This window comes from Triplophysa dalaica, chromosome 10, assembly GCF_015846415.1.
Source record: "Triplophysa dalaica isolate WHDGS20190420 chromosome 10, ASM1584641v1, whole genome shotgun sequence".
Lineage (NCBI taxonomy): Eukaryota > Metazoa > Chordata > Actinopteri > Cypriniformes > Nemacheilidae > Triplophysa > Triplophysa dalaica.
Window position 1 is genome coordinate 19,262,247 of NC_079551.1, and position 72,089 is coordinate 19,334,335.

Below are 72,089 nucleotides of genomic sequence, written 5' to 3' on the forward strand. Positions count from 1 at the left end.
AGTCCCTACTTTTATGAGTAAAGTGTCACCGAAAATGTCTATGAGTAATCACATAAGTGTACTTGGAGTTTTTTAATAAAACTCTCTCTCTCTCTAAAAATTTCTCGCTGAAACTGTCACAAAAACATGAAGAAACGTGTGATTCTTTCCATTGTGCTTTCATTGATAGTAATTGATAAAACACATCACCATTAAAGGATCTTGATCCTGAAGGGGGAGTTGTGGTTTTCTGTTAATTAAGTTGACACATGGCACGTGGATGACATCTGCTGGCTAACCAGTGTAATTGCAAATACTGGAGTCCTTATGACATAATCCTGTTATACACATTTAATCTAGATTCTTCTCATTTGTATATTACAGTGTACATGGACAAAAACGGATTTTTTTTATAGATTATATAAACCCACAGCAGTGGACCAAATCCAGAAGATTCATATTCAGTAAAGTATGAAAAGTAGATACACAACTCATAGTATCATCATTGATTATTTCCAACTGGTCCATAAGATAAAGCAAATAACTAGAGGTAACAACATTTACATAGCTAAACCCTGTTGATCTGTCCCTTTAGAAATCATAAATAATTTAAAGATATTTATAAGTTAGAATGTGTTGTGTAACAGGGCTTTGTTTGATAACAGAAGTTCTTGACATTTCTGTCTGTTATGAATTCGGGTAATCTGGGACATTTTTTGAAATTTTGATTTCTGTGATTTATTTTGATATCTAGACATTAGATCAATACATTACACTTTTCTGAAATCCCTAAGATGTTTTCTAACCGCACAAGAAGAAAGAATGTAGATATTATATCCAGTGGAGACAAGCCACACCTATGTGTGTTTTGTGCCAAAACAATTCTGCCTATATTTGATAATCTGGGACTGGTAATTTTGTAATCTGGGACATATGTATTACAGGCCTAAAAAAGCCTATTAATGCATGGCAATCACAATGTCAACAGTTTTTTAATAGCATGTACAAAAGCAAAAAATTACAAGTAGAGAAATATCAAAAAGAAAACACATATTCCAATATTTCTATTTTTACACATGCAGGATTAACGGAGGATTAACAATCTATTGTGTTAATTCATTTAAAACTCTATTCAAATTGTTTAACATTCGTTAAACATTGTATTAACAATAAAACAAATCTACTAATATTTAAGCAACACTAAGCAACAATTTCATAAACAGAGAATCCATTTGTTTATTCAAATTCTCCATTAAGGGTCAACTCAGGGAACAAACACTCATTGCAGGTGAGAGAGACCCATCATCATCTATCTGATGTTATATCCTCCAGTAGTCCACATTAAAAGCAATTTCTCATTATGGCAAATATAAACCCTCGTCATTGGATTTATAAAGTCCCTAAATGCACATTTCCCCATTTGAAGACTGTCCCAGATTACCCAAAGGATGCTGTCCCACATTCTCAATCACATTTAACAATGTGAGACAACACAAAATGTTTGAAATAAATAAACTCTAAAACACATTCTCAACACTTTGATAGTACATATTCTGTTGCTAGAATAGACCACAGACATAATTTGACAGCAATTAGGAACATTGTCTTATTTTTGACAGATTTATGTCCTTAATTCGGTCAGAATATGTCACTGACTTTTGTCATGCAATTCAAAGGGGAGCTTCTTGATTGACAAGTGCCCTGCCCCTTTCTGTGCAATCACCACATAAAGTCATGTGATTTCACTTACATGACATCCATGCTAAAATAACAGTAAAAGTCCTGTTAACTAAAATGTGATAGATCAGGAAAAAAGCACTAGAGCTAAAGTGTCCCAGATTACCCTAATTCACCCTACCAATGTTTATCTGTTTTACCCTCACACTGAAACCTTTTGTTAAATGATGTGTTATCAGTCCCAGAACAAGAAATAAAACTCTAAATTCATAATAATTTTCTTAATGAAACAGGACCAGTGTTTTTGTTTTTTAAATGTATGATGTAATGCACATAGTCAAATAGTGGTGGTACTGTATGAAAAATAACTAATTCGATCACTGTATTATGGCTCACTGAACTGAAGTTTGACCCTTTATTGCTATCATCTAGTTGTTTCAAGAGTAATTTGGCCCCAATTGTGAATCAGTTAATCATTTGTGCCCTTTATGACAGTGGTGTTTAGTGACTGTTCTCTATCAAATGCTTCTGAAGTCTATTTTCAGAATGACCAGTTTGTCTGCTTTAGAAGCATCTACAAAATCTCTTCAGTGTACAAAACAGTATCGGTTCAGTGAGTTATCATTGTTATGTGAACAGATGAGGTTCAATCTCTGCTCAATTGGGAAATGATGATGACTCTGTTTCTGTTTGTCTGGTGACAAATGTAAATACTTTGCGTGGTACATGAACACACTGACCACATGAAGTAACCAAATAATGGCAACTATTCACCTTCATTGAAACCTAGCATTGCTTACAGAGAAATGTGCAGCTGTTTTGTTCAACAACCAGTTAAACTAAAACTGCCTTCTGCTTGAATTGAAAATTGCTTTGTTATTTTCATCTATAGGTCTATTGCTTCATGAATACTTATTGAGATCAAAACTGAACAGTATATAAGCCACAAAATATTTGTTTAATATCATGTTCAAAGCTACACTAGTTAATAAAACACTGCGACCACTTCTTTAGCCTTCTTAACTAATCTTGTTTGTTCAACATACATCAAAATACTAAACCTTAATTCAGTTTCCTGTCTGATTTTAGTTTTCTTATGGCGATTTCTTCATACATCATGCTTCAACAAAAGATTAGAGTAATTTTGTATCACGACAAATAAGTTTTGCTGATCTCAATTAAATTATTGCAACCTTGAATGATACAGACCATAAGAATGCAGTACATCCAGTAGGAAAACTGAAAGAGGAAACAAAATGAAGGTATTTTTTAATTTGCATCGCGACTTTGCTTTGCAAATTCTGCTTCACGAGTCACCTTTCTCTGGCTTTCAGAGCGTCTTTAACATATTTTTTTTACCCACTACATGGGTACAGGCCTTATACAAAGACAGGGGCCCTAAATATACTTAAAGCATGCCGAATTTACTTTGCCACAATTGTCAGATGACCTGATTGACCACTTTCTCAAAAGAAAAGACAGAGTCTTGGTTACCTTACAATAGTGGTACATTTGAGAAACCATGTGAACAAATGCAAAAACAAATAATATGGTCTCTATGGACACCAGCTAACATGTCAGCTGTTGTCATTAACATGTTCCTGGTTCAAACAAGTCTGTCTGGAGGGTAAGCATTAACATTTTTTGGCATATTATACAAAAATATACAAGGTATAATGAAATAAAATGATATATTAGTGCATAACAGCAACCAATAGTTTAGCTGTTATATAGTATAACCTTTAACCAGTTTAATATTCACAGTCGTTATTTTTACAGTTATATGTTGTTATTTATTTTTGATATTACCTTTTTTCAAATGAGCTACGAAAGAAAATTTGACTTACATTTGACTTTGACAGTACATTTTGGGCTAAAAGGTTGCTTTAAACTATGCATTGTTAAATTTGACAGTGAGATTATCGCGAAGCCACTGTGTTTGAAATGCTTTTACACATGAAAAAGAAGAGAAAAACAATTTCAGATCCATGTGTCACAAGACAAACATTGAATAGCCATTCACCAAAGTCATTGACATCAGCGAACAAGTTCTAAAGTCCAGGATTATATAAAGGCATAATAATAATAAAAACAAATAAATAAAAAGGAATCTACAAAATACTCGGTTGATATGCTGTGCAATTTTCAATATGCATTCTTACTGGAGATTCTGTATATTTCAGCTCTATGAGTTGAAAGACAGTAGGCTATTGGAATTATTCAGGATATCTACCTTCCACAGTATTTTGCATAAAGCCAAATTAGTTTACCTTTGCAAATAAACAGACTGAATTCAGGTTGATGTCTGTTGTCGTCCCAACTCAAAGAAGCGCAGAGAGACATAAATATGACGAGAATATAATGACAAATGATTCAAATGGCATCCTGTAAGAACTGCAATAACATTAAACGTGTATGAATTAGTAAATGATTGAAACTTTTCGCTTGACCGATTCCCTGACAGGTGAATATGACACGAAGCTGATGCGGTGGTGATATTCTCAGCCATGATGTAAGATATAATGATTGACTGTAAAAAGCTCCTCCCTGATGCTTTAACTTTCGTTTGTTATTTCAGCTGTTTAGTTCCTGTCCTTGCCATTTATAACGACCATGTATGAAGAAAATATGGAATATCTTCTGCGAAGCCGTTTAAAGCCCCCGCAAATGCAGATCGCAGGTGCGTAACACGACTAAACTATTAATATTAATACTCTTGGGATCACAACAGGTACCGAAACCTGTAGTAATAATTAACTTGTATAGCTTTTGTATGCCTTAGAAACCATTTAGACTTATTTACCGTTGTCACAGAATGGTTCAGTATTCGAATTGGGGAATTTATTGGTTATGAAAAATGGTTTTCAGATAACAATACGTGCATTCTCTCTACAGAGAATAAGGGTGATAACCAAAAAAGCAATGTAAAATAAAAAATATGGTAGAAGAAACATACTGGAAATATTTTGGAAATATGGAATATGTATGCTGGAAAAGTAATAGTCAACTAAATTATTTTTTGAAATATTTATAAAATATAAAATTGATTTATATTTAATCGTCTCGACTATCCCTCACATAACATACATACAGTGTATATTTAGACTGTCTTAATGGAGCTTGCTTGGGTGGTACAAATGCGTTATACAAAATTGTTAAAACAGGGATTTTTATATTTGACAGATTTCTCAATTTGTTTCTTAGTTCCTGGATCAAGTGTTCTCCTGAACCTATTTACTAATGTGTAAACATCACTGGTCATTGGCCGTGACATTTCTGGAAGTGACATGAGGTAGGTCACTTACTAAATCCTTCTAGAGACAGAACAGAAGTGACATAAAATAAGCTGTCGGTATAAACATAAGGAATGTTATTTTTGGGTTAAGGTGGTAATTATGGTGTTGTTAATATGTTTAGTGAAGGGTTTAGCCTTGCCTAGTATTTAAACAGGTTAGTTTAGATGTTTGACGTGATTGTTGAATTCTAAAATGACGTACAATGATGAGAAACTAATCACACTCCACTCCTTAAAAACAAGCTTTACATGTTTCATGCATCAATCACATTTGTTTCATAGGCGGTCCTACTCTGATGTCTGTATTAGGAATGACATAAAATAATTAACAATAACCATAATATTAAAAAAGACTATGATCAATATTGTGTGCATTTGTAATAAACTATTTAATAGCCATTAAAAGATTTGCCTTGAGAGTCACAATGGTTACCAAATCGCTCTCTAACTCTGTTCTTGTGATTTTGTAGGCCACAACAACATTGTACTGACAATCTGACAGACCTGATCTGTTTATTTATGCACATATACTTTGGAATGAGCAAAGTTCAGATGAAAGAACCTTACAAATGTAATGTAAACCTACTTCTGTAACAATTGGGCAGAGTAACCAGGTAGAGAAGCGGACCCACATGATTTAATAAGATAAAACAAAACAAAACAAAAAAAGGTCATCCAAAATTTGAAAATAGAGACAAGAGGAAACAAGCAAAATGAATGACAACCAACAAATGAAACATAAGGGCTTAATACACTGGGAAAACAAGATATCAAGAAACACCAGGGGAAACGATTAACACAGAACTACAAAGGACTACAAAATCAACTCAACTCAACTATATTTATATAGCGCTTTTTACAATTTTCATTGTTACAAAGCAGCTGTACATGAGACACATTGAATACAAGTATGAATTCTAAAGCAGCCCCCCCGGCCAGGCAGATAGTGCAAAACAATATGCAAACGGTGGTGAGGAACCCAAAACTCCCATCGAGAAAAAAAACCTCAGGGAAACCCAGGCCCAACCAGGGGATTCCAGTTCCCCTCTGGCAAAAGCTGCTGCCTCTGCACAAGCTCAACAGTGCTTGCACAACAAGGCTTAGTAAAAATATAAAAATTAAGGATTAAAGATTATCATTAACAATCTAATAGCATTTGAAATGTTGTAGGAAAAACAAAGTTGTCGCGTCCTTTATCCAGCTCTATCCTCTTAGCACTTGTCAGGTCACCGCTTCCCATTCTCAGCTCTGCCATCAGGTCTGGGCATGAACTGCATCCTGCGGTAACCTTGGAACAAAGAGACAAGACTGGCTGAGAGTAGAGTACTGTTCTGCACTCTTTGATGCAACAAGTACATCATTTGTTGTTGGATGTGTTCCTGGTTCCGGTTGATCTAAATAATGCAGCCTAAATCCTCTGAGGATTAATATTATGGAGGTGTAGTGTATGCAAGATTAAAAAGATGAGTCTTTAGTCTAGATTTAAACTGACAGAGTGTGTCTGCCTCCCGGACCGTGCAGGGAAGAATATTCCAAAGTTTAGGCGCTAGATAAGAAAAGGATCTACCACCTGCACTTGATTTTGAAATTCTAGCTATTACCAACTGACAGGACCCCTTAGAGCGTAATGTACGTGGAGGTCTGTAATACAATAGAAGTTCATTCAAATACTGCGGCGCTAGACCATGTAGGGCTTTATAGGTAATAAGCAAGATCTTAAAGTTAATGCGATGCTTTATAGGTAACCAGTACAAGGTTGACAGAACCGGGGTTATATGCTCATACTTTTTTGTACGTGTAAGAACTCGAGCTGCCGCGTTTTGAACCAGTTGCAGTTTTTGTAATAGGCCCGCAGGGCAACCACCTAGAAGTGCATTACAGTAATCTAGTCTTGATGTCATGAATGCATGAATTAAAATCAAACAGGAAACGAAATAAAAGTCCACAACAAACTGGGGAAACGCAGAACAGATCATGACATCTGTTCTGTTAATAAAACAATGTTACACAGGTTACATAGATAAATACAGTATACACTAAATATACTGCAGATTAGGCCTATACATATATTGACCGATATTAAATAAACAAAGTATGTATAAATTCAGCAGAATAAATAAATGCTTAAAATATAGGCTCACAGTCTTACAGTTTAATTTAAGGTAAGTCTATAAACTATGGGGAAAGTTGAATTATTGCAGATTTACATTAAGTTCACTGTTTGCATCTTCTGTGTACTCAAATTTCTCAAATTCTTCTTGTTTGACAAAAATCTTTTTGGAGACTGTTGCAGGAATACCTGTATGTCTTTCTGTTGTGATATTTGCACATACATACACTCACCAGCCACTTTACTAGCAACACCATTCTAGAACCTGGATGGACCCCTTTTGCTTTCAGAACTGCCTTCAAGAAGGTTCTGTTCACTTTCCTCTGAGTTTTTCATCATATTGCCATGAAATATGCAAATGTGTCCGCTGCACATGCATGATGCAAATCTCTTGGTCCACCACATCCCAAAAGTGCGCTGTTAGATTGAGATCTGTTCACTGTGGGGACCATCTGAGAATGTTGAAGCTCATGCTGAAGAAACCATGCTCGAGAGATGATCTGAGCTTTGTGTCATGACACATTATTCTGCTGGATATGCCATTAGAAGACATAGACACTGTGCTTTGGTCTACTGCTGTTAGAACATCTGCTTCAAAGTTGATGTGTTGTGTTTTCATGTATGGTCATCTGAATACTTCAATCATTTAGTATTCATTTACTCTTGCCTTTTTTCAGATTGAGCTTCCTTTGACGTCAACAAGGCATTTTCACTCCGATAACAGTTTCTTATTGGATATTCCATTTTCTTTTTTCCAATTCTCTGTGAACCAAAAAGAGGATTCTGTATGAAAGATCTAAGATCAATGTTTCCTAAATACTCTGGCACCACTCACCCAGCTAGCACATGTACGTCAGTAAGACGTCTGCTATCTAGAAAACGTCTCCTGTTTAATAAAATCTGCTAAACATCTTAGAAAGAGCAGTTTTATATACATAATCTATATAAAGATCCCACAGACATCTGGATGACAGAGAAGATTGCAGATGAGCAAGCTATGTCTTTCAGATGTAAATGCGGGCATCAAGTAGACGTCTGCAGGATGTATGTGTGCTATCGGAGAACTGTCTTGTTCAAGTCACCTTTCAAACCCATTTTGAACTTGAGCAGATCCTCTTGACCATGTCTGCATGCCTAAAAGTATTGAATTGCAGATCTTTGATTGACTAATTAGATATATGAACATGTACCTAATAAAGTGGCCATCAGTCGTATATATTAAAAGAAAACAAGAGTTATGTGTGCCAAAGGAACAGCAGCTCCACGTCAAATATTTTTGTTAATAAATATTTGTGAAGTCCAGGAGGGAGTTTCCTCAGATTCCCATTGAAAACAATAGAATATTAATAGGCCTAATAGACAAGGCACAGATATTTTCCAAAAGATGAGCATGCTTCATGAAAAACTTATAACAATGATAATAGTAGGTGAATAGTAAATCCCACCATTTACATAATAAAATCAGGACATCTGTCAGGATTGGTAGGACACCAGATAAGTAATGTTGGCGTTTAGAACCCAGTGTATAGAGACCAATTAAATTGTTCAGCTTTCTGTTTACGTCCTGATGAATCTCTCTAGGGTTTGATGTCATTGTTTTGCTGTACAGCTTTCATTCAAAGTATAAGTGAAATCTGCTTCAACCACTAAAACTAGTCTTAGAAACTAGAAACAGCACACACTACTGTTTCATCTTTCTGAGAAACAATTTATAGTTATTTTTTGCTTTTGTAAAATTTATATTAATAGTCCTACCTTTTTTTGTTGCTGATGTCAGTGGTGAAGTGTTTTTGTTGAAAGGGGGAGAAGAGCTCAACGTTTTGAATAAAGATTAATAAAAAATCATGGCGTGCTCGTATAAATAATTTATAATAATCACTGCAACACTGTGTAAAACACTTAGAATTTTCCTGTTGGATTGCATGGTGACTTTAAAGTCTGAGTCAATTGTAAGCATGATACTCATCAATATTATTATTCACGGACCGGTGAATGTTGGTTTGTCGATCCGAAAAAAGTAAATTCTTCCCGAACGCGAAGTCATAAAGGTCTTCTCCCAGCCTTCTTTTAAGTTCCATTTTTTATCCAACAACAGCACAGATTTTTTGTTTCTAAGACATTTTTATCGCTGGCTAGTGGCTACATCCTCTCTTGCTTAAAAATGGCTGAACGCGTGTCACTGGCGGAAGGAGGACCAAAGCGCTCATACGGCGGAATCTGTGAGCGGTCATGGGCGGGCATAAATCAATGTGACATCAGATTGTTAGGGGATCGCCAACAGCCTGTTTTGTGTCCCTGTTGTGGTTTAAAGGAGAATACAAAAAGAAGATTGGATGAATGTGTATAATTACAGGGTGTTTCTACACACAAAATGGGTATTTTTCTCCCATCATTAAGTTTTTTAAATCTCCCTCATCTAACAAATCTGATTTAATAAAAAGCAAAGCCTTTAAATAAAAAGCAAACCCTAAATTCAGTGTGTCCAATCATGTGTCCTGTCTGCCCTGTTATCAGGGCAAGTATGGCAATAAAAAGATTAAGCCAAGGGCTGCTTTAAGTAAAAACAGTACCGAAAAATCAGGACAACAGAGAATGTACATTTCTTGATAAATGGTCTGAGACAATAAGCCAAAAAAACGACAATGACACAAACATAAACTGCAAAAAAGTGGAAAGAAAACAGAGACCCCTCTCACCACAAGAGGGCGTGTGCAAAAAAGAAACTGAAACTAATAAAATGAACATAAAAGGTTGTAATAAAAACTCCACCAATGGTTTGATTTTTTGTTTTATAATTAAATCAAGAATGCGTTGGACATCATCTGTCAGGACTAATGTTCAAGAATTTATAGAGCGCACCAAATCATAAAATAAAAGGTTTGCAATTTACTAAATAGTGCAACGAATGTGTGAAGAGAAAACAAATTATTACAACTTAAGGACCTTGGGGTAAGATTAAAATTAAAAATGAATGGGCAAATAAAAAAATGTCTGTCAATCATATAAAGGTCCGGTCCTAGACTATAAACACAAAGTGGAACGAACTTTCTATCTCATATCACCTGATGTGATGTCTGCAGTGAAGCTCTTTGAGTAAGGCGTTATATAAAATGTATAAAATATAGAACATAAATGTATTATTATTATTATACTATATAAAAATAATAATAATAAATGTCTTTCATATAGCGACTGGTAAATGCTGCCCTGTGTGGCAAAACACCCATCAAAATGTTTTAGGACAATAGGAGAAACAAAGAAACCTGAAATAAAACACGCAATGTGTTCAGCCCTGACAAAACGTAGCAAAACTTTATTTAAAGAGTACGTAGCATGAGATCAGGAAAATGACATTTCATCCAGTCTGTTATGTTGCCGTGTTTGAAAGTAAGCTTTCTGCCATGTTGTAAGTCCGAAGGTGAATAAATAACAAAGTTATTTGTTTGTTAAAATGGGAGTCAACTTTGAATCACACAAACGAAGCATGGAATATTTCACCTGTGTATCTACGTCACTAGACATACTCCCCGCCTACGTTTTGCTGAGACTGCCAGGAATACGTATTTCCCCTTCTCCAAACACTCGTTCGTGATGCGTGTGTATCATGTCTAGAACCTGTGTTCTACGGTGTGAAACTATGTCGGTCTTATTTCAACTACCAAAGGAAGAACCTCTGAGGGAAAAATGGTTACAATTAATTTTTCCAACGATACCAAAGGAGTATAACCCCAGGGTTGTACTGTGCGCGCGACATTTCACCGAAGATTGGTTTAATAATCTTGGAGCATTCACTGCAGGGTATGTGAAACGACTATCCTTAAAAGAGGGGGCAATACCAACTTTATTTGGACCTGTTAGCTCCACCGAATCCCAACCTATACGTGTGACTTTTGATTTTTGAGTTAACTTCAAGAAATATTTTTGTACCTTATGTCTGTGTTTAGCTAATGCATATAACGCTAACATTAGCATGTAACGTTATTTCTGGGGTGTTACACTTTGTTTATCTTTCTATTAACTTTGCATTTTGACACCTTTGCCGCACTTGCACCTATATAGATATATATTTGGGTTTCATATATATCATTTTTCATAACGTCGACTTTCTGAAATGCTCGATGTACCATGACAACTGACAGTTGAGACGAAATAATAGTAATACTAACGTATTTAACCCCTTCACCACCGTGCCTGCCTGCATTTGGGTTCTCCCCCCTGTATTTCATGACAAACGGCTTTACTTGGACCCATTGTGCGAGCTGTCTCTTTAATACCGCGTGGGTTATATACATGTTGCTGCTCATTGGGCTGACATTCTTGACACGCCCACCAAACAAGAGAAAACTTATCTCAAACCCCGTTGCACACCGTTCAAAACCGTTTCCAGGAAGCTTGTCGTTCAACCTGAAACCGTAGCAAAACGTAGCACACCGGTTTGAGCTTGAACATGCCGCAGGTGTTCCTGAACACTGAAATGATGCACGGAAATGCCTTTCATGACATTGTAAGGCTTACAATGTAAGCAGTCAATTGAGTATTTTGGTGTTCGCGTGGTGTACCCTCTATCTCTGAGGCTCCCTTATTGTCATAGAAACCAGATAATATATTGCAAAAACCAAGAAAGTGCACAGGACACACAAATAGGATCTGAACAGTTGCTATACACAATGTGGACAATCAATCATTTAAATTAGATTCCTATCGGAAATTCACAAAAATGGGATTTTGACTAACAGTCTAAACATAGCGATGAAGAACATGGGGAAATGTAAACATTTATCTTCACACTCTGTCACAGTAGGTGGCGGTATGCACCTCTAAAGTTAGTTTGCAACCTGCCACAACGCCTAAGAAAGACGTTTGTTTAGAATGACACACTGTGGGATCATTCTACCCCCAAAAAAATTATTCAGTCAGACAGTGGCGGTTCTACATTGAATCACTCTCCGGGTCAGATCCCCTCTGGGCGCCCCCCCACCTACTCCCACCCATCCGAGAAAAAAAAAACAGCCATGTTTTACCATAACTATATAAGTGTAAGACGAACCTTATATTTCTCAATTGCACAAATCCTTCAACAGAACATTTTAAATACACAATTCTGCACAAAACAGTATAAGTAATCAGAACTTAAATATACTCTATGTACATCAATTGGCAACATATGTACAATCATGATGTGGAGACATGAGCGGAAAACAACAATAACATAAAATATTAAGAATAATATACAAATAAATATAGAATAAATATTCTAAAAATCACAAATCCTTCATCACACAAATCACACAAAAGCAAATCTAATTATTACACTATTGCACTAACAGAAAACACAAACTTAAACCTGACCTTTCTGGCCTTCCTTAATGCAAAATCGTCAATAATGTCATCATACGAAATCTGACCCTTATTGAGTGATTGATACTGCTGATAAAAGGCCAGTGAGCTGTTCCTGAGACATGGTTGACCTCAGGTACGACTTGATCAACTTTTGAAATCTTCTCTCTGCTTGAGCCACAGTGACTGGCAGAGTAAGTGCAATCCTGAGAGCAGTCCAAAAATTGGAGTAGATCTCCGATAGATCCTTATCATGCATAAAAGTGATAAGTTCAAGGAGGCTGATGGATTTTGATGGCTGACCAGTGGCAGAGGATTCTCCAAAATACTTTAGAAGTGCCCCTGAAATTGCAATTGAATTGCAATTGAAATTGACATCAAAAGACAGTAGGCTACAGTATAACTCTTATGAATTGCAAATTTAAATAAACATGCCCTTACATGCCAAATGTCTGTCATGACTCATTAGACGCTATAATAATCTAATCTAAGGGAGGAACAATTAGCTCCTTGGTTTCTGCCTCGAATTATATGCTTTGTCACAACAGAGTTACAGCAAATGTTCGTCTTTGAAATGTCCTGCACATATGTTAATTCCGTTGGCTAACTACAGGGCTCAACAATAACCCAAATGATGGAAATAAATAATAACTTTACTTGTAACAGTTTCGTTGCAAAGCACAATCTTATGGTGAAATGAGATCTCGTGTTTGTTGAGTTAAAACCGAATTATTGTTGTATTAGCCTAGCAAGCATCACAGCAAGAAGGCTAACAAACGTAAGAGTTACCGTTATACCACCAATTAACATTAGCCCTTCATTGCATTTACATTTACATTTACATTTACATTTAGGCATTTGGCAGACGCTTTTATCCAAAGCGACTTACATTACTTTATCCTATATATTGTACATAGGTATTTGCAATACCCTGGGATTGGTATTTGCAACCTTGCGTTCCCCTGGGAAGGTATTTGCAACCTTGCGTTGTTAACACAATGCTCTTACCAATGAGCTACAGGATAGCTTGGTGACATGGATAACGTTACCGTAATCATACTGAGAGAACGTAGTTGCATACCTTTATCTTTTGCTCTTTTCTCCTCCTTTATTTTTTTTCCTTTATTGGGCACCTGACGGCTTTAACCTTTTTCTCTCCATCGCTGTGTTTTTCTGGCACTCGACAATCAACAGTTTTCACATCCCCTCAACACTGTCACTCACGACCAGAAGTCAAGACTAAACCACTTCACCTCCACATAATCGTTTTGGATTACCTTTTTTAATTAGCCATTTCACACACACAATTCAGAAAAAAAATAACCATGCAATTATAGGCCTATGCTTTAATATTATGAATGAAATGTGCGTTATTTGGAAGAAAGTCAAGGTGTGACTGATTTTAGCCCACTAAGTGGATCCCCCTCCTTGTTCGCTCCATTTGGGAGAGGTGAACTGTCCATCGAGGGCGCGGCCCCTCCCCTTTCCACTTTTTACACAGCTTCTGCGCTTCTCAGCAAGCAGGGGCGGCAATTTGCCAATTCCCCACGCAGACAGTTTTATTATAGATAATAGAAACCCGTTTAGCGGCGGAGATTATTTTTCTTCTTCAAGTGCTTTAGTAGGGATGAGCGAGTACAGCATTATCTGTATCCGTATCTGTCAACCATATGAATTATCTGTATTCGTATCTGTACTCGGACTGGGCGTGGCCTAACCCAGAAATGGGCGGGATTTAACCCGGAAGTGGGTCGGGTTGTCTTGAGATGGGCGGGGCTTTAACCGGTATGTTATTTTAAGCATGCAATTGATATGGGTTGATCAGAAATTACTATATTTATTGCTGATTATAAAACTATTAACATGACAGCATCAGCATTGAGCTTCAGATCAATGGTTTTGATCACGATAACAAACGAACTATATTCAGAACAAGTTTGGCAACAATGAATACAACACATGCGGTTGCAATTATGAAGTAAAATGTAATGAACAAGAGTTTTCATCTCAACATAACATTATTTTTTTAACTTTTAATTAAAAACTGGTTAGAGCCAGCTGACGGTTTAAAAAAGAAAAACAAACTCCGACAGGCGGAGACGCAACGCGAGGCGCATTCTACCAAGCACCACGTCTGAACAAACCCCACGTTTATCAGAACTCTTCTCGTTAATAAGTAAGTACTACAAACCGAAATAAAAAACAAACCTGACGCTGAAGAAACCCTAAACGTTAACGGAAAAGACCCGTAAACCTGAGTGACTGAGGGAGAGACAGATAGACAGAGCGCTGTTCTCTTCTCAGTGTTCTGTGTGTGAGTGAGCAGAGCGGGACACAGTCAGCAACACAATGAGGATTTTTATTCAATCCGAGCACAGATATTGACTCGTATTACTCGTATGATACTCGTACTCGGCAAAAGTGCTTTATCCGTACCGGATACTCGTTTCAGCCGAGTATCCGGCTCAACTCTATGCTTTAGCCTCTCCCCACGTGTCGTGGAAATTTGCCTCCCCGGGCGGCTGCCCGGTTCGCCCGTGCCTAAAACCGCCACTGCAGTCAGATAACGTTGTTTAATGGAAATGACATCATTTCGGAATTTTTATGGAAAAAATATCAGCCCACAAGCAATGTTTTAAGTATTATTTTCAAAGTAAACTAAGCGAAGAATTTTTTTTTGACACTATGCTTTCATGTCGTGTTTGGCGTCCCTGTCTGAAGACTTTTTCTAAATCTAAATATTAACTTAATTCCTGACTAAAATGTGTGTAGTGGAGTAGGCGGGGCGAGACTGTGATTCGAGGCCGGTGAGTGAGTGTAAATGAGCGGCAGCTGTGCCGGCACCGGTCTTGTGTCACGGAGGAGACAGTCTTTCTAGTTTGTTATTATTTTGATTAAAACTTTATTTAAATGTCTGCCGGTCCCCCCCCCCCCCGCCTTCCTTTTATTGAACCTTTCTACAATGTGTATGAATATTTGTAGTATTGTTAAACCGTTTTGGGCAGGTATGTCATAACCGATTTAAGTGCTGCATGTCATTGGAGATGTGTCCGTCTTGTGAGCGTGGCGTGGCCTATTGTTAAAAATTTGCCTACTCGGGTTTATGTTGTATTTTTTCTGTCTGTGAGCAGGCCTGGCAACAACACCCTGATCAAATGATTTCATAACAATTTTTTTTTCGAGTTATGGTGCTAATAACTTAAACATTTTTTTAACACACCTTTGCGAACCAAATCAAGGACAGATTTTCTGTGCGTGTTAAAATAGATTATTTAAGAAAAGTCACAGAGTCCCATGCCCCTGAGATGAAGGGAACACTTTAAAAAAATGAAGTAATCTTTCAATGTGGTCAGCTGGACCCCAAGGACTGATTAAGGGTTAAACTAATAGCCGGTTTGCTAAAATTCTCAGCTGGTGTCATGATTCTGCCTCTCCATGTCCTGTTTTTTTAATCTTGTGGCAGATTCATGACAAAGCTTTTGGTTTTGTGTGTAGAGAAACATATTATTGTCGATCATGATGGATAGTCAAGTCAAATCAGTCTTTAGTTATAGTTTGTCGAGTATGTAGGAATGTGCCGAATGAAGCTTCTGAATAGGGGAGGCTTTTTCAACAAACTGCATCGGTGCTTCAAAGCTTTTGACACAGTGCTCTACTTCGCCATCTGGTGGTCAATACAAATTCCTACACCGACTGTGTCACTCAGATGTTTTGTTCATTGAAACGTTATTATAAGCTTTATTTATATATTTCATAATATATAGCATTAGAACTGGAAGTAACAAAGAAAAATAGCAACATCCAGTTCTTAACATAAGTAACATGAATAATAATTTAATAAATATGAAGACTTCCAAAATGAGATTTTTCTAATTTCTGTTTTTCATTTTTTTTTTATGGTGAATTACACTTAATATAAAAAATACAGCAATCTAACACAAAAAACTGATTATTATTTTTTGAACCAATCTCTTCATAAATATATATATGTGTATTTATTTATTTATATTTACTATATAATAATATAGTGTGAATGTGGACACAATTTTAAAGTGTTTGGTTGGTGTTGTCTTTAATCCAACATAGCCTGTAAAACTATGTACAATAGATTATCGCACCAAACTAATGGACACTAAAATAGTGTTCTTAAATAGTGTTTCTAGTGTGTCAAGAATGTCAAACAGTTCTTAAACTATTACAACACATAAAAATGGAATAGAATATGAAAATTGCATTTTAATTACTTTATTGCTCATGTGTTGAAGGAAATAGATAGTTTTTAGTGTCCCAAAGGAAATTTCTTTATTATTTATATGTATTTTACCCTATCCTCAGATGGTGCAGACTGGTGCTCTGTTGTTTGAGTATCGTTGCCCAAAGTGTTTAGATGTTTGGATCGTAATTGATGAAGCATTGAGGATGTATGAATAAGACCAAGTTTAATAGCATATCAGACATGACACTTTATTAGGAGTGTCGAAACTGAGGTTTTCCCACACTTGAGAACTGGATCTCTTCGTGCAATTTCCATTTAAAGATCAAACACACTTCAAACCACATGTATAAACTGCAGAGAACCGAGAACGGCGTTTACTAGCAGGAAACCAGTTGATGGTTGAAGAAACACTTTTATACTTTTTGGGAACAGTGTTAAACTTGGAATTTACTTTTTGACAACAGACATTAACATGTCATTGTTTAAAATAGTAGTACTTTCATTAGCAGGAGATTTGGTTAATCCAGCGCGTTTGTGTGTGAATTATGGAAGAATCTGATAGATCTAAGAATTATAAGGTAATGGGGAAGATGTGTGTGCTTCTATATGCCAGTGAGTTGCAAGGAAATGTCTTGATATTGTTGGTTTGCTGGTCAAGAAAAGCATTGTTGTGGTGTAAATGTATGATGGAGGATGTGTACAGGTGTTGATATTGTTCAAGTTGTGAACATAGTTTGTAACTTGGCAATGTAATTTCCTGTACACGTAGTACCCTGTAGACTATTTCAAAACTTTATTGTGCACCTGTGCGTATGAGGGGGTCTACAAGACACTGCCCGGGAGCCCCTGAATTCCTAATCCGGGCCTGTCTACACCAGACGCGACGCAACATGACAACATGCTTGTTCCTAATGGACGCATTGGGGAACGCAATATCGATTCTGTGGCTGTAGGGGGAGCTGTGCTCGTACTGTGACTTTCTGTTGGCGAATGACCGTTGATAAAGCTGACACACGGCACGTGGAGGACATCTGCTGGATAACATATGCAAATGCAAAGACTCACATTGACACAATGCTTTAAAAAGACGTACTGTTTGTGTTAAATTACATTATTTTGTAAGATCAACGTCATCAGAGATTGTGTTTATTAATATATTGAACATATGTTTAGATTTTTTTCTAAATCCCATGCTGCAGTCCACATATAAGATAAATATAAAACTATAGGCTAAACATTTCTATTTACAAAGGGAAATGTACATCTCATGTACGCATTTGCCAGCCGCTTCAATCCAAAGTGACTTAGATTGCATCATACTATACATTTATTTTCTAAGTATCCTATTTGCAAACCCTGGGATCGAACCCGTGACCTTGGCGTTCCTAACACCATGCTCTGGGCTGTGTTTCCCGATAACGTTGTCTCTTAGCGTGCTACGAAGACTCTAGGGGTATATCATAACTACATGTATACATTTTCTACGTGTGTTTCTGGAACTATACCTTAGGAGGTTACTTTCCTACATGCCACGTAAACAGGTGCTGTCCATGGCACTGAAGTTAAATGACTATCGATCGCTCGACAATTAATTATTCACTCTATATAGGGTCTGCTTTATGAGATATAGTCACGTACTTTATAAAATAAGCACTTTAGAAATAGCTGAGGTTGTATTTATTAGGACTCGTATAAAAACCAAATTACAAACTAAATTAATTTTTAAATTAAATGTTATATAATTATGAAATGAGTGTGCGAACCCGCTATCTCATTCCCAAATGTGTCAACACGCTACATTATCTGGCAGTACGGTCATTTATATCAATGGTCAAACTTTGGGTCACTCGTTGCTTGCTGTTGCGGTGCATTAAAAAAGTTTTTTCCAGCATCTTAAAATTAGAGTTGTATAGTTCACATGTTTATTGTGCTTGCACACTGGATAAGCAGGTTTACAATATCGAGACGAATAATATAATCAAGTATGCCATAATTGTGCAGCCCAGAACGCGGACCAAGATCTAAAAGGTGGTGAATTTCCTGCCGTGGCAGTTAAACTTTTATTTTCTATAATTATAACTGCAGAATAAATTGTAGCAGATTTTCACTGATTAAATGCACATACACTAAATTAATCCGCGGATGGCGCCGTCTTTGATTTAGCAAAAAATATTCGCTGTATCACAACTTCCTGACAAAATCTCTCCATTTAAGTATAGCCTACTCCAAATTCTTTGGTTTGCCATGCAGCTGATGCACCTTTAGGTAATATAATTAAAAAGCTAAACAACCCTCAGTGTGACAATTATAGACTTTCATTAAGACACATCAAAATACTGATGTATTTAACTTTAGAATGTTATTTGTTTGGACTACGATGTAAATAAGACTTTTTTTCACAGTGGCCACTAGCGGAGTGAACCGTCAACAGTGTTAAGGTATAGCGAAGAGTGCTGCACAGGGCTGTAGCAAGCTTTTCAAAAGTATGGGGGATGGATGTGTTTTGTTTGTTAACAATGAAAACGTTGAATGTAATGACAGAACTGTACAAAATGTATAACATACAAGATATAAAAAGCTTCCCATTTAAATGTGTGATACTAGTAAAGTATAAAAACACATTCGGAACACACAGAAAATAAGTCAAAAATATGTTGTGAAAATACACAACAGTAGACTTGCTAATGAATCAGAAATACTTTAATAATCCCAGGGGGGAAAGACAGTGGTAAACTTGATAGTGACATGGGTCTGACAGGACTGTGACCGCTAAAGTTTGCTTACTTGCACCTTGAAAAGGGAAGATATAAAAAAACGCCCACACAAAGCTTTTTCTCTGGTGGTATAAATAATGTAACAATTTTCTGTTTTTAAACATTAAAATAATATACACTTTTCGTTCATAGTTCTTCAACAGGTACAATCAAACATAATAGGTAAGTATCCACAAAGGTATTCAGCTAAACAAAAAAAGCAAAGCTCAAAATATCAAAATATATCACAATACACTGCTTAACAAGGACAATTTGTCCCTCCTCCTCGTCAATTCCCTGCCTTATTCATCACAGTTACTAAATAACCGAATTTAGCTATTTCTGAACAATATCCCAATTTGCAATTAGCATTAGTCTAAAAACTAAATATAATTCAGAAAACACTCGACATATCAACAAAACATAAACAGAACATCTCCCCAAACACATATCAAGGTTATTTAAAAACCTCGAAAGCATAAACACTCATTCAAAGTCGCTGGAAAAGGAAAACGTAAATAACCATTACCGTTCCGCCTCTTCAGCACGAGCTAACCGATAAATCTAACACACCAAGAGAGGCGGGACTTAAGGCAGAACAGCCAATCACCATCCGGTCACACTCAAAGCCGGTGTTCTGTTTGAGTGGGAGGGGAGAGGAAGCAGCCGCATCGAGAGCAGACACAGAGCGGCAAGAGAAACGGAGGAGCGACTGCTGTAAGGCGTTTGTACAAAACTGCGGAAAAACTGCAGAAAAAGTGCGGGTGTTTAACCCTCTCAACGGGAAAAGTGTGGGTGTTTCGGGAAACATATTAACGATAAGGTACAGCTTTAGGTATAACTTAAGAATGACATAATGATGAGAAGGTTTCGGGAAACGCAGCCCTGACCACGAGAAGGGGGAGTCTGCAGACCTGGAGCATGCAGTTTTACGTCCCAGGCAGATTTACGCCCTATGCAGTATTAGGACCCTGTTTTTCCTTATTTCTCCAGTAGGGGATCGCTGTTCATTATGAACCACCAGAACAGACCGAACAGATAACTTCGTCGTCAATCGCGAGTTAGAGGTATGGTAAATAATCGTTTTTGTTACTAAGAAATGGCCCAACATGCATCGTTTTTTAACGGTTAATTTATATTGTTATGAATTCATTTAAACATCTTAACATATACATATATTTATAATATAGATACGTGTGTGTGATATTTAAACTCAAAGAAAATACAATTAATACTTATTGGCGACCAGGTCAATGTTGTGTCTAGATCAACTTTAGCTAACCACGTGTGTGCCAACTCGATATCTCTTGATCATTTTCATATTTATTTTCATTATAATTTATTCTCATTTTGTCATTGTAGTCAATGCGAGATGGCATTTCCTGGTAAGATATTCTTCTGACCCCGTTAACTTGCATTATATATTATATATAAACCATTTCAGTTTAGCTGCACACGTACTCATGTTTTTTATAAAAAAAATCAATAATTGAGCACCAACAACCACAAACATGCTCAAACTTAAATTGAAAACATAAGTCCCATATGGATCTTGATTTAAGATGTTAAAGAGATGATCCAATTATCTATTGTACATACAATATACCTATTTGAAATTTTCCATTGAATATTTAACTTAATGATCTGGATTAAAATGTATGTGCACCTTAAGTGGGTTTTATCACGTTTGTGATTGTTAGTGCTCAATTAATCGTGTATCTTGTTTTCTCAAGAGTAGTTGTTGGCTGGCTAATTAGGCCTATTATGTTGTGATATTATTGATCTCATTTGTAATAATACTTGGAAATAATAAAAAAAAGTGCATTACGGTAAAAGCGTAAATTGGGTTTAAAAAAAAGCGGTCTATTGCGAACGCAGTTTCAGTCTGTGGATTGTTAATTAAATTAAATAAATATATTCATATATAATGTTACTCATAAAACGATATATAAATAAAATCCTTTTTTGCACTACAATTCAAGGCTTTTAACCCAAGCCTTTTAAAGTACAGGCCTTCAAAATGGCCTATATGTACTATTATTTATATAACTTCAGATAATAATTAAAAGAAAACTATGCGATTGCACAGTCTACCCTTAATTGCGCATTGTACACTAAAACCACTTGTAAAAGATGTGATCCCAGAACAAGAAACAATTCTGTCTGCAAATACAACATAATATATCATAAATATAACATGACCAGCACATAAGCATAAACTGTGCAAAAGGACAGTGCAACATGTACCCTATTATTCAAATAGTATGGGTATGAAAATAACTCTATTAAGGTTTATTTAAGTCTTTCATTGCCGTTCTTTGCTGTTAATCCAGTCATTTAACTTCTAATCCACAATGATCCAACGAATGCCAACAAATCTACTTGTTTGTTGTTTGATTGTTTATTTATCTTGTTTTAATTCTCACTTTATTTATTATATAGTCACACATTCCTGTCTTCTTGACATTTTTAGTAATATAGCTTATGAGGTTAGTGACTATAGAGGTTTGATCATTAGAAATGACACTGTTTTGAGCTTTGTGTCTCTATACAGAACTTGTTATGATCTGACAGGCCCTGCAGGAGCTGATCTCTCCTAAGGGGCTATTTTCACAAAGCGGAGTAATGTAAATAGTATCTTCCAGGAAGATTTTAATGTATTCCAGTAACTTAATTGGTAACACATGGTGCTAGAAACACAAAGGTCAAGGGTTCGATTGCATTGACAAGTTCATCAAATGTAGGGCTGCAACTAACGATTATTTTAATAATCGATTAATCTGTAAATAATTTTTTCGATTAATCGATGAATCGGATAAAAAAAAAAACACAAGAAAAGCAATAATTTCCAACCCTTTATTCAAAAACAGAACTAAAATCTTTAGAAAGTGCACAAGCATGTTGCTCCTTGAACATCCCTGAGCTGTTATAAAAATAATAAAATCAAACAAAAATGGACTAACACAAAAAACATACACATGTATGCTTTACATCTGCCAAATATATAGACTTTTTTAAAATAAAAGTGCCACCTGAGCTGCCAGAACAATAAATAATTTATAAAAACTAAAGAACAATACAAATCAGAAAACTTAACAGGATTTGTTTGAATGTAAGAACTTGTTCTCTACACTACACTGCAGACAGACACTCGCAGATGCACACACTCGCAAACGCACACACTTTTGCAGACGCACACACTGACAAACACTGACACACACACACACTCTCTCTCAAATTCACTTGAAGCTTATTCATTCAATTACTACCATCATTGTAGTAAGTGCAAGCTTCATTTATACACCACATTTTAACAAAGCTTAAGATGACCAAGAGCTATAAAAGAACTTTAAAATTAAATTAAAAAGTACAACACACACAAATATATTTGTCAATAACAACCTATATGGGAGAAAGCACAGAATAGCCTATACACTGCAAAAATTGCTTTTCTAACTTAGTAGTTTTGTCCCGTTGTCAGTCCAAATTTAAAAAAAAATCTTATATCAAGAAACATGTACTAGACACATGAAAAAGCATAAGAAATTATGTCTTGTTTTCTGAAAAAACACGTCAAATTAAGTGATTGTTTGCTTAAAGCAAGAAAAATTATCTGCCAATGGGGTACAAAAATAATCTTAATGAGATATCATTTCAAACAGAAGTTTTAAGCATCAATTAATTTTCTTGTCTAGTAATCTTGATTTAAGATTTTTTAGATATTTGGACTGGAAATTAGACAAAATTACTAAGGAAGTTTTGCAGTGTAGCTATACATGACAACATATTGATAAATGAATGGTCCAAAAAAGGCGAGTGAATAAAAACGTGTTTTTAGTCTTACAATGCAAAGCGCAAAGTAACTACACCACCCCTGATTATACTGTTATTAACGAGCTAATGCTAACTTGTGATGCTTGTCAATCTGGATAACGAGTAAACATCCGCACCAGGGACATTACGTTCTTCACTTCGAAACGGAACAAAAGTAGGATTCTGTAGTGACTTAACCTGCTGTTGAACTCCCTTCCTCCTCATCACAGACTCAAACATGTTTGAGTTTCAGGTGCTGGATCATTGCCGCGTTGCTCCCGCCATGTCGCGTTTGCATGTTTTGTAGTTAACACAGTTTTTCTGTTTATTTAGTGTGAAATGCTCCCGCACCTATGATGACTTGGGTCGCGGGGATTTCTCTGCCTCCGTCATGTATCTTTCCTCCGCTCGTTTTTTTATTTTTGCTCCGCCCTGTATATGAGGCGCCGAACTCTGCTAGCATCAGTGCGCGAGAGAGACCGAGTGTGTTTACCTCGCTCCGCGCTCAAATAAAGTTTTTTTTTAATAACCAAACGTCTCCGCGTCGCGCGACACAACGAATCGATAATGAAATTCGTTGACAACTTTTTTACTAATCGATTTTTATCGATTTTATCGATTCGTTGTTGCAGCCCTAATCAAATGTGACCCTGACAGTGCAAGTGGTTTAGGCTGTATGACCCTTTTCATTTGTTTTTACATCTGTTTGTTTCAGTATTAAAATTTGTAAGGAAACCTTGTGCAGCATGCAAAACATTATTTTTGCATTCTTTTCCTTAAAGTATATGTTTTTCTGTTTACTTTCACTCTCTTCATCTCTAGAGCCAAAGGTCTCTACACTATGTAACCAATCACTGCCAAGCACTCTGCCAACCATCCGATCACAGGTGGACAACGTTTGTATATCTGCTCTGCACTCTGCCCACAGGTGAAGTTTTGTATTTGGGATAGGAAAAGGTGAGAGGTTGGTACATGGGACACTAGAGATAAAATGACAGTGAGAATTTATAATATATTTTAGGGTAAAGAGACATTCTGGTCCTTCATCCCTGATATTTGCCACACTGCTTGCAACACTTCTGATACAGGTACACTGAAAAAAAATGTTATGTTGACTTTACTTAATTTTTTTATGTCAAGGGGTTGCACGAAATAAATTTATCTAAAACCAGATATATTTTTTATGTTGAGTGTACTTACATTTTATAAGTGGATTGTACTTATATTTTATAAAATGGTTTTACTAATCTCGTTCAGGAATTTCAGATTAATTATATTCACAATTTCAGCTAAACTATTTTGAGTACAATTTTTTTTGTTTTATGTTCCGTAATCTAAAATTGTGCAACCAGATCAATTTACATTTTTACATTTACATTTTAGGCATTTGGCAGACTTTTATCAAAAGCAATTTACAATGCTTTATCCTATACATTTTACATAGGTATTTGCAATCCCCTGGGATCGAACAAAGCGCAATGCTCTTACCACTGAGCTACACATTTAATGGTTTGATTTCTACATACTAAAATGAAATTTAATACAATAGTTTTTTAATCTCTTATTTTATCTTAACTTTCACAGGATCCAAAAATCCGCACATTCTTATTGACATGCACAAATTAAGATGAATGAATACGAGAGAGAACATCCTTATTCACAAATATATCTCTGTTTGTACAAACCCTTGCAGATTCATTTAATTACGAATTTTGCCGATACGAAACGAAAGACGTTTGTATTTGGATAATAACACATGAGAGTCGGTTTATTCATGGATAGTTGTTTGTACATGTTGGTGTAATGTCGAAAACCGCGTAAAGAAAGTCTCAAAATCCGAATGAACCGAACAGTATAAATGGACGCGCGTTGCAGGATACACAAATGCACAACTTCTCAAATATTATGCGCAAAAATAAATATACATGAACACAAAATAAAACATTGCAATCACAGATCTGCCTCTATTTGTACAAATCGCTTCGTGTTTATTCAAATCTAAATTTCACAGAATCAAATCATAAGGAATTCGTTTGTGAATCGTAAAATACAAATGTAACGTGTATCACGTTCACGGATGACTGTGCGTGCATTTGTTAATCATTTTGAGTCGGAATTCATCCCATATTAAAAAGGTTTCTGTTCCTGAGTGGGGTATTCCAAATCTATATTATGATTATTGTTTAATGATTTAATTAAGCAAAAATGATTTATACATTATGATTTAATCAATAATCATGAATTTGAGTTCAAAACTACAAATTAATGATTTAAAATTAAATGCACTGATTACTTAAACAGGTGTTTATATACATGACAAATTAATAATTAATTAATAATCATAATAACATATATTTACGGTAAGCTTTTACTTTTACATCCCAGGTAGTAATACAGTCTCAGAGAGATCACCTCATTTTGATAGCGATATTGTTCACATATTTTACGAAAATTATAATCTACTTTTTTTATTTTGTATTCGAATAGTGTTATTTAAGAACACCACTTCTCAATGACTGCCAAAATAAATGCCTTTAGGAAGATTTTAACCATATATACTATATATTATAACCACAACAGAACACATTGATTAATTTATATTTAAGTTTTTATCTGTACTTATGAACAACCAGCTGACTGACAGCTGAATGATTTAATAAATATTGTTATAATAATGTCATATACATTCATAACATATATATGTTTATATGAGCTTAGGGAGTTGGGGCAAATTCAAATAACAGATGTTTTCAACCATTTACATTAAAATGTGTCCATATTTAATGACATACGGTTCGTGTCATGTGTGCATTAAGTTCTTCTGAAGGTGATATGCAAGTTTTGTCACCTTGTTTTGAAACAATTGTGTATCACATGCACACTGTGCATTTCAGTAAATATATGAATGACAAATATTTATATTGTTTTAATACTTAATATTTTGTCCAATAAACTTCAGTCAGTCTTCAGTAATTTACTTTGCATTGAATGTTTTCACATTTGCATTTTTACCGGAATGGCTTTTTATTAGCTCCCCCTGTTGTTCGTTCATCTATCTGCAGCACGTATACTGTACATATATACCACATAACGCATGAATATGATGAATAAATATTATATATACTATTAAGTAAATATTTCTTATTACCATTGAAGACCTAAAACTGTGTAAAATTAAAACAGAATATTTTATTAAGAGATCTTAGTAGATCTTAGTGAGATATAGTTCAAACCTATAATATACCAAAAAGGTAACCATGCACTTAAGACTGTTGTAAGAATGCAAGGTAAAACTGCAAACCTTTATTCAGAAGAGCAATTGAAATAAATGACAGGTAAAATCTTACAGCATTGTGAAAAATTACATAAAAGGACTTGTCTTTAGACAACACTACATTGAAAGCAGGTAGCAACAAAACAAGAACAGTTCAAAAATAAATAAAAAATTCGGACAGTAAAGTCAAGAACAAAAACATGACAGCAACAAAGTTTTCAGCAGTGAATAATGAACATTATTTACTTCTGCTGTATTAAAGCTATTTCAAACAGCAAAGAGGCACAAGAAACCATACTTTTACATAATTTGCAATGAATCGATCAAAATGTTAATATTATTGAGCGTTTACGAATTTTTAATTCATAAAATATTACTGCATATACTATTAGATACATAATTGTAAATGTTATTTTATGAAGTAAACAAGTGTTGTTACTCCACTAAAGATATTATCCCGGAGATAAAAGAAGACTACTATACTACTTGTATACGAATGTGATATAGGGGGGCGCAAACGCGGTGGGGCTGTGAAGTTAATCGTAGCTTGGTTTTTTCATAAATTTATTCATAATAAAAATATTACAAACAATAAAAGTTATGTTTTAAGTGTTCAACAAAAAAAGTCATAGAAATGTTAAATGACAGATTATGTTTATTCATTTAGCAGGTTATACTTCTATCCAAAAGCATTAAACATTGTAGTATAAAAGCCATCATGCAAGTAGAAACAGAATTTTATTCTGTGGTTCACTATAGTTTACAGGGTCCCCAATGTGTAAGCAAGGTTATAGGTAATTAATGTTTTCATGGCTACTTGGGCCCAGTGTTTGTTAACTTTTCGAGATAGTTCTACACAAAAGGGGGTATAGAAATAAGGTGCCATATTTCATAAGATACATTTCTATACTTCTGTCAGAAACACTGTCGTCAATTATTAACCGATAGCATATATTTCGTTTTCCGGAATGAAACTGTTCTGGGCAAACTCTCTGCCGTCCATGCAGCCTTGCATGAACATAGCAGGAGAGCAGCAATACATGTCCCCCCACCTGGGGAACCAGAACAGTTCCTGATGCGTACCAGGATTAAATTAAAAGATCTGAAGATACAGGCAGATTAGGAGGAGATGTCTAGTGTGTGTTTTATGACTATTGTTTAATGTTTTTTAGCTGCACCTGATGGGATCAGCTGAAGCAAGCCGAACCCCCGTGACCTGCCAGAACTAACGCTACACATGATATGGTTTAGATCTTAACTGGGCAGTCACTATTACATGTCACACATTCAAGTCAGAAACAAAAACATTGAATTGACAACAAAATATTTTCTGCTGTTGCCTCAATGCACCTGCAGAATTTTTACAACACATTTTTATGATATATGAATACATGTACGGAATCTTATAAGACAAATTTATAGTATTGAAATGCAACACCAAACTGAAATGTATCCAGTGTAAGAAGACAAAGTATTTTCAACATTACTAGGCCAAAGCTAATTCCCTGCTTTGGAGATTGCAAAAAGCACTATGTACATGTATTTTTGATATCATTAAATCAGGGGTGTCCAATCATGTTTTTAAATTAACAATGTATGGCAGATTTTGACTCCAATCCTAATAAAACCCACCTAACAGATAAATAAAATACCGTCACAGATCCCAAAATGGGGACAAACATGTGACCAGTCTGTAAAAACCCAGCTTGTCATTTTTTAACAAAAAAAATCATTCTACATTTGTAATGTAAAGAACATTTAACCTTGATATGTTTTGACTGAGTAATGTCATGTCAAAGCTTATAATCATAGTGAAATAAATTGTTGAAATCAAATGTTCCTTGACCTTAGCCTGGATTATACAGACAGGTTAACAAAATTGTTTTTGTTAAATGAGGCACTTTTTTCAGACGTGGGAAACACACAAACAATTATGCACTGCCAGAGAATCCCAGGCATGCACAGAGATTATGTCTTTATAGATCAAAATCTCCAAAAATATAAAAATTGGTGTGCCAAAGCAATAATCTGCAGATTTGATTGTACCAACTACTGCTCTAATATGTTGGTCTGAACCCTGAAGCCTTCAGGAGTAGACAACACAGAACAAGAGTTGTTTTCATTTTTCTTTTTCTTAAATCTAAATGCAATACGGATGCAAATACATAACATCACCAAAACACAAAGTAGAATTAATATTCTCGTCCACAGAAGCCTGGTTTCTTTTGCCTCATCTCCTTTATATGCTGTTGATTCTGCCCAAAAAAGAAACCACACAATGATGATAAAAAAACATTTCTGCAGTGTGAACATACACAAGAGTATCCTGCTGTTGTTCCTATAGACCTACATTTAATAAAGCATTGAGCCACAAGAAGCAGTGGGTAACAGTGCATTTTATAACAGCTAAGGGCCTAAAAAAACCTTTGGTCATGTTCTTTTTTTGACAAGAAGTTGACAAAAGCAAAAAAAGGTTCCAAAAAAGTGAGGTTACAAATCTGTGCCGCGTCTGTGCAGGAAGGAAGCCCAGAGTAATATAGGCAGCTTAAAAGAAGTCTATTTGAGAGAGTGTCTTTCCAATAACTTTACATATTCAAAAACTACAATACTCATTTCTCGATAGAAATTCAATCAGAAGTTGATGAAAGTGAAAATTTAAACAAGCTTTTCGTTCGCCATTTTATTTTTTCGAGCTAGAACCTTCTCAACCAATCACGTTCCCCGGATGTTGCCATGGAAACAACAGGTCTCTGTCATTGGTTAGCTAGGAAAAAGGTGCTTGACGTAGGGCTTTTTTTTCAGAAAAGTTGACATATTTCAACCTCACAAGACGCCCTGAGGTGCAAAAAAGACCCCAGCGCTGGGGTTTAAAAAAGCGTTCTTTTCAAAAACACAGTTTACACCACAGGTCACAAACAGGCGGACTGCGTTCCGGGTGAGGTCCCCGAAGCAGTCTCATACAGACCCAGACCTACAGTCCACTGACATTTGTGAAAATGCTCAGCTATTAGTGTATCAGTTTTTTCAACAAAGACCAGAGAGCATTCTGTGAAGATATGTTAGGTGTCACTCCCCTTCTGACCAGTACAAGAGGAGAAGACATCTACCTGCCCCTTAAGGAGATGTTACATAAGAGAGGAATAGAACCAAAACACGTGATTTCAATAAGCACAGATGGAGCCCCTGTATGATAAGGAGAGATAAAGGAGCTGTAGCAAGACTGAAAAAGGACAATCCTGAGCTAATAGCTTACCATTGCATTATTCATCAATCCGTCCTCTGCACCTCCCTGTGGTGCTGAATACAATTATGAAAATGATACATTTTCTGAGGGCATCCTCTTCCTACCAGCATCACATGCTTAAGTAATACCTCAGAGAAGTTGATGCCAATGCTCATGATCTTGTGCTGCACAACAATGTGAGATGGCTCAGCAAGGCAGCGTATTAAGACGCTTTTGATCCATCAGGAGGGAAGTAGCATCTTTTTTGGCAGGGCTAAAAAGTCAGAAGGCTTCGCAGTTTTTAGAAAATGAGAAACAGATGGATAATGTGGCCTTTTCAGTTGATATCACTTCACATCTGAATTAACTGAATTTGAGGCTACAGGGCAATTCAATTTGTGAACTGATGACAGCTGTCCGCTCCCTTCAGAGGAAAATTTAGGTGTTCAAGGAAGACATGCAGGGAGACAGTGCACACTTCCCAGCAGTGCAGGAACAGGTTCAGGGACAGAGAGATGTTTCTTCTTCTGTTGACTTTATTGATAAGCTGATTGTTAACCTAAGCAACCGTTTTGACAGCTTCAGGTTTGGACAGCAGCTCACCATGTTCATTCAGAACCCATTTCTCCTCACAGATGTCAGGGGGTTCTCAAAGGAAGTCACACAGCACTTTAAATGGGCAAATGCTGGACCTCACCAGATGCAACTGGTTGATCTCCAAGCAGATGTGGCCCTAAAAGAGCAGTTGGTAAAAACTGACCCCTTCACTTTCTGGCTCCAAATGGTCCCTGAGACGGCTTTTCCAGGTCTGAGGAAAGTTGCCCGATACATCTCGACCATGTTTGGCTCCACATACAACTGCGAGGCAACGGTCTCCACAATGAACATAATAAAATATAAATATCATTCCAGGCTCACCATTCTCCATTCAAGCCCAGGTTTAAAATCCTGGCAGGTGAAGCTAGAGCCTAATTTCCTCACTGAGCATAAAAGTAGGGGAATGGGAAATAACAGGGGAAGAAAAGTGATGCCCTAAAACTGTTCAATTGTTAAGATGTATTGAGATGTATTATATGTAAAATTAGTTAAGACCGTTCAGTCAAGATGTAAAACAGAAAAGGGCAAATTCAAGCTTTTTCTCCCTTTATTTTATTTTTCTAATGCTAAGCACATTAATTGAATACACACGACTTTCACATTCTATTTATTTTGAAATGCAGCCCTGCTTTTATTAAGTTAATTAGAGGACATTATACATATCTACAGTCATACATATATGTTCAGTTCTATGATACATGACAATAAAGTAAATATTGTCAAAAAGTTTTTGAATTGTACTGAATCATTTTACATAACAGTCAGGTATTGATTACATGCAGATGTTGATACATTTACTAGGCTAGTTAAATATAAATCTTACATACTAGTTAGACATTATGAGTTTCCAGACCTTTGGGTCTTCTTTTTTTTGCACATTTTCTCTAACTGGACCTCTTTAAATTTTAGTTGAATACCCCTGGTTTTCACCATAGGATTATAAAACCAACGCTAACAGTTTAAAAAAAGAAGTCAAGACTGAACATGGCCTTAGCTGTTATAAAATGCACTGTAACCCACTGCTTCGCGAGGCGTATTGCTTTTATAAAACGGTTATTCCATTTGTGTAGCAAGGTTTTATAAAATAAAGTAAATAAAGTGAAATGCAGTCAGCTGTTATAAATCATGGTATTTTATAACTGCTTTGTATTTGGCTCAACCAATAAGAATCAAGGACCAGAACTGACTGTTTCATAAACTGGAAGTTAATACATGCATGGCCAATCAACCAAATGTTTTAAAAACTTCCTCATATTAAAGATATCTTAAACATATGTGATACCTTTTTTCTGGTAAAATTGACGACATCAACATGATCAAAATGACAATTTGCAAATTACAGTGGGTGAAAACGACAGCATCCACATTTTATTTTTTCACTGAGATTAAATTTCACTCTTTTGACTGGTCAAAAACCAAATGTGGGTCATTTTGTATACATTTGATTTTTAATGTATACATTAAAGAAAAATGTTTCAACGACAACGACACTACAGTGACTCACAGAAAATGGTTCAATTAAGGTACATTAACTTGCCGCATTCACAAGGTATTAGTAAAGCTTCTGACAGGGTCCCCCGAGAATCAGGTGTCCAACCATCTTTATGTTTAAATTGTGTTAATTTGGGCCAGATTGCACATTCTATATTCAGGGAGCTCTATTAAAGGCACACTTAGCGTCTACAGAAAACAATGTAGTGTATTGCAGTATCAAGACAAATAAATGTATTCAGACTCTTATATTTAAATAAAACAATGTCATGTAATATGAATATGTTTACACACCTTTAATAAGCAGCTGTACTTTCAGAAGGTCATTGGAATGTGTGATGAAGCATTGGTATTCTCCGGCATCAGTGTGTGAGAGACTGCTGAGTGTGATGTTGAAGTATCCTTTCTCATAATTCTCAGAGACAGTTTCAGCTCTGTTCTTGTATCTTGGGTTCTGGTCTTGAACTGAACTCTTGCCATTAATTATGTCGTATACATTCAGGCTGCCATTGTGTCTCCAGTAAACAGTAATGTCAGAAGGTTTGTGGTCAATATCACTGGAATAACATGGCAAGACAACTGAATCTCCAGTAAAACCCACAACCTGCAGGGACACTAAAACAAAAGGGGACAGAACAAATGTGCAAATGGGTAGTTGACAAATAAACAGTAAAAAAAGTTTCTTGGTTAAACACCATTTCTAAAGAAAAAAAGACACATATTTATGTGGGGTGAAGTCTGAAGTTTCAGAAACTATAAGGTGTCACTTAATTAGTCAACTCTATAACCGATATTTTAAAGCATTTTACATTTTTTTACATATTTTTAAGCATTTTTAGCAAGAATTAAAGGAGTCAAATGACACGGCTAAAACGAATATTATGGTTATTACAGTTTTTTTATTAAATATACAGTGGGTATGGAAAGTATTCAGACCACCTTAAATTTTTCACTCTTTGTTATATTGCAGCCATTAGCTAAAATCATTTAAGTTCATTTGTTTTCCTCATTAATGTACACACAGCACCCCATATTGACAGAAAAACACAGAATTGTTGACATTTTTTCAGATTTATTAAAAAAAGAAAAACTGAAATATCACATAGTCCTAAGTATTCAGACCCTCTGCTCAGTATTTAGTAGAAGCACCCTTTTGATTTAATACAGCCATGAGTCTTTTTGGGAAAGATGCAACAAGTTTTTCACACCTGGATTTGGGGATCCTCTGCCATTCCTCCTTGCAGATCCTCTCCAGTTCTGTCAGGTTGGATTGTAAACGTTGGTAGACAGCCATTTTTAGGTCTCTCCAGAGATGCTCAATTGGGTTTAAGTCAGGGCTCTGGCTGGGCCATTCAAGAACAGTCACGGAGTTGTTGTGAAGCCACTCCTTCATTATTTTAGCTATGTGCTTAGGGTCATTGTCTTGTTGGAAGCTCCAGTCTGAGGTCCTGAGCACTCTGGAGAAGCTTTTTGTCCAGGACATCCCTGTACTTGGCCGCATTCATCTTTCCCTCGATTGCAACCAGTCGTCCTGTCCCTGCAGCTGAAAAACACCCCCACAGCATGATGCTGACACCACCATGCTTCACTGTTGGGACTGTATTGGACAGGTGATGAGCAGTGCCTGGTTTTCTCCACACATACCGCTTACAATAAAGGCCAAAAAGTTCCATCTTGGTCTCATCAGACCAGAAAATCTTATTTGTCACCATCTTGGAGTCCTTCAGGTGTTTTTTAGCAAACTTCATGCCGGACTTCATGTGTCTTGCACTGAGGAGAGGCTTCCGTCGGGCCACTCAGCCATAAAGTCCAAACTGGTGGAGGGCTGCAGTGATGGTTGACTTTCTACAACTTTCTCCCATCTCCTGAATGCATCTCTGGAGCTCAGCCACAGTGATCTTTGGGTTCTTCTTTACCTCTCCCACCAAGGCTCTTCTCCCCCCAATAGCTCAGTTTGGCGGGACGGCCAGCTCTAGGAAGGGTTCTGGCCACTATGCTCTTAGGAACCTTAAGTGCAGCAGAATTTTTTTGTAACCTTGGGCAGATCTGTGCCTGGCCACAATTCTGTCTCTGAGCTCTTCAGGCAGTTCCTTTGACCTCATGATTCTCATTTGCTCTGACATGTACTGTGAGCTGTAAGGTCATATATAGACAGGTGTGTGGCTTTCCAAATCAAGTCCAATCAGTATATTTAAACACAGTTGGACTCAAATGAAGGTGTAGAACCATCTCGAGGATGATCAGAAGAAATGGACAGCACCTGAGTTAAATATATGAGTGTCACAGCAAAGGGTCTGAATAATTAGGACCATGTGATATTTCAGTTTTTCTTTTTTAATAAATCTGCAAAAATGTCAACAATTCTGTGTTTTTCTGTCAATATGGGGTGCTGTGTTTACATTAATGAGGGAAAAAAATGAACTTAAAAGATTTTAGCAAATGGCTTCAATATAACAAAGAGTGAAAAATTTAAGGTGGTCTGAATACTTTCCGTACCCACTGTATATCGAAATAAATATTGTTATCGATCAATATAGAAAAAAAAACTACTGAGTCTACTTTTTTGCCATATCGCCCAGCCCTAATCTAAGGTTAAAAGGAAGAAAAAATACAAATAGTTTCCGCCAGTAAACATTTTCTATGCCAGTCATTCAGTTCATCAGTATGTTACTGAAACTTTTCTAGTGTCTCCCTACTGCTAAGCACAGTTCATTTTTATTCAAACGATAGTGGATTAATTGTATAAAGTATAAGGCTGCTCTTTCTATAAGGAATCCTTCTGATTTGATTTTCTTTCTGTATCATGCTGATCTCATCCCTTCTGTGCAAATCATTGTGCATTTTCTCTCTATAGATCTTGTGTGCTCTTTCTTCCATTCATTTTTCTCCCTCAATTTTTTTGTCAAAAACCAAAGTAGTATGACATTTAATTGATTTATGACACTTACAACACTAAATGTTCTGCAAAAATATCAGAAATGTTTTATTAATGCATCTATTAAATTTGCGAACACCACAAATGATCAGACATGAATCCAATTTTTTGTTAAACAATATTATAAAATTGTTAAAAATAATTTTTAAAAAGACCTTGTCCTCTTGAGTGACACCAGTGTATATTTACAGTCACATCGAAGGAGGTTTCAGCCTTTTGTATCAGCTATGACCTTACTGTTTCTAGCTAACCTGTGAACAGCAGTTAGCAAAAATAATTAGCATAATTTTTCATAATTATGTCAGGGCTCTAGACTTAATTTTTGCACTGGTTCTACCAGTGCGCCTAACTTTTTTTCTCAGGTGCACCAGCACAAAAGTTGGGTGCACCCAAATTTTCTACCGCATCGCATTTAACACCTCAGTTTTACCAGATCACTTTTTTTAATCGCTGTCCATTTAGGCTAAATCGACAGGTAAATGATTAACTAGCAATCTGGTCAACATCTTTACTTGAAGCACAATTCTACAAGAAAGGTAACTTACTGAAAAAGTGTTGGTGCTTAAACTGCGTCACTAAACTGAAATTTAAACTTCAAACATCTCAAGATAAATGCACTGAGGCTTGACATAACGTGGGAGGTTGATTTTCGGACGGATCAGGCCTTAACATAACATTATTCACGATAAAGTTGTCAATTGTTCTTTTCATCTTCCCTCATCATTCCCTGCTACATCCACTCTGTTTAACTGACGGCCCTAGGCTACTCGCCTCTCTCTGTCTGACTGCAGCACACGCATTTTCAAACGTGCACTCCAGAGTTTATGCTAGACTTTTTTATTGTCCGTAATTTTGACTGACACGCTCGTAAAAAAACGTCATAATCTATTATTACCCGTCACTATAGTGCAAGGTTACGTTAGGTGGTAATTGGTATGTTCATGATGTCATCACGCTGTACTTGCGTCTCGGAACATGTTGTATTTTAATACAACTGAATTCCCAATAAAGCCGTTGTTGTTTATATGCATTTATATATTTAATCTTTTAATGTTTATGTTCATATGCGATTAGATCTGGGAAAACCCAACACATGGTGCACATTTTCGTTATTACAGTTTTTGATACCATATTCAAGCCCTGCCAAATCAGTTTTTATTTATCTAACACCTTGTGTATGTAACAAAAGTTATGGCCTACTGAAGTGCAATGATGTTCAGGAACGGAATTTGGAGAAAAACGTATTTAAAGTTAAGTGATGAAAATAAAAGCACAACAGTCCAGTTTAAAAGTAAAAGTCACTTTATAGTGGTAAAAGAATTACTCTAGGAAATGTTTTTTTATTAAATTGTTATTAGTGTTGAAGTCTATAAAAATACTGTACAAAACCGTCTGAATAAAACGAAAGAAAGGAAAACGGTGCGGGACACACATAAAGAACGAGAGCTCAGCCATTATCACTACACACAGAAACTAACAAACATTACGGTCAACAACTAATAAGCAGTGAACGAGATTTACGTTGTTTATCATGTGCATAGTTATGCGTTAGACTAAAGCTCGAGCTGCAAGGTTTCTCTGAATAACAGCGCTTTTACAGCCGGTTAACGAGAACTCTGCAAACTGCGTGTCTGTATAAAAGGTATTTTACTGTGTATGAACTGACTGTGCACTTGGAATTACTAGCAAGAGCGCGTCTGTAGACAGCATCACATGGTTGCTTGGAGAAGCACTTTACAACAGGAGCCCGTTTCAGAAAGCAGGGTAAGTGCAAACTCAGAGTAAGTCAACCCCAGAAAACGGAATACTCAGGGTTTTTGGTTTCAGAACCAGAGGTATATCAAACCCGCGACCGCGGGGTAAGTCAAGCCCATTTCAGAAATCGAGGTATCTTATACTCTGAGTGAGTAACCAGTGTAACATAGTGTAAAACCTAACCTGGTCGGGAGCAGGTTTTATTCCGCATACCCAGGGTTTGTTACAATCTCCACCCCCTTTTCGAAGCGTGAGCAGTGTTGTAATTGCAAACGCCATTTGTTTATCGATTCGTGCTCCTAATCGCGCTCAATTTAGTCACACAGACCTTAAAATGGCATGTCCGTTTATTCAGGAACCCGTAGATGAGGAAGCTGCATTAATTCGCAGAGAGTTACATTTATGTCAGGAGAGAATTGTGAGGCACGGTTTGGACGTTTTATCTTAACTTTTAAGGCCAGTTTAAGTAGTATATTCAACATTTCCCAATCAGGCATCCTACAAGCAAGAGCATTTTATCTCTTTAAACTTTCCTGAATGAATGATGTTATTGTATTTCATATCCAGCTGCTGCCAAGATCTTTTTATTGCAGAAGGATTGCACCTACATGAGAGCGAGAGAGAGAGAGAGAGAGAGAGAGCGCGAGAAAGCGAGAGAGAAATATAATTCCCATTTTCACAGTTTCAACAAAATAATTATAAAAGTGATTGACATAAACTTGCGCATTAACACGTGAAGCAATTTTCTCCCTCGCCAACTCTCTTTCTTTTGCTGCTGCGGCTGTTGCTCTTTTATATGAATAAGTGCTCATATTCACCGTACGCTTGTAACAGTATTTTCAATTCGATTGGCAAGAAATAAACAGAGTGCTTTTTGTCACGTGCCGTTGCCATGGTGAATCGTGCTATCTTCACTCAATTGATGATGGCTTTTCATGGCCATGCTGCACGCGCATAACCTAGAGTGAACTTACTCAGAGTGGATTGAATTAACTCAAATCAACTGGTCTGAAACTGAAAACTCAGAGTAGCGATTCTCTGAGTAAATCAAATCAGAGTTCAGATTTTAACACCGTGTTGGTTGAACTTCCTTATTGAAACGGGACCAAGGAGGTAAACGAAAGGTTAGCCGGAAAGCCCTGATATGAGATGGACTGGGTTTGTTCTATGCAAATGACAGAACTCGTGCAAGCAGCCGCTCATTTAGAATACTCCAAATTCACTAACATTAGAACGATGTTAAGAACACGATCATGTGCGTATGCAGGTGTTATGAATTAGGTGGAAAGTTTTCGTGGAAGGTTCAAACGTGCATATAACTACGAAAAATCTATGCAATTATAAGTGAATAAATTTTTTGGGATAAAAAATATATTATTTTAGGGCACATCCCACCAAAGGACAAAATAACCTAAACTTTTACAGTGGTTCCAAAAAAGTGAAATATAATATGAAAATATAAAATCAAGATCCGGCATCAGAAAAGAGGACATGTTTTTCAGTGACAAAATGCATCAAGTTCCTACGCTTAAAAAAAAATCTTAAATAGATACTTTATGCTTATGATTTTATTAAAATTTGTATAAGTTTTAATTTACTGAACCATTCTTAAGAATTTTGAGATTTGGCTCAAAATGTTTTTAAAACTCTAATAACAAAGCAGTTTTATAACAACAGGTCAATGTAAGATACAGACATGCTTTACCATTAACTGCATTTTAAATCATGACTAATAATATACAAACTGGCACTGTTTACATGTGGCACAGACTCACCCCTCAAATTCAGTTTTAAGTAGCAGCTTACCTCTTTTTATCAGCAGCGCAAACAGACAGATGCTCAAGAAACTGTAAAATAAATAAATAAAAACGGGTTGACCGGTTTCAGAGACAATGCTTAGGCTAGTCACAGACTGAAATTAATGTTTGGAGCTATTTTAATTGAGATAACTAAAATATACAAGTGCCATTGTTTTGTCTCAAGATGCACGCCAATAATGTTTCTGTTTATGGTTCTACTGCATTTTGTATAAAAAAATGTTTTAACTAAGGCATAACGTTATTCCTGGTTTAAACTAAGCCTCTGTTTAACAGAGGTATATATATATATATTAGTATATATATATATATAGTATATTTATTAGGAAACTGTAATGCTAACCTTTTTAGAATCATAAACAGAAAGTGCATGAAACATTATTCGCTCAATGCTAACGTTAGCTGACAAACTGCGCCACTTCTTTGACCAGTGTTACGTTAAGAATGCATTAAACTTACCCGATGCCCATGGTGCCCCAATACTTCAAATAAATAAAACAAATAAATATCTGAATGGAAGTAAAGCACTATATTTAAACAACTAAAATAATCGGAGAAACTTCCGCAGATAGGCACAAATGACGTCATGTAGGGCGGGTCTTTTGCTGAGACCACTGGATTGCGCCACCAACGGAACAAGATGAAGCTGCTGGAAGCGATCGCGCCGCCATCTTGGTATACCCAACTGACAGAGAGCGCCATTGATTTACAGTCAAAATTACGATCTAAAATAACCAGTTTTCAGCTTATTAGCGCGCGACACTTTTTTAGTTCACATGTGTGTTTAAATTAATTGTTACGTCTGATGTCTTTTTCAATGTATATGTTTATTTTAGGCAGAATAGCGACGCATAGAAATCAATGTATATAAAGTGAGTGTGCATTGCACACAGGGGGGGATTAAGGTGGTAAGGGGCCCTTTGGGTGAGGCCCCCCTTAGGTGGCTTTCCGGGTGCCTTTCAATCTTTAGTTTAGTTCGTAACGGAGCACGACTTGCATGAAAAGCCGCAAATGTAAAAGCTGTCACGAGAACTCCGCTGCGCACCAGGGTACCGAACCCTGTGCACGCACTTTAGCCGATTACAACGCATTTGCTTCATGAAACCACGTGTAAGTAATGATAGTGTTGGTAATTTATCTTGGATTTGAGCAAGAGTGAGCCTTGTTTTGCGCGTTGCCAGTGCAGTCAGAGCGTCAAATGAATGGTAATACAATGTTTTTCAGATTTAAAAATAGTCCTGATTAGAATGTTTGCGAGCAGCAGAAAGCTCTGTAAGCGAACATGCAGTAAAACAAAGTGTTGTTTACTCTGCGCTGCGCTTAATAGCGTCAAGTCACTAGCGTCACTATCACCTGTCATGCATGTCCGCGGAGATGTTTATGGAACGCGAACGGGGTGAATACTTTTAACACGAAGCGCTTGAAATTTGGTTACATTGAAGCATGAAAAACATAGTTTAAACCCTTTTCAATAAATACATTTTGTTTGCTAAATATCTTCTTTAAAATTCAGTAATAAAAGTATATAAGACATAATGTTATAGGCTGTAATATGTGTGTGCAGTGACCTTTAAGTTGTATATAAAAACGTAAATATATGAAAGTTATACAACACAGGATAGAATATAAATACATGTATGCCACAAAAGAAGCAATTAAATAACAGCGATAAATGATTAGTGATTTGAATTTATTTATTGACCTCAATTTGTCAGCAGTTCAACTAAAACAGAAAGATTAGTATGTCACGTATCAAAATAAGAGTCATATTATTACACGCTAAAAAATGACCCGTTTACACGACAAAAACGTTCGTTTAAACAAAACACGGCCAAAAATGTCGCGTTATGGCTATACAAACGATCGTGTCTTCAAATAACATGCTCAAAAACTTTGCGTAAAGACGCAAGAAACGTTCGCGTTTACACGGAACAAAAAGTCACGTTCAAACTTGTCACTATGAAGCGTCCAAATTTCACGCGTTCCATAGATGTAAGATAAGTGCAAACGCACATGGGTTCGATAGAATCAAGCCGAGCCCAGGCACAAACCAACGCTGCGAGGGTCTCCAGAACAATCGCACTCGGATACACACATCAAGTACTATGGTGTTTCCACTTCATTCCGAGTTACTTTGCAATCCATTTTTGTGCTCCACTGTGCTTTTTTCAGACATTTTGCCGCTATGCCGTTTAGCAATAGCAGTGACGTAAATGAAAATGATTGACATGATTTAATCAGCAGCTGATTGGACAGATGTGACCCAAATGTAACATCTATCCAATCGTCTTATTTTTTGGTATATTTCTAAAGGGCCAATGAGGGACTATTTTTTATTTGGGCTGAAGTAAATTCAAAATAAAGTTTGTAATCAGAGGCCCCTAGACAGGTGGGGCCCCTAGGCTGCACCCTAGGCAAGCCTGTGCGTTAATCTGCGCTTGATTGCACACTGTTGAAATGGCACATGTTAATGTTTAGATTTGCTTAATAGGACTAGGTGTTATAATCCCACTATTTCAGCACAATTGTATTGCCCAATAGGACATTTATATTATCACATGACTTGTGTGTCCGATCCCACTTTCATTCCATTCATTATCCTGGGTGATAGAAGCCTTTAGTGAGGTGCTGCTGATAATGCCCTTTGTATGGTTCCCATCAATGCGACACATCTTCAGTTGTGCACCTCAGCCTGATTGTGTGTTTTGGCCCCTTTATAACAAGACATCCCTCAGCCAAGGGATGTTTACTGCAGGTTGATCAGACCAGGTTGTTTGTCGCATTGTTACAAGGTAATTTAGCAGCCCATGCTGTGGCCATCTGCCTGAACCACAGTCAGTGGCTTCTTCTTTCCGCACCACTGGACCTGTCCTCTAAAAGTCCTCTAAAACCTATTGTCAGCTATGGTGACTAGGGATGGGAATTGATAAGAATTTAACGATTCCGATTCCATTATCGATATTGCTTATCGATCCGATTCCTTATCGATTCTCTTATCGATTCTCATTGGGTGAGGGAATAAGTACAAATTAGTTTGTTTGTATTAACTCGCTTTAATATCTGATAAGAACACAGCACATACTCAGAGTATACACAAATTATGTGTAGCAACCTCAGAACAAACCTAAAAGTAGGCTTCAAAGTAAAGTCCAGGGACCTATAGAGTTTTTCACATTCATCATTGGTCCAGACAAAAAATAAAATAAAACTGCCATTTAAGTGCCATAAAAACAAAAAACACAGACTAAACAGTCAAGGAAGAGTTTGCGCCTTTGGGAATATTCTACCTGAAACCAAATTCAACTCACCAGACATACACAATAAAAAGAAGTCTTCTGTAAAGACCACAACTATCAACTTAGGCAAATTAACAATTTTTGTGCAGAAAAATTGTCATCTTTGCCCTCTCAGGAAGGATACGGGATCTTTCTGGACTTAAGGTGTCTCCAGCAGTGGAGAACACCCTTTCAGAAGGGGTGGAGGAAGCTTGGACACAGAGATACTTCTCAGCTAGAGCTGACAACACTGGCAATGTGTCACTCTGGAGATTATAATTCATATAGTAAAAGTTTACACAATGAAATGGCGCTCACATGAACGAAATAGAGAAGTTACCTTCGGCATTAATAGCAGATGACGTCTCGTTAGCTCCGCTGCTGCTTGACTCACTTGTTGTTGCTCTGTCGCTAAGTAGTAGTGTATCAAACACGCGACAGTCCTGCAAATGAATTGCGTGCTGTGTGGCCAAATGTTTCTGCATATTGGAGGTAGTTCCTACCTTGCCGAAATTTAACTTTTACAGTTGTTGCAAATGACGGCATTGGCGTCTTTTCTAGTGAAATATAATCACGCTTTAGATCGCTTCTGCCTCGATGACATGTTTGCTGCGTAACCAAAACAACGCAGCGCATGTGTGACTTCATGATGATGACATATTTGCAACAAGCGGAACCGATAAGCGGAATCGTTAAGCAGGTACGCTAACGATTCCAAGGAATCGATTCACTGGGCACCGGTTCTAAAGAAGAACCGGTTCTCGATTCCCATCCCTAATGGTGACCCATGCATTTAACCCGTCCAGCAAAGATTAGTGAACTCACGCACTGCAAGTTGTGAACACACATACACCTGCAGCAGTGGGTAGCTATTACTGCAGAGCCAGGGTAGCTATTACTGCAGAGCGAGGGGAGCAACGTTAATGCATGCTCAGTGCCCCCGGTCTTGTATGGCATAACATGCCAACACAATACCGATCGTCTCAAACATACGAGCCACCCCATTGGCTAAGGCTGTTATAGCCCCACTGGCTTCATTAATGCAAGCTCAGTGCCCCTGGTTCCGTATGGCGTAACATTCAAACACACACAACAAATTTATAACGTGGTCATTTGACAGCCCATACTGTGTACTTCCGTTTCAACCACGGCCGGCAGCTGCTTCTCTCAGCAAGAGTGGCTAGTTCTTTGACTACCATCCGTTGGGCCTGTCCTCTGATCCCCACTTCCTTAAACAGCCTCGTAGTGGAATAGAATGCCTTTATTGTCACTGTACACATGTACAATGAGATTAAATAGCCAACTCCACTGGCAGTGGAATAAATAGTACAATTTCCAAAGTAAAAAAGGGAGATAGGGTGTAGACTCTGCACAGTAGCTAATCATTGTTAATATTAGTTAAGAGAGTCCAGGGGTTGACGTGTTAGAACTACGAACAGTGCATGTGAGAGTTCAGAATGGTTATTACTTTTGGGAAGAAGCTGTTTTTGAGTCTGTTTGTTCTAGCCTTGAGGCACCTGTAGCGCCTCCCTGAGGGCAACAGTTTGAACAGGTCAAAACCAGGGTGGGAGCTGTCTTTGGTGATGGTTAGAGCTCTGTTTAGGCAGCGGGAGGTGTCCTTCAGGGAGGGGAGAGGTTAGTCAATGATCTTCTGTGCTGCCTTTACAGCTCTGTGGAGCCTCTCCCTATCTGCAACTGTACAGCTGCCGTACCAGTATGTCAGCAGGCTCTCGATGGATGAGCGGTAGAAGATCAGCAGCAGGTTGGAGTTCAGATTGTAGTTCCTGAGGTCTCCGTTGCTTTGAACCGCCAGCCTGATAAGCGGGTCTGTGAACGGCGCCGTAATGGCTGCTGGACCAGATGGCTGCTTTCAGGAGCTGGATTAACTTCCCCTGTTGGAAGTTGTGTCTATGGTGTATTATGTGTATTTGTTTTCTCCCCACAGTCCTCATGTTATGCTGTATTTTTCTTCTTAATCCATTTCGTGACACTGTACTTGTATATGTGTAATGACAATAAATTGAATCTCATCTCATCTCAAGTCTAGCTGCTGCTGAGCCCTCTTGCAGACTGCTGTGATGTTCTCTGTCCAGGAGATGTCGGCAGAGATGAGGACGCCGAGAAACATGAAAGTGTGGACCCCACTATGTCCTTATGTCTAATGGCTTAGAAATAAAGTTTCATGACTTAAAGAACATACAGCCTGTATTGTCACTGTCTGTATTTCGAATTCAGAATAAGCACATTTGTCGTATGTTGAGAAGTGTCTCGTTAATCTGCTGGTCTGATATGTACGCTACTTTAATGACTATGAACGTAACACACCATCTAATAAGACGGGAACATTCCCGACTTTAAATAATTAACCGTTTACATGCTTAAAGTCACCATGAAATCAAGCAGGAAAATTGTGTGTTTTACGGAGTGTTGCAGTGATTATTATAAATTATTAATCCGTGCACACAATTCATTTTTTTATAAAATTTGTTCTTGTATTCATTCAAGCGGAACAATCATACTATTTCATGCATTCTGACTTCTTTACACTGTTCAACATGCTGGCTTATCAATTTTAACATGGTCAACTCTTAAAAGGGATCCTTTTATCAGCCAAAAGTATGGCTAGGTGAAAGAGCCCTTCAACAAGCCAACCAACGAGCGAGACCCACTTACCGTAAAGGTTTCCGTGCATAATGTACTAAACACAGAGCGATTCATGTGACAATGTGTTGCTTGCTCGTGCTGTAGTTCCATCCCACTCTCCCTACTAGTCCCACCTCTAGCAGCTCCTGTTTTCCCGGAAATAATCATGCAGCTATATCTCTCTTTTATAAATATGATCAAACTAAATACTCTGACGTATGCAATACTACTGTATAAGCACTCAAGATTAATATGAGATTGGCAGAAACTGCGTGTGTTACACAAACTTTAAGCTCCTCTCCCACTCCCAACAACAACTCTTATCCACATGACGTAAGTGTAACGGGTACCGTGGCAACGGCACCCGGAAGGGACAGATTATTCTCCTGTAATACACAGGAGAGAAACGAGGAGACAGTGTGTCACGTTCAAGCTCTCTGGAGTAATTTATTCACAATATCATTAAACAAATATCTGTCTCTCAAAGTCACATTATGCTTCACATATCACTTTTTCAATGTCTTCTTGACATTATAATGACTTTCAGTGTTCCTGTCAATTCAAATTCTGCAATAAAATAAACTTTTCTATTTCACATTTATGTTCACTGACTTTGTATTTTTATATTTCACTCTATTCATCAAAAAAGAAATACAAAAACCATAGTAATATACCTCAATTACTCCTATTAAATGATTAAACATTTCTATTCACAATATTTACCAGTATCACATTGATACAATGCTGCAAATCACTCTCAGAATTATTAATATACTTAATATATAACTTTAAACCTTATTTAACATATTAACCATTATCAATCGACATTCAATACACATGTATAGTACATTAAACAATACTTATTCACCTTTAAAGCTTAAAGAATACCTTCATGTGCATTTGCATAAGGAAAAATTTATTTTTTTTAACTGACGTGCTCACCAACGTTACATGTGCGTTTTCAGTAGGCTGCTAATCAGTCGAGCTTTTCTCTCTCGCTTCAATCAACTCAAAAACAACCTCTGACGTACATCACTTCTCTAAAACAATTCACTTATTGTCTAAACACATTTCAGCATGGTTAAATTAAACTTTTACGTGCTTTTATACATTTACCCACCTGTAACACACAGGAGAGAAACGAGGAGACAGTGTGTCACGTTCAAGCTCTCTGGAGTAATGACAAACTCACGACTCGCACAGCTTAACACCGTTCGCTCGACTCTGCCCCTAACGGTCAGGAGTAGCATTGCACACTACTGATTACAAGGAATCACATTAAAATAAAACCCTTCTGAATGTTTCTTTTTTTCAAAATAACACAATAACATTTTCAAAATGAAACCAAAAATTTTAAATATACCTAAAGTACAATTAACATACTTGTGTGATCGTCACATAAGCAACAAAAAAAGAGGTAGGACTACAGTATACTCACTGTCCAATGGCCAGTTGTTTTTAGACTTCGCCTTCAGGCCCAACTTACAACAAACCAATCAAAATGGGAAGGGCATAATAAAGCTCCAGGCACATGAACAAAAGTGCCAATCTCATTGGTCGGCCAGTTTTTAACACGACGCGTCAAACCAAAAAAACTAGCCCAATGCACTTTTTAAATGATGGTTTTCAGCCTGCCATTTTCGCCCGTTGGTCTGAAGACTCTCATTGGCAGCCTTTGTTTAGTCACGAGGTGTTAAACGTCGGTGATAAACACGCGCAAATATTGTCCTGGTTTGTATAAACCTTTTGTTAAACTTCAGGTTCCTTTAGAACACTAAGTTTCATTCTGTGTTTTGGATCACCCTTCAAAATCAAATCATAATAGGTTGGATGCTGTGAGAGAATACTTCTGTAGATCTGAGAGCACAAAGACAATGACGCAGAGAGGTAGCATCAAGCTTTGAGCTCATTTACAGTATTTTTGGGAAGACCCATCTTTACCTAGGGAACAACTAGACATTTGTTATAACCAAATAAGGTATAGAAAGTTTTTGCAAGCAAGTATGTCTTTAGTCCATTTAGGACCTAACAAACAAAGAATGTCAGCCCCCTTTTAAAATAATGTTTATTTTTGTACGGAACTAAAACATGACACCTTTATATAGGGAGATCGAAGGGTCTGTAATACTTACCATAGGAGAAAAGCGTATTGGTTAACATGGATCACTTGAGGCACCCTCAACCAATCATATAATTGAAGTGGTTGGAGTTCACAGTTTCACAATCCATCATTCAATATTATCAAATTAAAAGATAAAACCGAAAGTGAGTCTTGCCCGTCGCAGAAATTCACTACTCTACTTTCTCTTAAAAAGTAACGTTATTATAATACCATAGTTAAGTCAACATATCGTTCACAACAAACGTAAAACATGTTAATATTAACGGACAGTCAACAGCTGTTTCCTCACAAAGCGATTTATTCAGTGTAGCTTCTCTTCCGTTGACATCCATAAAAAAAACATCTCCTTTCCTGTGTACTGTCACAGAATGGCTATGGCCTAAGGAAGCCCACGACGATGAAGTATAATCCGAAATAGAGCTTTAATAGAAACAAACATACGAAACAGGGCATCAATACAGATGCAAACAAAGGAACTAATGAGATAATGATGGAACACAGGTGAAACAGTTGAATTTATTAACAGGAGGAGGTGGGATGGCCGGCGACACCAGGGGCGAAGTGATGGAGATGATGCCCATGGAAGAGGAGCCCAGGGTGGAGCCACGCAGACAGAGAGCCAGGCTGACACAGAGGATCCAGAGGCCCAAGGCGAAGCCCTGGCAGATGTTTTATTCCCCTTGTGGAAGTTTTGATTCTTGTTTTGTTCGTAGTGTTTCTCCCATTGTGGGCTTTAGTTTTATTAGATTTTTACAATTGCATTATCCTAAACATATTTGTTTCTAAGTATGTGCAATCCCCTGGGATCGAATCCACAAACTTGCGTGGTTAACGCAATGCTCTTACCACTGAGCTACAGGAAAGCAATCTCATGAAATTTTTATTATGGCACACATGTGAATGTGCAGATTTATATTTTAGGTAAATGGCTCTTACACTGGTCTCTTCTTCATAACAAGCACCAGACACTGAGCATTTTCCCTTTAGGGGTTACAGAATAAATAAAAACAAAGCACAAAAGAAGCTAAATGTGAGACTGAGCAGCTGGAAAACAAATGTCAGCATGTGAACCTGACAGAGAGCCATATCGAAACAGTTCTGTGGTCAGAATAGCAAAAAACCTTTCGCATTCCTTACCCCTGTACCCCTCTCCCACCAAACAGGCTAGCAAAAAGTCCTGACATGGATTAGAGAAAGTACGATTATATTGAAGTTTTAAGTTACTTTTTCACATTTCATTCCTTTAAAGTGTTCTGTACTGTTCCCCATTTGCATTACCTACCTCAAAGCACTGACACAAAATGATCTATGCAATACAGCATAAAATGAAACTTATTATTGATCATTTAAAGTTTTGTACTGTTTGATAATATTATTTAGGTGCTCTCAAAGTAAAACTTGCTTATAGAAAAAAGGGTTAAATTAGCAGTGTAAAAATAAATGTGATGTCACCTGTAAATGTATTTGTATCTTAAAAAGATAAACGTCACAATGAGATTGCAATTCTTCCTACTTGTAGGCAGCATCACAATAAAGTATGGGCAGAAAATAACCCATTACACAGAAATACTTACTGGGAATAAAAGGGAAATACATTTTAAACTATAGTATAAATAATATATATAAAAATAATATCTGATTTAAAATGTATTTATATTTTAGGTATATACAGGTTTTTTTTAACACATGAGACGGAAGAACTAGCCATTGTAAAAAGAACTCTGAATTATTTGGGTCTGTATATGTTAATTTCCTCGCAGCTGATTGGTTTAGTTTTGGTGCGAGATCTCTAATCTAATGAATGCATGAACGAGGCATTTATATAGCGCATTATTGTGTATTGCTGTAGAAACCAAAGCGCTATACAATCAAATGAGGCAGGTCCATCCTCACCCACCACCAGTCTGCAGCATCCACTTGGATAATGCGACGGCAGCCACAGTACAACAACGCAAGTATGCTTACCACACACCAGCTAACAGTGGAGAGGAGAGAGAGGGATAGAGCCAATTCAGAAGGTGGGGACTATTAGAAGGCCATGATTGACAAGGGCCATTGGACACCGGTGTTACACCCCTACTCTTTACGAGCAAATTGCCATGAGATTTTTAATGACCAAAGGGAGTCAGGACTTCGGTTTAACATCTCATCCAAAGGACAGCACATTTTACAGTATAATGTCCCCATCACTATACTGAGGCATTAAGACCCATACAGACCACAGGGTGAGAGCCCCCTGCTGGCCTCACTAACACCTCTTCCAGCAGCAACATAGCTTTCCCAGGAGATCTCCCATCCAGGTACTGAACAGGCTCAGCCCTGCTTAGCTTCAGTGGGTAACCAGTCTGGGGCTACAGGGTAATATGGCTGCTCGATCAAAACATGCTCCGGAGCAGGTTAGGCGTGCAGTATTAGTTACCATGGCGATGAACACCGATTAAAGCCGAGCTACTTCCCTGATACCTAAAACCAGGGTGGGAGCAAACTTATTTTAAACTGGGCTAGCCATTTAAACGGGTTTCATGGTACGGGCCACAGGTGTAAGCTAATTCATGGGTTTATGGGTATGTTATAAGGGGCACCGTGGTATTATATTTGTTCAGTTAGACTGTACCAGGTAAAGATACAGAGGTATTGAAATAAGGTACTGTCATAAAATACATTTCTGTTACGAAATACTTAAAGACTCAATGATATAAGTGCAGCTCTAAAAATAAAAAAAACAGAACAGGAGAGGACAGGCAGCAAATAAACGAGGTCACAGGTCATAGTCAGGGCAGGCGTCTGAGTTACATAAAACAATAAACACGTCCAAGAATCAAAACACAAATAATCCAATAGAGAATTGCTCAGAAATACAGTGTAACAACCAACAAGTCTTCAATGAGTGACTAAGTGAACTAAGTATATATAGGCTGGCCAAACAAGATAAAAAGACACAGGTTATGCAGATCTACTTCAACGAGTCCAGCTAAGAATATGGGAAGTGTAGTTTTATGAGTTTGAGTGATGAAGGGAGTTCCCTGTTGTGGAGCATAAGGGCACTGCAGCTGGTGACTGTAACAATTTCTATAGTAGTTTTACAAATTAATTAGAGCCAACTTGTTCATGTAAACAATTGAATGGAAGGTGACAAATTTTTTTGCTGTTGAGGCTAAGTTAATGCATCTCCATCACTTTAATCTAAAATATTTATGGCTATTAACTTAGGTGGGGCATATTCTCTGGTGTATGGTATAAATTGCATTTCGTCCAGATGGATCTGGCATTTTGGGAACTGTGAGGGGCGAAGCAACGACACGCACACAAAAATACAATTAACCACCCCCGAAGGGTAATTTATTACACAGTTTTGACTTGAGCTTGCCACTGAGGTGAGATATTTCCAGAACGCGTGATTGACTGGCGTCTCGTCGTCTTCTTCTTCTTCACTTCCCCTCTGGGAAGTTGTGTGAACTGGCCTTCTCGGCTTCAGTACTTCCGGGTTCGCTGACGTGCTCCCGGTCCGGTTTCTAAACGTCCGTTCCTGTAGAGTACAAGCATACACAATATCTCAGTGGCGCTCTAGTCTGCGGGAGATGTCTCTCACCTTCTGCCTGTGTACCAGCGGCTTTTGTAGCCGCTGGTAATTGGTATCTGACCGTGACGAGCGGCAGCTGTGCCGCTCCAATTGCCTCCGTCTCCATGGCGACACTGATAGCGCCAGGGGTGACTCGTCACACTCCCCCCCCCCCAAAGTGTCGACCTAGTCCTGCGGGGAGACGGAGAGATGTTATGGAATGGAGGGGGAGTGTCACCTGACCGAGATGTCCCTCTTGACCACATCCTCGACAGACCATCGGCATTTCCGTGGGAGGACCCGGCCCGATGTTTCACAGTGAAGTGGTAGTCCTGGAGCATCAGGAACCACCTCGTAATCCTGGCATTGGTGTCCTTGGCTTTACTCATCCACTGTAGCCGCGCGTGGTCTGTCACCAGGGTAAAGCTACGCCCTAGGAGGTAGTACCTGAGCTCCAGGACTGCCCACTTTATGGCCAGGACCTCCCTCTCCACTGTGGCATAGCATGTCTCTGTTGGGGTCAGCTTCCGACTAATATATACGACAGGGTGCTCTATACCACCCTTCTGCTGGGACAGCACTGCTCCCAGTCCAGTGTCCGATGCATCTGTCTGCAGGATAAAGGGGCAGTCAAAATCCGGAGCATGTAGGATCGGAGACGACGCCAGGGCTTCTTTCAATGTCTGGAAGGCTTGCTCTGTTGCCGGAGTCCACTTTACCTTATCTGACTGCCCCTTTTTAGTCAGGTCGGTCAGGGGACTGGCTATGGACGAAAAGTTGGGTATAAAACACCTATAATAGCCCGCTAGCCCCAGGAAGGCCCGTACCTGGGATTTGTTATGAGGTCGGGGGGCGTCCCGAACGGCTTCCACCTTCTTCATTTGTGGTTGGATTACCCCGCCCCCCACTCTATATCCCAGGTACTGGGCTTCGGCGAGACCGAGGTGGCATTTCTTGGGGTTCGCCGTTAAGCCGGCCTTCCTGAGGTCCAGTAGCACTCTCCGCAACCTATCCAGATGGTCGTCCCAGGTCCCCGAGTGGATAACAAGGTCATCAATATAGGCCGCGGCGTAGGCTTGATGGGGCCTTAACAAAATGTCCATCATCCTCTGGAATGTGGCAGGTGCCCCATGCAGCCCGAACGGCAGCACTGTATACTGCCAGTGTCCAGAGGGGGTGCTAAACGCAGTCTTCTCCCGGGCTTCTGGAGCTAGGGGCACCTGCCAGTACCCTTTTGTGAGATCCAGGGTCGTAATATACCTTGCTTTTCCTAGCCGGTCCAATAACTCATCCACCCGGGGCATCGGATAGCCGTCAAAAGTGGATACTTCGTTAAGCCGACGGAAGTCATTACAGAAGCGGAGAGTGCCATCTGGTTTGGGAACCATCACGATGGGGCTAGACCAAGGGCTATGGGAGGGTTCTATAACTCCAAGCAGTTTCATCCGTTTGATCTCCTCTTCTATAGCCAGTCGACGAGTCTCTGGCACCCGGTAGGGCCGCTGTCTCACCACGACCCCCGGTGGTGTGCGGATCTCGTGCTGGATTATCCGAGTCTGCCCGGGCTTTTCTGAGAACACGTCCTTGAACTGACTGACCAGGGACTGGATGTTTTGTTTCTGGACGGGGGACAGCTGTTCTCCCATCTGTACCACTGGTGCCTCGGTTTCCGCGAACGCCGCCATCTGCATTGGGGATGCCACCCACCTTTTTAGGAGGTTGACATGGTACAGCTGTTCCTCCCGTCTGCGTCCCGGCTGACGGAGGCGGTAATTGACCGGTCCTACCCTCTCTACCACCGTGTAGGGTCCCTTCCAGGACGCCAGGAACTTGGACGTGTTGGTTGGGGTCAGTACTAGCACCCGGTCTCCTGGTTGGAACTCCCTAGGCTGGGCAGGCCGGTCAGACCACCTTTGCTGGGCGCGCTGGGCCTCAACGAGATGTTGCTTAACCAAGGGCATCACTCTGTCTATTCGGGATCTCATTTGTTGGACGTGTTCCACCACGCTGCGATGTGGTGCTGGTTGTTGCTCCCAGGCGTCCCGGGCGACGTCTAAGAGTCCGTGGGGCTGCCTGCCAAACAGGAGTTCAAATGGTGTAAAACCCGTGGATGCCTGGGGAACTTCCCGGATCCCGAAAAGTACATATGGTAACAGAAGGTCCCAGTCACGCCCATCCTCTGCCACCACCCGACGAAGCATCCTCTTTAGGGTTTGGTTAAACCGTTCCACAAGTCCATCTGTTTGAGGATGGTACACGGATGTCCTTAGTTGTTTCACCTTGAAGAGGTGGCAGAGGTCTGCCATCAGCCGGGACATAAACGGAGTTCCCTGGTCAGTCAGAATTTCCGTGGGGATGCCCACGCGACTGCACATCAAGAAGAGTTCCTTTGCTACTGCTTTGGCCGTGGCTTTCCGCAGTGGTAAGGCTTCCGGGTACCTTGTGGCGTAATCCACCACGACCAGGATATATTCATGTCCCCGGGCAGACTTCGGCAGCGGTCCTACCAGGTCCATCCCTATACGCTCAAAGGGTACCTCGATTACCGGAAGTGGGATTAGCGGACTGGGGGGAGGACGCTGGGGAGATTTTTGTTGGCAGACATGACAACACTAGCAGAATCTCTTCACCTCTGCTTCGAGCCCGGGCCAATGGAACCGGTCCCTGATTCGTTGGATGGTGTTTGCTGCCGCCAGATGACCTGCCAAGGGGTGGGTGTGTGCCAACTCGAGGATCGTCTCGGTCTTGCTCTTTGGTACTACCAGCAGCAGCTTTTCCTCCCCCCGTCGCATGGCGGCACCGTACAACAGACCCTTCTTAATTACAAAATATGGGAGGGGGTGCGGGCCAGGTTGGCGGTCTTCTCCATCCACAACCCGGACCTGGTTCCAACAGTTTCGTAACCTAGCATCCTCCCGTTGTTCTCGTCCGAAGGAGCCTCCTCCCATTACCTGCTGGAAGAGGTCAGCAAAAACACTAGGGTTTTGGCACTCACCCTCTGGTTCGCTGTCCGTTGCCATCAGGACGGGATGGGGTTTCCGCTCTCTCCGAGGTTTGGCTCCCCGGGCCCGACCCCCACGGCCGGCCGCCTGTACAGTGCTCGCCAACAGTTGGTCGAACCCGGGCCAGTCCCGACCCAACAACATAGGTACCGGAAGATCGTCCACAATCCCGATCTCCAGCGTCCACGACCCTGGGCCAGCCGACACTGTAACCTGTCGGGCTGGCACATAACGGGTATCCCCGTGGACACAGGTGATCGGGACGGAGGACTTCACCCCGGCTCGAGGACGGACTATCCCGGGCTGGACCAACGTTATCGAGCTGCCAGAGTCTAAAGTGGCCGTTACAAGGCGACCGTCCACCCGCACATTTCGGCGAGTGGCCCCGGACGGCACGGCCTGGTGCACCGCACATCCAGCCAGCCATGCAGGGGGCCCGGAAGAAGCTGGCTCAGTAGGCATCGGTTCATCCACCGGAGTTGGGGTTCCGGGTCTGTGTACCGGCCTCAAGGTACCCTCCGCAGGTCGCCATATCGGGTTTACCCTCCGGGGGCCCGCTACCTCTCTCTCTCTAGCTGCCGAGGCTTCGGCCAACTCCACGGCCTCCACGAGTTCTCGGATGGTGGTGGGACCTCGCATGCTGACCGCCGTCCGAAACTGTCGAGGAAGGGCCCGCAGCAGTCGATCCACGACTACCCTTTCGGCCACCTGGAGCGCACTAGGCTCCCGAGTTAGCAACCACAAGTGTCCCAGCCGAGTCAGTTGGGCGGCCTGGGCCCTCACCGGTACTTGGTCATCGTAGGCCCACTGATGGAATTGTTGGGCCGCACTAACCGGAGACAACCCTATTCTGGCGAGGATCTCCCGTTTTAAGGCTTCATAATCTTCACTTGCTGGAGGCTGCAACGCGTAGTAAGCCCTCTGGGCTTCACCTATCAGATATGGGGCCAAGATTCTTGCCCATTCGGCTTTATCCCACAGTTCCCTAGTTGCTATCACCTCGAAAGTGTGGAGGTAGGCTTCGATGTCATCCTGTGCCGTAAGCTTCGTCAGCAGGGTATGAGCAGTGGCTCTCCCATCTGGTAGGTGGGTACGAGCCGCTGCAGCTTCCTGCAGCATACTCAGGGTCTGGTTCGTACTCTCCTGCCGTTGCGCCAACTGCTCGGAGAAGCGCTGCTGACGAACCACCACCTCGGCCAAGCGTCAAACCACGTCCTCCATTGCCGGGAAGGAAAAAAAAAGAAAATTGGAAATAGAAAGAGAGAGAGCAGGTAGGGTTCCTGTAATGGACAAATAGGATGGTTACTGTCTCCTGTACGTATCGTAGCTCCGTTGCTACGCCCGCATTCTCCACCAGTTGTGAGGGGCGAAGCAACGACACGCACACAAAAATACAATTAACCACCCCCGAAGGGTAATTTATTACACAGTTTTGACTTGAGCTTGCCACTGAGGTGAGATATTTCCAGAACGCGTGATTGACTGGCGTCTCGTCGTCTTCTTCTTCTTCACTTCCCCTCTGGGAAGTGGTGTGAACTGGCCTTCTCGGCTTCAGTACTTCCGGGTTCGCTGACGTGCTCCCGGTCCGGTTTCTAAACGTCCGTTCCTGTAGAGTACAAGCATACACAATATCTCTTATCGGAATTGGTTTACTGTAGGAGTTCTTCCAGTCTCAAGTACCACCTAAACGCAAAGCATCCCTTAGCTAATTCGGAAGCAAACACAAGGTTATCTTTTTGAACATAATTTTTTTCATCACTAATTATCATAGTAGAACAACTTTCTCAAGCAGTTTGTGATGCATTTAGGAAACAGGAGATGAGCCCCTGGTCTAATGCGCCACCTGGCTTGAGACACCCGTTCTCAAAGACTTACTTTTAGTCATTATTTGGGTAGCACACATATTCTGAATGCCTTCCGCAGAATTCAAATTAGCCATTTTAATCTAGATTAATCTAGATTAATTCCAAGATTAATCTAGATTAATTCCAAGATTAATCTAGATTAATTCCAAGATTAATCTAGATTAATTCCAAGATTAATCTAGATTAATTCCAAGATTAATCTAGATTAATTCCAAGATTAATCTAGATTAATTCTAAAATTAATCTAGATTAAAAAAAATAATCTATGCCCACCACTGAAATAAACCAAGAGTTCATATTTCCTTCCTGTCTCATAAGGGTGTGTCACCAGTGTTGGGTAAATTACTCTGAAAAAGTAATTAATTACTAGTTACTCATTACATATTCAATAGTGTAATATGATTACTGTCCAAATTACTCTGTACAAAAAGTATTTAGTTACTCATTACTAATTACTTTCTATATCCTTCATCAACCTTGATTAGTTAAGTGATTCAAGAATATACATGAAACGGCTTATTTAGTTCATTCAAATAAATAATATTATTAACTGACCAAAGTATTACAAATGTGAGAATTATACATTAAAGCACAGATTTTAAAGTAAGACTTGGAATTTTGAAGTCAATTACGCTATTGCACACGCATATATTTAACAAAGTATTTAGTTTAATTACATAAAAAGTAACTGTATTTAAATTACAGAAAACATATGAGTAATCCCTTACTTTACTTTTTCAAGGGAAAAGTAATTAAATTACAGTAACTAATTACTTAGTAACTAGTTACACCCAACACTGCGTGTCACAAAGGATATCACGCATACATCTGGGGCCCGTGTCAATAAGGAAGTTCAACCAACACCGAGTTAAAATCTGAAGAGTTGATTTACTCAGAGAATCGCTACTCTTGAGTTTTCAGTTTCAGACCAGTTGATTTGAGTTGGTTCAAGATTTCGAGTTAATTCACTCTAGGTTATGCACGTGCAGCATGGCGATGAAAGCCATCATCAATTGAGTGAAGAAAGCAGGATTCACCATGGCAACGGCATGTGACAAAAAGCGCTCCGTTCATTGGTCGCCAATCGAATTGAAGGTACTGTTTCAAGCGTACGGTTAATATGAGCACATATTTAGAAAAAAGAGCAACACAGCCGCAGCAGCAAAAGAAAGAGAGTTGGCGTGGGAGAAAATTGCCTCACATGTTAATGCGCAAGTTTATATGTCAATCACTTTTATAATTATTTTGTTAAAAATGGGTATTATATTTAAAGAATGGTAGCATCAGATCATGAAAATGACATTTCATGCAGTCTGTTATGTTGCCGTTGTAGTGAATTCAATGAGGAACAGTATTATTTAAACACTATTCTTCATCAAATATGTAAGAATCATCATGAGCTTTGATCACAATTATAAGTAATATATTCTCCACCACCCTTTGTAAGGGAAACAAATATCAACCCGAATTGGGATGAATTTAATTAATAATGATCAATTATAATTATCTGGATCAAATTCATGATTTGGGGAAATCACTTAGCATTACGAGCAGGTAGCAAGAATCGGCATGTTTAGGGACTCCGGATTATGAGCATGAACTACAAACAACATCACGTGTGAAATAAAACAGGACTTTATTACCTAGACTAGGCACATACTAATCTAACACACACACATACAGTTTAGCATTGGAAGAAGGTTGAAGTTGAAGCAGAGAGAAGAACAGAGTATGGATTTATGGCAGTATATGATATTCAGAAGATCAATAGCCTGAACTAAACATCAGTTTCTTCTTGTAAAGCACCTTTGTTAAAAGGATTAATAATGCCCTATGCATCCATTAATAAGACTAAGTTTGATACTTGCACGTCTTGCCCATCAAAAGAAAGAAAGTGTCCTGATGCAATTTCTTAAGGCTCCAGGTGATCTTGGCTGAAAGTGATCAGAGAGAACCAGTTTTATGGAGAGGATCTGTATCTGGAAAGACGAGGCCGCAGCCTGGCACAAACTTATGGGTCAAAGGTGAAGTCTTCTTCTAGTTCATCCTTTGGAGATGCAGAACGCAAGGAGAGAAAGAACAAACCCCCACAAACTGCAAACCTGAAGAACAACTCCTAAAACCTTGACACAAGAACCAAAGAAAAAAAGACTCTTCTCGTGGTCTCTTTTAAACTGTAAGGATGTCACATCCTACAGACATGACTGATCCAATCAGGAGATGGCAACTTTGGAGGGAAAGTTAATTGTCTTTGTCTCTCAGATGGTGTTTTGCATGTGAGAGCTGATTGGATGTTCACTAAGAAGATTTCTAAGAGTTTGATAAAACTAATATGAAAAGAGTTAACAAAACACAACAAACATCAACATTAAGGAAATAACAAATGTAGCTCATAGACACCAAACATGATCTAAATATCATCTTGGTTAAATGAGTTACTACAAATCTAATAATTCCAGTAGTTAAACACACATCCATGGATACTTTGGATTAATGTTTAAAACAGACGTAACAACAAGAACATTAATACATGGAAATGGTATAAATGAATATATGTACATTTCCATATAAATGCATTTAGAATTGTATGTCTGTCCCCAAAGTGAGTAAAGAGAGTTCAGCTCCCTACATTTCATTCGGTCGTAAAATACTCTATCTTGATGGATTGGTGTGAGTTGCTATGGTCACCAGAGATCTTCTCCTGCTCTTGGTGTAAGTTACAGATTGGGGGTAGACCCCAACCGACTAGCTTGCTGGTGGGGTGAGGGGTGTTGTTGTAATATTTAAGAAATTTAATTTGTTATGCGTGTCTGATCGGTATCAGGTACTACATATCCCCCCTTTCGCACGTTTTTGTCTGACCTAATAGACAACAACAAGCGACAAATAAAGATGTACATGAAGATCAGACGTGTCCAACACGCACTGCAGGTAGCTCGGGTGGACTCATTGGCCATCGGTGCTTCCTGGAGAGGTGGGACAGCAGGTGTCAAGACATCATCAGATGTTGGGTGAGAGCTGTGTGAAGAGCTCTCTTACTAGTTTAAGCAGCTCCTGTGACTCAGGCGTAGGTAAGTCCGGCTCTCTTTGTGAGGACTCAGATCGGCACCTGTGTGTTGCATCGGATGATGCTGTCAGTGGCTGTTGGACAGCCAGTGGTGTTTCCCAAGAAGAATTTTGTCGTCTCCATGGTTTCTTCCAGTGGTTGGTCTGGTATCTGGCCCTATTACGATGGTGACGATTTTGTCTTCTGGCTGGAAGCTATCCTGGCATATCGTTGAAGGACATTGTGTCGTAGTGACAATGTCTGCCTTCTGGTGAAAACTTTTGAATGTTACAGTTCAGACTAAATGGTGCCGTAGAGGCCTTTCTTTCAGATGTGGCCTTATGTTTATTAAAGGCCTTCTGTGTCAGGTCACGCAGCTGATGAATGGTCATCGTATGAGGACAGGCCATGATGCCTAAATGGTGGCTTACAATTGGATGTAGATTTCTGAGGAACAGGCTCTTGAAGCTGATATCCTCCTCCATCTCGGGTTCATTGAGAGCTCCAAAATAAGCTTGTCTGAGTCTGTTAATGTAAACTCGGGGAGTTTCCTGTCTTCCCTGTTTGGTCACATTCGGCATAATTTGCAGGTGAAAGTCTACATCCCGCAGATAGGCATGGACATCGTGGTCTCCTGCAGAATTTGGAATGAAGCACTTGATGACTCTAGCCAGTTTGTTGAGGTCTTTGAGGGCCGCTCCATTTACCTTTTCAGGGATTATCTGGAGAAGTCCCTTCCCTTCTGTGGCTTCAGATGTTTTTAGGATGCTGGCTGGTGAGGTGTTAAGCAGAGAGGTCAGGCCCCCCCCTTTGTATCTTTGTACTGGGCTGAGGGACTTTGCTCTGCTTCCCTGCTGTGACAGTAGGGGATGTGTCTTCCCCTGTGGTTGCCATTGCAGCTTGTATGGGTGTTTGAGTTCTCTTTGGACCATGTCAAGCTCATCTCTTGTATTGTCCAGCTGCTGTGTCAGAGATTCAATTTTGGCATCTCTATCTGATAGTTCAAAATGGGCTGTTACTAATAATGACTTTGTATCAAACAGTTCTTTTTCCAGCTCTTCTTTGGCTGCTTTTTCTAGTAGTTGTCTTTGCTCAGCAGCTGACAGAGCTATCTGAAGTCTGTTAACCTCCTCCTGTTGTTCTATCTTACCAGACATATTTTGTGTGGTCGGGCTCTCACCTTCCAGTTGGGCTATGCGACTTTGAGCATGCTTAAGTTCCTCTTGGGACTCTGTTGCGTGCAGCTTTAGGTCGTTCACCTCGTTTCTCAGGTCTGTGAGGTTGTGGGCTAAGGAGAGGATGATGCTGGTCAGCTCCTTGTGGTCATAACTCTGGCGTGGACCGTGTGTCATTTGTCTTCTTCCCTCTTTGTCCAGTTGCACCTGTCTCTGGTGTGGGAGGTCATCAGCAGTTCTAGGTGGTAGGGCGTCCATCACCATGCCTTGCCAGGCCGTTAGATCTTCCATCTGAGACATTGGGGCACACTTGTTCTGAGAGTTAGGGCAAGAGACTAATGCAAGACCATACAAGAGATTTAAAAATAAAGCTAGGTGTATGTTGTGCAGCTAGATTTTACCAGGTGTGGTTAACTGCTTTAGGTAGCCAGTGAAGTGTGAACACTATTATTAACTTAACGGCCTATGGCTGGAAGCCAAGATTTGTATGCAACCAGAGAATTAACAATGATGTAAGACTGGTTTAAATCATTTAATCAAAACATACTGATGGTTCTTAACAGGCTTGATCTCTGAATAGTGAAGAACAAGAAGTAAACAGAGAAAGAAGAGAGCTTTCCCGATTCCGATTATGTTAATTAGTGGTGCTCAGAATTATAATTATGCCCTAACAATCAACTAGATTGTGTAGCAGAGTCATATTTCTGGAGCACATATTTAAAATAAGCAAAATCGAGAAAAAGAGATTTGACATAGATAAATAAAATAAAATAAATGGATGACTGCTATTAATAAAATTAACCAGTAAAAAATAAAATAGAAGGGAAGTGATCTAGTACTGGGAATAATCAATAGTACTGACATTTAACCATATAGGTCAGTGTTGGGCATCACTCCATTGTTGGCTAAGGCTGCTGCGTGTTCAGCTCCCATGCCTATGCCATTCAAAGTGTGTGCACTTGAGGGTCAATGTTCTATTCAAAATCCCAATACCTCTAAGAATTCTTCTCTGGGTAGGCAGTTAAATTTAATTAAGTTTGGTTCAATTAAATGAGTAACTGAGCAACAATGTTCAGGAAGGAATGCACCTGAACTTAGTTAGAGTGAGTCTGAGAAGAATTAAGGAAAGAGAGTGGAAATCAGAAAAATAGAGATTTTGTTAAGAGGGAATAGTTTCAATCACTTTACACTGCAATACACGCAAGCACTACTTAATGACTTCAATTATATATACTATGCTAACCACTTACTACTGAAGTTAGGTATTAGTAAGCTCATCTAAGGCCGTTGGGCCGCTAGGTCATGTTAGCTTAGCTTAGCAAACAAATATGGCTTGTTTACAATATGGCACCAGCCCATGACACCTATGGTAGGTGGAGTCAAACTGGTTGACAAGTCGTTGTCATGGGAACCAGTGCACCCCAGGGCACTTTAGTTCTCAAAGAGTGTCTGCACAATTCTAACAATCTCAAATAATTAAAGTGGTACACAGTTGGTTACAACATGGTGTACTGACTTAAATCAATTCAACACTTTTCTTTAGCAAGCCAAAATGCAAATATAGTTGTATTCACTAATTTTGATTATGTATGCTTTCGCTTCTCTTTTAACAAGTACTTTAAACAGGTTTCCTGTCCTTCTTTAAGGAGTACTTACACATTCACTGTAGGTTTACACTCATTTACAAACATACAGCTGTTTGTGCCTTACACACAAATACTGAAGCATTGAGGTACACACTATTTTCATTCGGCAATTGTAACAGTAATGATCACCATTTAGCTAAGCTTATATATGCAGAGTCAAAGTTTAGATGAATGGCATAGATCTGACTATAATTTAAAAGGCCCTTACAATGTAGAAAGAGGAGAATAACTCAAATCTACCTTTACATAACACCGTACTGAGATTCCTTCGTCAGAAAACAGGTTAAACAATATTGCAATTGGGATTTCTTCGCCAAAGCATATTAATTCTGGAACAGTTTCACATGCAGCTTATCTGAGTTTCCTTCGTCAGAATAGATTTATGCATTTATTAAATACTGAAATTGGGATTTCTTCGCCAAGTCAGATTAACCTTACACTGATACCATTTAAACTGTGTTAAGACTTTTTCAAATCATAGCAGAACTACCAAATCAATCTATCACTATCTACATTAAACAAGCCGCAAATAGCAACATGCATGTGTATAGCCTGTTGCATCATAACGTCCTGACTTAAAACACACTTAGGCTGACAGTAGTTTAAGCTCATAACTTTTGTTTAATCATGCCCGCATTCTCCACCAATTATGTAGTGAATTCAATGAGGAACAGTATTATTTAAACACTATTCTTCATCAAATATGTAAGAATCATCATGAGCTTTGATCACAATTATAAGTAATATATTCTCCACCACCCTTTGTAAGGGAAACAAATATCAACCCGAATTGGGATGAATTTAATTAATAATGATCAATTATAATTATCTGGATCAAATTCATGATTTGGGGAAATCACTTAGCATTACGAGCAGGTAGCAAGAATCGGCATGTTTAGGGACTCCGGATTATGAGCATGAACTACAAACAACATCACGTGTGAAATAAAACAGGACTTTATTACCTAGACTAGGCACATACTAATCTAACACACACACATACAGTTTAGCATTGGAAGAAGGTTGAAGTTGAAGCAGAGAGAAGAACAGAGTATGGATTTATGGCAGTATATGATATTCAGAAGATCAATAGCCTGAACTAAACATCAGTTTCTTCTTGTAAAGCACCTTTGTTAAAAGGATTAATAATGCCCTATGCATCCATTAATAAGACTAAGTTTGATACTTGCACGTCTTGCCCATCAAAAGAAAGAAAGTGTCCTGATGCAATTTCTTAAGGCTCCAGGTGATCTTGGCTGAAAGTGATCAGAGAGAACCAGTTTTATGGAGAGGATCTGTATCTGGAAAGACGAGGCCGCAGCCTGGCACAAACTTATGGGTCAAAGGTGAAGTCTTCTTCTAGTTCATCCTTTGGAGATGCAGAACGCAAGGAGAGAAAGAACAAACCCCCACAAACTGCAAACCTGAAGAACAACTCCTAAAACCTTGACACAAGAACCAAAGAAAAAAAGACTCTTCTCGTGGTCTCTTTTAAACTGTAAGGATGTCACATCCTACAGACGTGACTGATCCAATCAGGAGATGGCAACTTTGGAGGGAAAGTTAATTGTCTTTGTCTCTCAGATGGTGTTTTGCATGTGAGAGCTGATTGGATGTTCACTAAGAAGATTTCTAAGAGTTTGATAAAACTAATATGAAAAGAGTTAACAAAACACAACAAACATCAACATTAAGGAAATAACAAATGTAGCTCATAGACACCAAACATGATCTAAATATCATCTTGGTTAAATGAGTTACTACAAATCTAATAATTCCAGTAGTTAAACACACATCCATGGATACTTTGGATTAATGTTTAAAACAGACGTAACAACAAGAACATTAATACATGGAAATGGTATAAATGAATATATGTACATTTCCATATAAATGCATTTAGAATTGTATGTCTGTCCCCAAAGTGAGTAAAGAGAGTTCAGCTCCCTACATTCCATTCGGTCGTAAAATACTCTATCTTGATGGATTGGTGTGAGTTGCTATGGTCACCAGAGATCTTCTCCTGCTCTTGGTGTAAGTTACAGATTGGGGGTAGACCCCAACCGACTAGCTTGCTGGTGGGGTGAGGGGTGTTGTTGTAATATTTAAGAAATTTAATTTGTTATGCGTGTCTGATCGGTATCAGGTACTACAGTGGTTTAACTAAATTAGAACCAGAAGAAAATTCCACTGGTTTGGTTACTTGGTAAATAGAGTCTCAACTTTGACTAGACTTGAGGTTTAACCTTAAACCAAGTACTGTGTGTTTCTCATACCTATAAACATGTGTGTATCGCAGTTGTCTAAACCTCAGATGGAAACATAGTGGCATTGCAGTTTGCCCTTTGCAATGATGCATATGTACGCTTGTGTCTAGATTTAACCATACCATAGAGTCACGAATTAGAGCTTGTTGTAAAATACAAAACTTCCTTTTAACAGAGTTATACAGTATTTTTAGTAATAGAATGGACAGTAGGTTTTCAGAAAATGACTATATCTTGTTGAAAGAATAAACATTTGTGGGCTTGCTTTCAGTCATTCATGATTTTCCAGTACTGAACTAAAAATAATAAATATAAACAGGAAATTGATCATCCACACTTTATATTTCGTTTTTTTGGACTGGCATTTACAGAGACACTAAAAAGTAGGCGGGCACATGGTCATGGGCTAGAATTTATTCTATTCTGAAATATTAATAAAAATATTTATTGCATGTTTATATATTGCTTGCTATTTCTAAAGGACTTATTTAAACCAGCTACTGAGTCAAAAAGTTTGGGGGAAAAAGTATGAAATCGTTTGAATTATTTGCAGCATAGAGATGTCATAAACACAGTCAGCAGCATTACTGCATGTGTTTAATGTGTATTTAGGATTAATAATTATTTTTTTCACTTTTAAACCAATGAGTTCAACAACGTCACTTCAACAAATATAATATTCAGGGACATACGGTTCTTTAAACACAGAAGTGTTAGCGAAAGTAGTCCTATAGGGGGCGCCACTAAAGTTAAATTCCAGCAGCTTCGAAAGAGGGGGTCTAGACTTAAACTACACTCTAAAAATAGGCTGGGTTAAAACAACCCAATTTGGGTTATTTTGGTAACCCAACATTGGGTCAAATATGGACAAACCCAGCGTTGGGTTATTTTAACCCAGCCAGTTGGGTTAAATCTTTGACCCAACATGCTGGGTTGTTTTATTTAAATCAACTTTTGCTTAAAAATTACATTGATGGTTTAAAACAAACCCGAAATGTTTAAAAATAATAATAACAAAATCACAGAGATATACTCGAGGCATCAGTAAGAATCAATAGTTTTATTAAGGATCAAAATGCAAGACAAAAGGAATTAATAAAAACATGCAATATGTTATGCTCAATGAACAATAAAATGGCATATAAAACACTTTGATGAAATGTATGTTTATACATATTTAAAGAAAATTAACTTCAATAAATTACATTAGTTTAGATTTTAACATATACATTTAACAAGGTTATTAAAGTGGCACAAGTAAATATAAATAGTTAGACAACTTAACACTTCAAAACACTATAAAAAGTATTTTACTAAACCCTTGTTGATAGAACCGCATTTATATGATAAAATATCAGTCTATGCACAAGTGTTCTATAAAAAAAGAAATAAACAAGCGTTATGGATGTGAAAAAGGGACACCGTAACTTTCCTTTTCATATAAACTCACAAAACATTTTAAATAGTGTTAGTTCTTTCGGTTTCAGCACTGCTTAACCTAAAATATCCACGGAGCAGTCTTACTAAAGAGGATTCTTTTCCTGGGAGTTGTAGACAACAGTGTGGCGTGCACTTTTGGAAGTGGATGTCCAGCAGAAGGGTTTCTTTATCAATTTGTTCATCTATAAAGAGACAAGAAAAGAGACAAGAGAAGAGACAAGAGAAGAATGTAAGGAAACTGGCCTACCCAGAGCACAATGGATTATAATAAACATATAAAGAAGTACATTAACATTTTACCTAAATAATGTTTACCTTTAAGCCTGTTATGAAAACATCCACGTTCCAGTTGACTTTCTCTTGAATAGAATGATCCATTAATATTAGCTGTTATTCTGCATCCTGTCAGTGGGGGGAAAAAGAAGAGTGGGATCTAGTAGAAAGTGAAATACAGTCTTAAAAAAATAATATTATAAACGTTAAAACAACCCTTCACTAATTCGACACACTCGGGAATAAGTATAAGTCTAAAAAGAGCAACAATTGTTCGTCTCATATACCCAAAATTAACTATATCGCATTGTTAACCACTAACGTTATAAGAGCGGCTACTCCCGAGGCAATGGCCGAGATAGAGCTGCTCTCCACGGAGACACGACCGCTGACAGCCTGAAGCTCACACCTCCGACAGCGTCTTAACAAAATCTCAAAGAGGCGTTATGTTTATATATAAATCACGTATTTGAGTTCTTAACAACTACATTCTCGCCTAAAAGACTCTTATCTAAGTTCCGTCACCGAACATTAGCGGTATTTGCTTTTGATGTTTGCTTTTCGACGCTCTCGTGTCGACCTTAAACTAATATCAAGTTGCGTAAGTTACTGAACTAAATTCCTCACACAAGTCACACATTTCAGAGGAAATGTTCACCAAAAAGGAAGTTTAAATGATTAAAAAGCTGTAAATTAGAACAACGTGGGCATAACGTTACAGACTAGCTATCCAAAGCTAACGAAGCTAGATTGTAACGTTACTTTCAAACCTAATGCGAACAGCCGAATTTTGCATACTTTTGCATTTTTTTTTACAGTAATAGTTTTATACATTAAAAACTCGTAAAACATACCTTTTCTTCTCCGAATAACAGCTTTCCGAGATGAAGTGGATCAAAATGCCCGCGAAGGTAAAGTTTGTCTGATGCGTCGAGGAGTGGGAGGGGTTTACTCTATCAACTGTCACTCAATGGGACCAGACTGGTAACCCAGCGTTTGGGTTACTCAAAAAATGACCCAACACTAAGAAAATAACCCAACAAAATGACCCAACAGGCTCAACCCAGCTGTTGGGTTAAACAAATAACCCAGCATTTTTTATACACTCTCAGTTTATCTTTAATATACACACTTGGTTTCTCTGTCTGGTGAGTGTAGATGTCAGGCCACTTAATAAGATTAGATTGAGAGCTCTAGTCAGACAATAATATCTATCACTGAACTATTTTACTTCTCTGAACTGTGTGACTAAATAATCAAATGCAAAATAACATTGTATATTCTCCACTTCATTAATTAAATATAAATTATAAAACTTATCCGGTTGTTTTAGAGGATACTTGTCTATCTGAAGAAAGGAAGTCTCTCAGTAGTGTTAAAATGAAAAACACTTGACTTCCTATTTGATAATTGAGACCTTTTGTATAGAGCTCTGGAGTGGAGTTCACTTTATCCAGTGTGTGGTGTGAAGCAGTTTTTATTATATTAACGTGTTCAGATAAAAGCAACAACATGAGGATTATTCAGCTTCAGCTCTGTAAGTTTATTGAATTGTTATGATGCTTTTTGTTAGAACATGTTTTCTGTTTTTAAAGGTGTTTGATAATACCTGCCACTTTCAGTGTTGCATTTGTATTAATCCATGTGACATTATTAACGTGTGCTTTCCTTGTTTTTATCTTAAAGGTCTATTAATGTGGTTTGAAGCTGCAGTGACTTTAGATCAACTGACTGATTTGGGACAGAATGTGACTATAAACTGTGATCTGGATGATGAGGACGTTTATTGGGTTTTACAGAAACAATCAGATTCTCCTACAGTGATACTGCACTCATTTTCAATCCCAACATTTGCTTTTCACTTCAATGAAACATTGAAAAACAAATATTCATCCATCCATCCATCCATCCATTTTCTACCACTTATCCGGGGCCGGGTCGCGGGGGCAGCAGTCTAAGCAGGGATGCCCAGACTTCCCTCTCCCTGGAAACTTCCTCCAGCTCTTCCGGGGGGACACCGAGGTGTTCCCAGGCCAGCCGGGAGACATAGTCCCTCCAGCGTGTCCTAGGTCTTCCCCGGGGTCTTCTCCCGGTGGGACATGCCCGGAACACCTTCCTGGGAAGGCGTCCAGGGGGCATCCGGAAAAGATGCCCAAGCCACCTCAGCTGGCCCCTCTCGATGTGGAGGAGCAGCGGATCTACTCTGAGCTCCTCCCGAGTGACCGAGCTTCTCACCCTATCTCTAAGGGATCGCCCAGCCACCCTGCGGAGAAAGCTTATTTCGGCCGCCTGTATCCGGGATCTTGTCCTTTCGGTCATGACCCACAGCTCATGACCATAGGTGAGAGTAGGAACGTAGATTGACCGGTAAATTGAGAGCTTCGCCTTGCGGCTCAGCTCCTTCTTCACTACGACAGACCGGTACAGCGACTGCATTACTGCAGAAGCTGCGCCGATCCGTCTGTCAATCTCCCGTTCCATCCTTCCCTCACTCGTGAACAAGACCCCCAGATACTTTAACTCCTCCACTTGAGGCAGGAACTCTCCACCTACCTGAAGTGAGCAAGCCACCCTTTTCCGACTGAGAACCATGGCCTCAGATTTGGAGGTGCTGATTCTCATCCCAGCCGCTTCACACTCGGTTGCAAACCGTCCCAGTGCATGCTGAAGGTCCTGGTCTGATGGGCCCAGCACGATGACATCATCCGCAAAGAGCAGAGATGAAATCGTGTGGTCCCCAAACCCGACGCCCTCCGGCCCCTGGCTGCGCCTAGAAATTCTGTCCATAAAAATTATGAACAGAACCGGCGACAAAGGGCAGCCCTGCCGGAGTCCAACATGCACCGGGAACAAGTCTGACTTACTGCCGGCAATGCGAACCAAGCTCCTGCTCCGGTCGTACAGGGACCGGATAGCCCTTAGCAAAGGGTCCCGTATCCCATACTCCCGGAGCACCCTCCACAAGATGTCGCGAGGGACACAGTCGAATGCCTTCTCCAAATCCACAAAACACATGTGGATTGGTTGGGCAAACTCCCATGAACCCTCCAGCACCCTGGAGAGGGTATAGAGCTGGTCCAGTGTTCCACGACCGGGACGGAAACCACACTGTTCCTCCTGAATCTGAGGTTCTACCATCGAGCGGATTCTCCTCTCCAGTACCCTGGCATAGACTTTCCCGGGGAGGCTGAGAAGTGTGATCCCCGATAGTTGGAGCACACCCTCCGGTCCCCCTTCTTAAAAAGAGGGACCACCATCCCGGTCTGCCAGTCCAAGGGCACTGTCCCCGACCGGCACACGATGCTGCAGAGGCGTGTCAGCCAAGACAGCTCCACAACATCCAGAGACTTGAGGTACTCAGGGCGGATCTCATCCACCCCCGGTGCCCTGCCACCAAGGAGTTTTTTGACTACCTCGGTGACTTCAGCCCGGGTGACGGGCGAGTCCGCCTCAGAGCCCTCGGCCTCTGCTTCCTCAATGAAAGATGTGACGACGGGCTTGAGGAGATCCTCGAAGTATTCTTTCCACCGCCTGATGATATCCCCGGTCGAGGTCAACAGCTGCCCCCCTCCACTGTAAACAGCGTTGGTAGGGCACTGCTTCCCCCTCCTGAGGCGCCGACCGATAGTCCTTCTCCATGGCCTCACCGAACTCATCCTAGGCCCGAGTTTTTGCCTCCCCAACCACCCGGGCTGCAGTCCACTTGGCCTGTCGGTACCTGTCGGCTGTCTCGGGAGTCCCACAGGCCAGCCAGGCCCGATAGGACTCCTTCTTCAGCTTGACGGCATCCCTTACTTCCGGTGTCCACCACCGGGTTCGGGGATTGCCGCCTCGACAGGCACCGGAGACCTTACGGCCACAGCTCCGAGTGGCTGCGTTGACAATGGAAGTGGAGAACATGGTCCACTCGGACTCAATATCTCTAGACTCCCTCGGGATCTGGTGGAAGCTCTGCCAGAGGTGGAAGTTGAAGATCTCTCTGACAGGTGATTCGGCCGAACGTTCCCAACAGACCCTCACAGTACGTTGGGGTTTGCCGAGTCTGTCCAGCTTCCTCCCCCGCAACAAATATTCAGTACAATCTAAACATCGTCTGGTCATATATAACATCACTGTAGATGAGTTAGGAGTTTATTACTGTATGAACAAAGATACACCTCCAAAACTCAGTCACAGCACAAGCCTGAACATCATTGGTAAGTACTTTTGCTCCATCAGTGACCAATACATTTTCGTTACTGTGATTATTAACATCAGTTGAGCTTCTCTTTGGTTGATCTATCCAAAATGAAAATATGCTTAACTAAAGTTATAGTGCTTGAGAAGACTGACAATCATTGCTGTAACTGAATGTAATGCACATCTTTATTTTCAGAACCAACTCAACTAAGCGAGTTCAATACAACTGAGTGCAAGAATCACAGAAATGTAACAGAGCAAAACTCAACACAATTGAAGACTTTCACTCTCATATCAGGTCTTCTGAATGCTGTTCTGATCATTACAGGTGAGATCTTTCAGCTAAACAGTAATGTGATTTTAATCTAATGCTGGTAATCAAAGTTTTGTTCGTGAGGTTGAAATTGTGGAATGACTTAATATTTATTAGAAAAAAACTAAAGCTCATTGTTTTCAGTGGATAATTATTATTAATGACCACAAATATTGACTCTAAATTCAATGTCAGTAGGATTCTTACATGTTGTTGTTACTGTTGAAAATGGATGTTGGAACAGATCTGGAAACAGTTCACAACTTTATAACACTGAACTGCAGCAGACGCAACATTTAAAAGAGCCTCAAGACCCAAATCAATTACAGGTAAGATTATTAATATCATTAATGATATTTATTACTGAAAACAACCAAGAACTGGATTACTGTCATTTCTTTGTTAAGACTGATTTCCTTTTTATCTTTCATCATGTGACGTTAGTTTTCCGAGATGTTTAGAAAATTTAGACCAGCCAGATCAACAGCAACTTCTGTTTGATGCTAAAAAGCTGCCAAAGTAAATATATTTATATTTTTTTAAATATATTTTGATCATTTACGGATTAATTAATTAATAACATCAATTCTTGCTTTTAATTAAAATATCATAAGCTAAATTGCATCAAACATTTTAGAAACCGATGCACGATAAAGTTTGTCTGTAATTATAAAATATGCCATTTCCCAACCATTGAAATTATTTGCAATATCTGAAAGATTGTGTTGAGGATATTAATGTTTGTTTCAAATGTTTAAATCAGTATTTAATTGTATAAACATGCAAATTCTGAAGAAGAAAACAGCCTTAGTTCAAATATCAGAAGTTGATAATGCTGACTAGTTCCCGTTAACAATCTTCTGTTTGCCTTGATGTATAAACAAAAATGTTGTCAAACCAAATATATCCAATAGTTTATCCTGGAATTTTATTTTAACATCACATGATCATGTCAGTTTATCTGTTATGTATTTTCATTTTCAGCAAATACTTGAATAAAAATAATATAAAATCAACCAAATGTTTCCAATGGTTTGGTCATGCAGCCCATGACTAATATAGTCTCACCTTTGACTAGACCGGCGGTTTAACCTTGAACCAACTGCAGTGTTTTTCTCAGAACAATTAACTTCAATGTGTCAGTTCATGGTTTTCTGAACCACAAATGGAAACAGAGCATTGTAGTATGGTTATTTTTGCTTTATAATATACAAGATTTCCACATTTAATATCAGACTTTTGTAACATTGAATAACCTTAAAGGGATAGTTCACCCAAAAATGAAAATTCTGTCATCATTTACTCACCCTCAGAGTGTTTTAAACCTGAATAAATGTCTTTGTTCCAATGAACATAGAACAAGAAATTTTAAAGAATTTTAGAAATGTTCAGTTCTGGGACATTATCCACTACAATAGGAAAACAAATATGATATATGTATTGTTCTTTTGAACACAAAATGAGATGTTTTAAAGAATTTATGAAAACAAACAGTTCTGGGGCACATTTAACCATCAAACAGAGAACGTCAAAATACACTCTAACACACACACTGTAGTCAACATCTATAGATAGTCCATATACGGAGGGCTCAAGTTTGGTTTTAATGCTCTCTGTTATCAATGTAGTATTTTAAATTGCTTTAGATCTTTTTTCATTTTCATCGTATTCATCAGATCTTACACATGCATGCACATGAGATCATTGATTGTGTAGAAAAACTGCATATTGTCAAACATATTGTACCCACTTGTATAACTAAAGTGTCACTTAACATTTCTGCATGAACCTATAAAAGTAAGCAAGTACAACAACATGTGTGTACATGTGGTTTATATAAAAGCAATATCATGTTGTGTTTATATCCTATTAGTAAGTGGTTTGGTTGTAGGCCCAAGGGCACATTGGTGATCACAGCGTGCTAAAATTCTGCTGGAACAGAACGATTACAACTGTGAACAGGCCACAGAACATATGAAGAGTTAATTTGTAAAGACAGAATTTTGTTTTTTAATTTACACATATCATGTTTTTGTCATGAATTCAAGGTAATATCAATGAAACTCCAGTTGGGTTGTTTTGATTAATAATTCAAAAACATAACTAGCTGACACAATAAAAACATAATAACACAATAAAAACATGATTGATTGAGATTGAATATTAATAAAATTGGGGTTATCGGTTTCTGCAAATTAACTATTCATATAGTATATCATGGGACACTAGCACACAACATGTCCTTCACACAACATTAGGAATTGTGACCTCAAGAAAAAACCTCAACACGAGGAGAAATCCCTCCACAAAATGACTCTATTGTCGTGTTTTTTTTTATTCAAGATAAATGTTTGTGTTCTGGTGAATTTACTGAAATATTTTATATTGCTATTTAGTGTTAAAACGCAACACAAACACGACTAAAGTGACTTGAACTGCTTAATTAGACACCACGTGCATGTTCACATACGTACATGTATTTTTTCAGTTTTTTAATTAAACTTACAAATACTTTGTCCTCAATCGCAGGTGATCGTGTAACCTCCGGAATCACAAATGCGCGTGTTTGTCTTTCGCTGAAACTGTCACAAAAACACGAAGAAACGTGTGATTCTGTCCATTGAGTTTACATTGATAATAACGGAATAAAACACATCAGAATTAGAGGAACTCCAGTGTCTGTAGGGAGAGCTGTGCTCGTATTGTGACTTTCTGTTGATGATGATGACACATGGCACGTGGAAGACATCTGCTGGTTAACTTGTGTAAATGCAAATACTCGAGTCACCATGAAACAATCATGTTTCTGTTAAATAACATTATTTCGTCAGAACAAATGCATCAGAGATTGTATTTAATAACAATAAACTGAACATATCTGTATATTTTCCTAAACCCAATGTTGCAGTCCAGACATCAGAAAAACATGAAATTATACACAGTTTCTATAAAAAATGGAAATAAACATATGAGTGTGATGAATAAGGTTAGTTTTTGAGAGATGACATAGTT

General features: G+C 38.7%; 2 long non-coding RNA genes across 5 annotated transcripts; one reads left to right on the forward strand and one right to left on the reverse strand.

The window, feature by feature from the left end:
- The first annotated feature begins 4,233 nt into the window (after positions 1–4,233).
- Positions 4,234–43,744, forward strand: LOC130429750 (uncharacterized). 3 transcript variants are annotated; one of them, XR_008907675.1, is made up of 5 exons: positions 4,234–4,336; positions 4,861–4,948; positions 24,003–24,268; positions 43,216–43,309; positions 43,590–43,744. It is a non-coding gene; the product is annotated as an uncharacterized LOC130429750 (long non-coding RNA). The 3 variants fall into 3 exon arrangements; XR_008907674.1 differs by having other exon boundaries at positions 24,003–24,108; positions 24,202–24,268; positions 43,216–43,744; XR_008907673.1 differs by having other exon boundaries at positions 43,216–43,744.
- On the reverse strand, positions 26,964–43,227 carry LOC130429751 (uncharacterized). 2 transcript variants are annotated; one of them, XR_008907677.1, is made up of 4 exons: positions 38,732–43,227; positions 38,262–38,302; positions 32,060–32,380; positions 26,964–28,709 (listed from the first exon to the last, which is right to left on the reverse strand). It is a non-coding gene; the product is annotated as an uncharacterized LOC130429751 (long non-coding RNA). The 2 variants fall into 2 exon arrangements; XR_008907676.1 differs by having other exon boundaries at positions 26,964–32,380.
- Positions 43,745–72,089: the final 28,345 nt, after the last annotated feature.